The sequence below is a fragment of the Zingiber officinale genome, chromosome 4B (assembly GCF_018446385.1).
Source record: "Zingiber officinale cultivar Zhangliang chromosome 4B, Zo_v1.1, whole genome shotgun sequence".
Classification (NCBI taxonomy): domain Eukaryota; kingdom Viridiplantae; phylum Streptophyta; class Magnoliopsida; order Zingiberales; family Zingiberaceae; genus Zingiber; species Zingiber officinale.
The window spans coordinates 134,358,168-134,430,256 of NC_055993.1; the positions used below are offsets into that span (position 1 = coordinate 134,358,168).

Genomic DNA, 72,089 nt, shown 5'->3' on the forward strand with positions numbered 1-72,089 from the left:
GGATCCGACTATCCTCCTTAGATAATTCGGATCCTCTGTCCTTAAATTTTTTTATCTTCGTGTTCTCTTGTCGATCGGACGGACCACATTACATCTCAAAAATATCTTACACATCATGAGGATACTACACACATTAAGGATACGATGATGTCTTAAAATATAATCTAGTCCGTCCGATCAACAGGGGACATGAGGATAGAAAAATTTGAGGACATAGGATCCGAATTGCTCCTCAGAATTTATTAGACCGAAGGTTAAAATAACTAAATTAACAAACTGGTCAATAGAGTTATAGGAGACCATGGACCCGCAATTGCCCTTCCAAATGCAGCTACCATTGCCCTGCTCTGCCCGGCGGCTGCCTTCATACTACATAGGCATTCAACTCGCTGCCCGTGACTAAACCCGGTCGGTTCACAAGTTCGAAGGCATGTGTTAAGAGAATCATCCCGTCACGTGGTCTGGATGTGACCCAAGACCGAGCAGGTAGGGGCAGTGCCGTCTGGTGCAGCGGCCGGTCAAAATTCAAACGCACAGCAACTGCCAACACACGCGCACACACGTATGTACGCGTACATACGCACTACGTTTTACCATCGTCTCCTTCTTCCCTAATTCTTCACCAAACCTTCTCCTCCACCTTCCCCATATATATCGATCCACTGGGACTGGTCACCGCCACCTCGACTGAGCCGCGGCGCCTGCGGTTTCATCATGATCATTCCCCCTGCGACCGCCGGCGACGGCGCCGGCACGCTCCAGAAGACGCTTCAGGCGGTGGTGCAAAGCGTGCAGTGGACCTACAGCCTCTTCTGGCACCTCTGCCCTCAGCAAGGGTACCTCTCCTCCTTTTCTTCGATCGTTCGTCAATTGTGTTTACTCACGAGGAGGAGGAGGAGGAGGAGGAGTAATTAATCATTGTGAGGGAGGGTTGCTGCAGGGTTTTGGTGTGGGGGGACGGGTACTACAACGGGGGGATCAAGACGCGGAAGACGGTGCAGCCGGTGGAGGTCAGCACGGAGGAGGCAGCACTGCAGCGGAGCCAGCAGCTGCGGGAGCTCTACGAGTCGCTGTCGACGGGGGAGGCCAACTTACCGGCTCGCCGCCCCTGCGCCGCGCTCTCGCCGGAGGACCTCACCGAGGCCGAGTGGTTCTACCTCATGTGCATCTCCTTCTCCTTCCCGCCGGCTGTCGGGTACGCACCTGCGCATGCCTTCATGCTAATTTGATACACACGATTAACACTTTTTTTTTTCTTTTTATTTCTCGATCTCTAGGCTCCCTGGAAAGGCATTTGCCCAGCAACGATACGTTTGGCTGACCGGAGCGAGCGAGGTGGACAGCAAAGTATTTTCGAGGGCTATTCTGGCAAAGGTATATCAGTTTTAATTAATTTATAGAAAATTTGGGAGAAAGATTTACTTAAATACTAATTCTCTTCTTCTTCTTAATCCAGAGCGCTCAAATTCAGGTATATATATTTGTGCTTAATTATTCAATCTAGTCTCTTATTTTTTCTGAAATGTTTGGTTTCGATCGTATTGTTACGTACAGACAGTCGTGTGCATTCCTCTGGTCGATGGAGTCCTTGAACTGGGCAACGTCGAAAAGGTCGAGGAAGATGCGGCGTTGATACAGCACGCGAGGAGATTCTTCGGCGACTATCTCGAGACGCACACTAAGCCGGTTCTCTCAGAGCAGTCCACTTCTAATCTTCTGTTCCAACAGCCGCCGCCGGCGATCGTGCACCATCAGATGAGCATTGACTTTCATGGTCAACACGACGAAGACGCTGATCGCGATCACAACGATGCCAATTACGACGACGACGACGACGACGACGATGAAGATGACGACGACGACGACGAGGGCGATGAAGAGGATGGCGACGACGCAGGGTCAGGTGGTCAAGGAATAAGATCGATCAGTGCCGCCGTCGTCGACGTCTCCGATAATGTAATGGCCGTGGAGGGGGTAGCGAATGAAGTCACGACGAGCGAGCTGATGCAGGTCGAGATGCCGGAGGAGATGCGCCGGGTGGGCTCTCCCAGCGATTGCTCCAACGTTGGATCGCAATCGAAGGTCCAAATGCAGGACGATCGCTCGTACAGAAACTGGCATTTCCTGCTCGAAGATCTCGGTAATTAATATAATGGAATCGGCATATCTATCCATCCACGTGTTATTCCTTTAGCCAGATTATATATATTAATATATATGATGGCAAATGTGGCACGTGCAGGAACTCAGCTCCAAGATTTCTCCCCGGAGGACGCTCACTACTCGGAGACGGTCTCCAGCATCCTCCGGCACAACCTGAAGAGGTGGGTGGACGTCGACGCCTCCTTCCGCTACTCGATTCATTCTGCGTTCCTCAAATGGAGCCACAAAAGAGACCACTACTGCTACAGCCATCGTCCACAGAAGACCTCGCAGTGGCTGGTGAAGCGTGTTTTGCTGAACATCCGGGAACTGCACTGCAAATTCGGCGACGCTGGCAGCTCGCCGAAGTCGCACAAGGGGACGACGACGACGGCGCAAGAGGAAGGAAGCGCCAATCATGTGCTGGCCGAACGCAGAAGGAGGGAGAAGCTCAACGAGAGGTTCATGATCCTTCGTGCGTTAGTTCCGTTCGTCACCAAGGTACGTACGTATATACGTGCGAATCTTATTCTACTTCAGTTATTCGATCGTCAAATATATCTGCACGTTTCGATCTTTGCTCTCCTTTTAATTAGTTTGACGATCAGTGCTCGCTTTGCCCACTTCGATTCCTTCCGTTAGCACCTTTAAGCTTCCACAATTGTCACCTAAAAGGTTAAAGATTGAGGATTAGAGGAAAAAGATTGGAAAAGTGGAGAGCTAAACTGGTCAACGGGCGTCGGCCAGTACTGGCTCGAGAGAAGAAAAGTCTTTGTCACTGTTGAGAGAGACTCCATGTGGTCTGTCATGCAAGCCGGGAGTCAGTTGAGTCGATAGAAAAGGATCGGTCGTTAAGGGGTACAATGGCCATTCGGCGTAGATTGTCTTGTTACGAACACATGATTACCTTGAAACTCACGAAGGAAAGGATGGATTGCACTTGAAAGTTTTTACTCGGTTTAAAATTAGAAAAACAACTGATTCTAAATTCTTTTATAAATCAATTTTAACTTTTTTTTCTTCATCCCATCAAAATTGAATAGTGCGAGTCAGACCTGACCTCGGACCGGACCGAATCAAATATAAGTCATATAATAAACACTTATTCTTCTTCAATATGACTATATTAGACACCATTTACTTTCTTTAATCTTCTTGAGTCGACTAACATGGACATAGTTCACGGTTGTAGATGGATAAAGCATCGATATTAGGCGACACCATCGAGTACGTGAAGCAACTAAGAAAGCACATTCAAGACCTTGAGGCCAAGAACAAACAAATCGAAAGCTGTTGGAGGCTAAACCGCACAAAGCAGCAGCAGCAGCAAAGCGCCCGCAAGAAGGGGAAGCTAAGCGCCAGCGGCAACCAAGAGCTATTAGACAACAGGCTCAGTACATTCGAGAAACAAAAGTTACCCGTTGTGGACCCGAACAATAGAGTGCTGAATCTCACAAAGACGAGCGAAGCAGCCACGAGTGTGTGCGTCTCGGTGGTAGAATCTGAAGTTATCTTGGAGTTACAATGCAGCTTCAGAGATGGACTGGTGTTGAGGATTCTTCAGACACTGCAAGAGCTCGGCCTGGAGGTTACTTCCATTCAGTACTCCTCCACTGATGGAGTCTCCAATGTGGAGTTGCATTCACAGGTAAGTACACTGATTAGCATGGCACTTATTGTTCACTTGGTTTATTACTACTGTATTGAAAAGTAATAACAAAAACAAAATTTGAGGGAACATCTAGGCAAAAAGAGAGCTTGATTCTCTAGAAAACCTTTATAATAGGTGGGATAGGGACGGATTCAAGAATTATAGTGGGAAGCACACCAAATTATTAAGGAGGTGAGCTGAAAGGAATGAATTTTAATAAGCAAAGTAAAAAACTTATATAAATAATATTTTTTAGCTAGACTAGAGTCCAAGACAGTCCTACTTAAATAGATCCATCCTTGGTAAACTGCTAGAGGTGAATGATAGAAATTAGAGTTTTCTCCTACCCTTATGAATTTTAGGAAAGAAATAAAAATTTGAATAGAGAAAAGAACATCTGAGCATGAATCTTCGTTTCATTGAGAATATGACATAAAAAAATAAATGTATAAATATAATAGACAAGAAATCTAATTGAAGAGTTATGTTTTTGTTCTTTAGCGTAGTCCAGAAGATCCTAAGGAAAAAAGAAGAAGCAGAAGCAAACAAGGAGGATCTTCCAAGAGGCTTAAGGGATGATGGCGTCGAAAAATATCTTGTCAATGGGGAAAGAAAAATTAGATCAAGATTTGATACCCTAAACTCTTAGGGGCCTCCGCTTTATATAGAAATCTAATCTATTATCAACCTATAGATAATAGCGGATTGAGCTAAAGAGTTCTACACATTGAACTCATTTCCAATAATCCAAAATCCAATAACCTTAAGTTAGATTAGATTTCGGTATCACAATTCTCTTAAATCACATGTAAACTCACCTTAAGGGATACTACATCCAACAGTGAAACCAATCACTATTCAAAACTATAACTCTTTTCATTTTAGACTCTCTTTAAAGTTGTTCCAAGCTCTAATTGGTTTTTTTGGCTTTATAGTTTCAATCTTGTAAACCTATCCTTCTCTTTCGACTAACCTTCCATACCTCAAGAATCATGGAACTATTCCATCTCGATATACAACCAAAGGTGGAGAAATAACAATAAAAGGATGGGGAACCATTGTTTTTCATATATAATGAGCTTTGGTAAAAACTAAACTTCCAAAAGGCCTCTAGATAGAAGTTGTATATACTATTGTCTACCTACTGACTAGAGACTTGAAAGTTAAAGCACCCTACTAACTAGAGCCTTGAAAGCCAAAGCACCAACAAAAGCATGAGTGGATAGAAACCTTCGACAAAATATCTTAATTAAGTGGTTGGTATATTATCTATTATCTTCATGCCCCACGATAAAAGAGGAGCAAACTTGACGATAAAAGTGAACAAAAATTTTTCGTGAGCTACAATTCAAAGTTGAAGAGACATAGAGTGTGCAACATAAATACAAAGAAAATGATGATGAATAAAAATATGAAATTTGATAAGAGAGACGAAGGGAAAAAAAATGGAGAAGGCAATCATCAATACAATTATTCAGCCACCAATTATAAGGGAAAGAGAAAGTTTATAAGATTTAGATTTTCAAAATAATATCACAAGATTTAGGTTGATCTTTCCCTCTCTTAGAAACTGTAGCTTGAATTGCGAAGATTACAAGAAATCAATCAAAACTTGCAACTATACAGTAGTATAACTAGAAAGCTCCAATGCATTAGTAAAGAAGATGTGTGTATAAAGGCCATGGAATAAGAAATTAGAATAATCAAGAAGTACTAGACATGGGATCTAGTTGAGTGCCCATAAGAGAAAGAGATTATTGAAGTTAAGTGGGTGTACAAAATAAATTTTAAACTACATGACACAAACAAAAGCACAATATAAGAATAGTTGAGAAAGGCTACTTTTAACTTCTAGGTATTGACTACCCTATAATGTTTTCTAGATGTCAAGTTAACATTTTTAATTGAAACTTGTGCAACCATTTCTTAGGAACTCTTGAAGATGAAGTGTATTTGAAGATATGAGAGTATAACTTGGTCTTGTCAAGAGCACCATTTCTTAAAACACAAGTCTATCAATCAAGATCAACATTTCTTCAAGTTGATATGAGCTTGGTTCCTTTAAGATTTCAAACTAAGATATAAATACTTCATGCATTCTAATGAGAGGGTAGCTCTTAACTTAGAAGAGAACTCGACTATTAAGATGATTGTAGTCAACGATCTAAATGATTGAGTAGTGTCTCATGTTGGTGGTTGAGTTGGCTCACATCCATCAGCAAACAAATATAATTATTTTTGAGGTAAATTTTTCTTTCCAAATAGTTCTCCAATAAAAATTTATTCTCAAACTCTTTGACCATTTTCCACCATGTATAATCTTTGGTTTGCCTTCATGAGCTTTTCAATGCTTGACATGTTCTCATCAAATAAAAACATGTTTAGTATTCAATGGAACAAGTTTCACCTTGTGATTATCTAATATGACTTTGCCATCAAAAATTTTCTCAGTGACATTAAGCCAATCTCTATCAATTGATCGATTAAAAGTTATTAACATAAACACTTCATTTGGTTATAGTAATTAATTACTTCTAATACCAATTCAATTTCCACTAGGTTGACTTGAAATCTAACCCTAAAATTGATGAAAAAGATGATAGTGAAAAAAATAAGTTTGAACCATCTATAACAATACTCACATAAGTCTATTTTCAATGCTTATTATCTTGACTTATTCTAGTTTCTTTTTTTTTCAGATGAAAGAGGTACAAGGAAAGAGAGCTGGAATTGATGATGTAAGAAAGGCCATTCACCAAATTATTGTTTAAGAATCAATTAGCTTTGCTATAGTACACTTGTACTTGGCATTGCCCACCATGCTAATGCTTTATGGCATTGAAAGAGTATACAACCTTAATTCCCCAAATATGACAGTGCTCTTCAGAAAGAGGACATGAGCCAAGAAAAGACAAATAAATTTACAAGACTACAATAATGTGACATCTATGCTAAGAATATTTTCCTTGATTTTTTAGAAAATTGTTGCAAATAACACTTGACTACAACATGATAACATGTGTACAAATCTATGGGAGATTTTAGTACCCATATGTTGGATTATCCTAGTCCCTCTCTTAATTGGTTGATAGTAGTATTTCTTTTATGTTCATTTAGGGTTTCATGTTTTCGTTGTGATGGATCTTGTGTGTTTGATATTTGTTGGGACTTCTTATATAAGCTTTTGGTTAATTTTGTATCTAAGCATAAAATTTCAAGTTAGACAGTTAAATTTAATGCAAATTAACTCTACATGGATCATGAATAAAATGTACTCTTGTACGTTGGTCAAGCAAACATTGTGATATGTGATCAATCTGATGATCTTTAATAGAGGATGTAATGCAAGGGGTTTAGAGTTTAGTCATATAAAATGTGATAGGATTAGATGGCCAAGCTAGAGAGGGAGGATTAAATAGTAATTGTAAACATGCAAGTTTGACTCTATCGACTCATCTCTTAAGGTCACAAAACAATTAGCTTAGTAGAAATGAAATTAAAATATCAAAGCAAATCACACTTATCATGCTAACAAATTTGTTTAACATGATTCAATAGTTTTCAGGCTGTTACTGTTAGGATACTCTGGCAAACTAGAGGGGGATGATTAGCTCCAATCACTTTTTCAATAATGAGTTGCAGTGAAAAACACTCGAAGTAATGCTAACATCTGGATTTATTTGGTATCCACCTTAACGAGATGATTAATCCAAGGATTCACACAGAGGACACTCTTCACTATGAAAATACTTCTTCTCGGAAACACTTCGGAGATGGAGAAACCTCTTACAAACTCACATACAGGAAATACAGTGCAAACAAAAAGAAAATATATAATATAAATAAAAATCTTGCTTGCTTTCTTATAACTTGTAAACACCTTTTGATCGGTTGGAAAGTAAAGCAACACTTGTCTTCTAAAGCTCAAGGATCGGTGGTGAAGGGTGGAGAAGAAGTAGAGAAGAAGTGTTAGTGTTTGAATCTCGCCAAAGCCTTTATATCTCGTGATCTAGGCCTCCCAATTTATTGACCTTACTCCCAATCGATTGCTACGTCAGATCCGAACAAATCCAGCCGTCAAACCTCGCAACAGTTTTCTCCCAATCGATTAGCCAATCGATCCCGGGGATTGAATCGATCAACCAATCAATATAGCCACTTTCTGTTTGTCGTGATTTTCTCCTCCCAATCGATCACCTAATAGATTGGGAAACCACTAGTTGTCACGAAGAAAACGCGCCCAATTGATCACTTGATTGATTCTCACAGCCCAATCGATTACCTGATGAATTGGGAACACCTTTGTACGTCATAGAGAAGGGTGCTCAATCGATCCACTGATTGACTGAGAGCTACACCAATTGATCAGTGGATCGATTGAGAATGCCTCTACGTCATAAAGAAGTGCGGTCAATCGATCCACTGATGGATTGACACAACACTCAATCGATCATTTGATCGATTGCTTAACCCTAACTTGCTTAACCCAAGTTTAGGATTCCCTTGCCCAACCTCTGATCAATCGTGACCTATTGGAACTTCTCCACCAGTGTCCAGTTAACCTTTTGACTCACTTGGACTTTGTCAACTTTTTGTTGAATTTTTTATCACCAAGTGAGGTCTTCCTTGACCCATTTGGATTTTCCTCTTGCCTAATTGTAGTTAGGGCTTTACCTTGCCAACGTGCGGTCCTCCTTGACCCAGTTGGACTTTCCTTTGCCTAACAACAGTTAGATTTTCCTTTGTCAACGTGTGGTCCTCCTTGACCCACTTAGACTTTCCTTTATCTAACCGCAGTTAGGACTTTCCTTTACTAACGTGCGGCCCTCCTTGACCCACTTGGACTTTTCTTTGCCTAACTGCAGTTAGGACTTTTATTTGCCAATGTGTGGTCCTCCTTGACCCACTTAGTCTTTCCTTTTCCTAACCAAAGTTAGGATTTTACTTTTGTCTAACCCTAGTTAGTACTTTCTTTGCCTAATCTCTAGTTAAAACTTTACCATTACTTAACCCATAGTTAGGGTTTTACCAGTCAAGTACTGGTCCTCCATGACCTACTTGACTTCTCTCACATATGTCCTACAATATATTGTCTAAACATGTTCACAACATATTGTCCAAACATCGAAACTCAAGCTCGACTTTACTCGAGCTTAGTCAAAATGGTCAACCTTGATACGGGGACAATTGCACCAACAATCTCCCAACACCTATTCCATGGTCTATTTGTAATAGATCACACCCAGAAATCTCTATTAACTTTCTCCTTCTCGGTTAGCTACCAAATGTAGAGAAATCTCTTATAAACTCAAAGATTATACAAGAATACAAAGAAGAGGAAAACTCTAAGAATACAAGGCTCATATGCCTTCACTTCTCCTTTATAGCCTTTGAAACTAGTAAGCTTGTCACCCAATAATCGATTGGTTCATCACCAGTAATCGACTAGTCCTTGTGATCCAACCGTTGTCACCTAGTAATGGCTCCTTTCCTTCCCACATTAGTAAGTAGTTGATTAGTCACTTATCATCAGTTAATAGATATCATCAATTAATTGACTCAATCACAACTAGAACCATTATCTTCGTTATCTCCTTAAACCCAGTCAACTTCTCTAACTAAAATCCAAACAATTGACCACTCCAAGTCACAAATTCATATTTACCACAACTTCAGAGCATTGGCTTATCAATCAACTCCAACACAAGTCAATTACTGGTTCATTCTTATAACTAGATCCATTAGCAATACTGAGAAAGAAAATATGAGAAAAGTAATTATTTTCACTTAATTAGAATATGTACAAGTCCCTCCTTTTATAAAGATAATTTATAATACAAAAGGAACTAATGAAAAAGAAACTAAATAAGGCTAATATTTGACGGATTATTCTTTCTTATTTTTTCTGATTTGTATATCTTTTACAATCTATATTTACATAAGAAATGATCCTAGAATATGTTAGGACTAAAAGTAGCTAGAGGAGGGGTTGAATAGCTCGTCGCGTGGCCGGTGTTCGGCGTTGCTTGTTTCTTCGAAGATGTGCAGCGGAAAATACAGAAACAAATCACACAACGCTAACACGGTTGGTTTACTTGGTATCCACCTCACAAGAGGTGACTAGTCCAAGGATCCACACCAACACACACACCCTCCACTAATGAAACTCTCCTTTATGGTAACTACCAAGGGCGGAGAAGCCCTACAAGACTCAATACAAGAAGAAGAAAGGGTAGTAAAGAAATACAAGCTTACAAGCTTACAATGAGTGCACAAACCCTAACCCTAGTTTCTTCTTCTTGCTTTGATCCGCCTCTTGACTTGGAAGAGTCTCCAAGAACCTTCAAGAACTGGCGATCTCGAGCTTGAGAAGAGCTGTGGAGGAGCTGGTGAAGATCTGAAATGAATCGGTGAAAAGATACCGAAGACAACGCCCGCCTGCGGCTCAAATACGACGCAACGGTCGGATCCCGATCGATTCGATTATTCCCAATCGATCTGGGAGGCTTTGGATCGATCCAGAGCGCCTCTGTGCTATGAAAAAACGCCTGGATCGATCCACGGATCGATCCAGCGCTTATCGCGCGAAGCAGCAGCGTCCCAATCGATCCACTGATCGATTGAGACATCTGGATCGATCCACTGATCGATCCAGAGGCTTTCTGTTCGCTGGGAAAGGTCTGGATCGATCCACTGATCGATCCAGAGCCTGGATCGATCCACTGATCGATCCAGCACTTGGTTTTTGCCCAAAACCAAGTCCCAAACCTCCCAAACCAACATCCGGTCAACCTTAACCTGTTGGTATGTCATGCCTAGCATCTAGTCACTCCCTTGACCTGCTAAGACTCCCTCACCAAGTGTCCGGTCAATCCCTTTGACCCACTTGGACTTTTCTTTCATGCCAAGTATCCGGTCACTCTCTTGACCTACTTGGACTTTCACCTAGCTTCACTCACTAGGGTTTTCAATCTGCCTAGCTTCACTCACTAGGTCTTTCACTTGCCTAGCTTCACTTACTAGGACTTTCACCTGGCTTCACTCACCAGAATTTCCATCTGCCTAGCTTCACTCACTAGGACTTTCACCTGGCTTCACTAACCAGGGTTTCCTTCCAGTCAGGTATACCTACTTGACTCTTCTTCATTCACACTGATCAATCCCTGATCAGAATCTCCCCATATGAACAACTGCACCTGCATTGTCCATGTGTCTACATGTATTGTCAAACATCGAAACTATGACCAAGACTCAAGCTTGGTCAAACCAGTCAACCTTGACCTAAGGGATATTGCACCAACAATCTCCCCCTTTTTGATGTTTGACAATACCTTTAAGTTTGGATCATTCTGAGTTAAGCTAATCCCATAGCCTTAACTCCATTCATGCCAAAGTATGAATGTTGGTTCCCTTCATTCTCCCCCTATGACCTCCCCCATAGGTAATGAAGACCTAACTTAAACCACACATTCTCCCCCTATTGGCACACATCAACCCATCTTTGAGCACACATCAACCCGTGCCTCAATTTTGGGCACACTTCAACAAATGCCCCATTGTTGAAAACTCTCCCCCTGAAGAGTTGCTCATCGTTGTTCACAACTTCACTCGTTGTGACCAACACGATAATGAAGGTCTCATTCCCTTCATTTTCAAATAAGGCTCGCTCTGGAGCATTAACATAGTCTAATGACCCAAATGAAGGTCCCATACCCTTCATTTATCCTTAACCCTACATTCTTCCTCAATGTAGGCAAATGCCCATCCTTGAGCATACATTTAACGGAAGGTTAACCACCTTCCAAGGTTCATGAAAAATAATTTTCATGCCTTTAAAGAGTCCCTCCCCCTAAAGACATGGTGGTAACTTCTGTCATTGCACCAACAATGACTTGGAATCTCTAATCCTTTAGGAAACCCAAATTTAGAAGCTTTGAGGTTCAAATATTCAAAATTTGAAACAAACCTCACCCTAGACTTCAATATAGTCTTCCTTAACCAATCCATCCTTGTTTTCAACACGAAAATACCCTTTTTATGTATACAAATATATTTTGAGGGGTTTGGAATGGTTACCTAGACTAACATAGGTTTAAAGATGCTGAAATCAGGCTTTCCCAGCTAAAATCAGCAACTTGAATCGATTGGAGTTGGGTTCCAATCGATTGAACCTTTCTGAATCGATCCACTGATCGATTCAGACTTCCTGGATCGATCGGCTGATCGATCCAGCGAGCTTCTGCTCGCGGGAGACTTGCCTTCTGAATCGATCCATGGATCGATTCAGGCACTCCAATCGATCCATGGATCAATCGGAGCTCTGATAGTTGCTGAATTTCAAAATCAGCCAACTTCAGAAATCCCTAGAAAATTCTACAAAAATCCAAAAATCATGAAATTTCGTGTAGGCATTATTTAGGGCATATACTATCAAGGAAAAATAGTTTTCTATGAAAATACTTCATATTTTCAAAGATTGACACAAACTTGAAAACTTGCAAAAACTTTAGTGTTTTCTTCAAGTTTGTGTCTAACTATTTAATGGTGATTACTATCAAAAGATAGCATTCACCAAGGTTTTCCAAAATCATTTTGAAAACATTTTCAAACCAATATCCCACCATGTTCCTTGGGCTTAATGCACATGACTTGTACATTAGCTTTCCCAATGATGGTAAAACACATAACTATGTGTTTTGATGACTCTAAAACTCAAAAGAATGCACTAAATCAGCATCTTGAGTTTTATTCATCTTCCTAACATCTCACTTGTATCTAATGTACACTAAAACACATACAAGTCACCTTATAGTCCTTGTGAGATGTGAGATTTTGGTTTTGCCCTATTCTAGGGATCATGCATATCTATCTAGGCATTTTAGAGATATTAGACATCCACCTAGGATGTCACTTGTTAATAAGTGTTGTTAAATGCCATTTGTCCTTAATTACAAGGAATTAAACTTAATGCATGATTATGTTATGGCATACATCAAAAGGAACTAATTTTTCAAAAGAAAATATCCTATAACTACATGATGTATGAATGTCATGACATGGTATTTTTGGATTTTTCATAATAAAACATGAATGCAAAACTAGACATGATGTCATGGCATATGATGGGCAAACAATCATGGCAAGGTTTAGCATAAATAAAATATACCTAGATTTCCTATCTAAGTATCCTTAATCACTTAGCTATTTCCACTTGTTTTAACTTAAAACGTTAAACCTAGATTGCCCTAAATGCTTCAAAGAAGTGCCAAAACCTAAATTGACATTTCCATTTCTCTTGATTTGTTTATGCCACTTAAACATTAAGCATATCCTCAAATGTTGGCATATTCCATTTTTCCTCAAGAGTAAAAACGTAAATCAAGGTCCGGATTGTCTTAAATTTCTAAGAGAATACCAAAATCCCAACTTGGTATTTCTATAGGTTTTCTCAATTTATGCCATTTAAGATAAAATCAATTTTTCCACCATTAGGCACATTTTACTCTTTCAAAGAGTAAGTAATAATTCCATTTCATTTTCAAAGGTTAACAAAAACCTTGAAAATGCTCATTGAGTGTCAATTTCCTCAAAGTTGGGTTAACTACCCTTCTAATCGGAGTTGACACTCTCTAACCCATCTATGGTGCCCAACACCTATTGGTGCTCCTTGGATGCTCTAGGTACTCACTAGGGATTACTTCCCTAGATACCTTCCTAGTGACCTTGTTGGGCTTCTTAGAAGCCTTGGTCACATTTTCTAGGTCAACTTTAGGGATAGCCTCCCTTGTGACCTTGTTAGTGACTTTCTTAGACTTCTTAGAAGTCTTAGTCACATTTATCACAAACATACTCTTAGGGATGACTTCCCTAGTATTCTTGGCTTGACCACTGGACCTAGGGTTTGTTCCATAACTATATGGAACTCTATGGTACGAGGGCACATCCTTCTTAGCCTTTGGTTTGTATCCCAACCCTCTATGGCCATTGGATGGCTTTGATTTTCCTAGCCCTAGGTATTGCTCATTTTGCCCTTGTAGGATATTTTCCATCCTTTTTAGGGTCTTTTCCATTTTATCAAGTCTTGACCTCAAGACTTGATTTTCTATCATTAAATCCTTAGGTTTTGGTCCATGAGCATTTTTGTTCTTGGGCATGTATCTATTATCCTTAGTGTTCCTGCCCAAGTGTCTATCTACCTTCCTAACCTTAGGTTGGGTGGTTTTGGCATGTAGGGCCACATGCTTTTCCTTAAAGCCCTCATGCTTTCTATTCTTATGGTAAATTGCATTAAAATGATAAAAATTAGAACTATCATGCTTTTTACCATAATGTAAAGGGGTGAGCTCAATAAATGTTACCTTCTTCTTTACCTTGGAGGCTCCCTCTTGACTAATGTCTCCTTGAGCCTTGACCATCTTCTTCCCCTTGGGGCATTGACTTCGGTAATGCCCCTTTTGGTTGCACAGGAAGCACACAATGTGCTCCTTGCTCTTTTTTGTTCCGGGGATGGTCTCCTTGAGCTTCTCCTTGCCTTTTTGTGCCATTTGGCCCTTTTTCTTGGTCAATTTGGGGCACTTGCTCTTGTAGTGCCCATGTTCCCTACATTCAAAGCATATAATATGATTTTTATTATTAATTGAAATATTTATACCTTTGCTTGTAAGGGTGACATCTTTTCCTTTGGATCCGGAGGTGGAAGCTTCCTCTTGATCGGACCTTGATTCCCCTCCATTTGATTTTTCTTGACTTGTGGAGGTAGAATCTTCTTCCTCCTCTTCGTCTCTTGACCCGGATGTAGAGGCTTCTCCTTCTTCTTGATCCGGCGTCACCAAGGATCGTTCCCCCTCAATCCTAGAGGTGGAGGCTTCATCATCTTGAATATGAAACAAGGAGTATGCTCCCTCCTTGTTCCCTTCGATGCATTCCCTTGAGGATGAAGCTTCTTCTTGGACTTCTTCTTCGGAGGTTGAGCATCTCTCAACCTTGGAGTCCTCCTCTTGGTCTTGCTCCAAAGAGTCACCCTCTCTGGATACTTCTTGCTCTTGTACAGTGGAGGGGATCTCTTCATGAAGCTTGGCCAATTTGCTCCATAAATCCTTTACATCTTCAAATTCTCCAATTTTGCAAAGGATGGTGCTTGGCAATAAATTTACCAAAAGCTTGGTCACTTTGTCATTTGCCTCGCACCTTTGGACTTGCTCCGAGCTCCATTTGCTTTTCTTGAGAAGCTTGCCCTTGGAGTTTGTTGGAGCCTTGAAACCTTCCATTAGAGCAAACCATTGCTCTATCTCCATCATCAAGAAATTTTCAATTCTTGATCTCCAAGAATCGAAGCTTGTGGATGTGTATGGTGGAGCCACCCTTGTATCAAATCCAAGTCCATCTTGGAATTGCATCTTGAAGTTGAGCTTGATAAAATCTTGAACTTGAAGAATTTTCTCCAACTTCTTCACCCTCTAGCTTTTCTTGTTATGCTTGACCCTTCCGGCGATGATTCCGGTGAAGAGCGACCTCGCTCTGATACCACTTGTTAGGACAAAAAGTAGCTAGAGGGGGGGTGAATAGCTCGTCGCGTGCCCGGTGTTCGGCGTTGCTTGTTTCTTCGAAGATGTGCAGCGGAAAATACAGAAACAAATCACACAACGCTAACACGGTTGGTTTACTTGGTATCCACCTCACAAGAGGTGACTAGTCCAAGGATCCACACCAACACACACACCCTCCACTAATGAAACTCTCCTTTATGGTAACTACCAAGGGCGGAGAAGCCCTACAAGACTCAATACAAGAAGAAGAAAGGGTAGTAAAGAAATATAAGCTTACAAGCTTACAATGAGTACACAAACCCTAACCCTAGTTTCTTCTTCTTGCTTTGATCCGCCTCTTGACTTGGAAGAGCCTCCAAGAACCTTCAAGAACTGGCGATCTCGAGCTTGAGAAGAGCTGTGGAGGAGCTGGTGAAGATCTGAAATGAATCTATGAAGAGATGCCGAAGACAGCGCTCGCCTACGGCTCAAATACGACTCAACGGTCGGATCCCGATCGATTCGATTATACCCAATCGATCGGGGAGGCTTTGGATCGATCCACAGATCGATCCAGAGCGCCTCTGTGCTCTGGAAAAACGCCTAGATCGATCCACAGATCGATCCAGCGCTTATCGCGCGAAGCAGCAACGTCCCAATCGATCCACTGATCGATTGAGACCTCTGGATCGATCCACTGATCGATCCAGAGGCTTTCTGTTCGCTGGGAAAGGTCTGGATCGATCCACTGATCGATCCAGCACTTGGTTTTTGCCCAAAACCAAGTCCCAAACCTCCCAAACCAACATCCGGTCAACCTTAACCTGTTGGTACGTCATGCCTAGCATCTAGTCACTCCCTTGACCTGCTAGGACTCCCTCACCAAGTGTCCGGTCAATCCCTTTGACCCACTTGGACTTTTCTTTCATGCCAAGTATCCGGTCACTCTCTTGACCTACTTGGACTTTCACCTAGCTTCACTCACTAGGGTTTTCAATCTGCCTAACTTCACTCACTAGGTCTTTCACCTGCCTAGCTTCACTCACTAGGACTTTCACCTGGCTTCACTCACCAGGATTTCCATCTGCCTAGCTTCACTCACTAGGACTTTCATCTGGCTTCACTCACCAGGGTTTCCTTCCAGTCAGGTATACCTACTTGACTCTTCTTCATTCACACTGATCAGTCCCTGATCAGAATCTCCCCATATGAACAACTGCACCTGCATTGTCCATGTGTCTACATGTATTGTCAAACATCGAAACTATGACCAAGACTCAAGCTTGGTCAAACCAGTCAACCTTGACCTAAGGGATATTGTACCAACAGAATATTCCTAAAATTATGACTAAATCAAGAACTTTAATGACAGAATTTCCAACACTCCCCCTCAAGTTGGTTTAAAGATATCTTTTAGAGCCAGCTTGCTAGTCAGCTTATCGAATTATTTTTTGTGTAGTCCCTTCATTAATATATCAACTAATTATTCATCTGTTGGAAGATATGTCATACATATTTTGCGATCATGAAGAACTGGATTATGAGCTATGGAAATATCATCTTTGTTGTCACAATAAACCTTCATAGGAGTTGAGTAAAAAAGCTTCAATTCCTCAAGAATTCTTTTGATCCATATCACCTCACAAATTACATTGGCAACATCTCTGAATCCTGCTTCAATACTACTTCTGGCTACCACATTTTATGTTTTTACTTCACCATGTAACTAGGTTCCCACTAACCAAGGAACAGTAACCTGATGTTGATATCTAACAATCTCTGCCTAGTTTGCATTTGTGTAGACTTCAAGTTGAAGATGCCCATATTTCTTGAATAATAAACCTCTCCCTGGAATTTGTTTCAAATATCTCAATATCCTATAGACAACCTCGAAATGCTCTACTCTTGGTAAGTGCAGGAACTGACTTAACATGCTAACTGCGAAAGCGAATCAGGCTGCATACGAGACAAGTAAATCAATTTTCCTACAAGTCTTTGCTATAGTTACCTGTCCTTCACTTCTTCAGCGTTAGCAGCTTGTAAGTTCAAGTTAGGCTCAATCGGAGTCTCAACCATTTTACACCCAAGCAAATTTGTTTCTCTTAGGAGATAAAGAAAATATTTTCTTTGATTAATAAATATACCTTCTTTAGATCTTGCAAATTTCATTCCGAGGAAATACTTGAGGACTCCTAGATCCTTAATTGGAAACTCTTTTATGAGTCTCTTCTTTAGGATTGCTAATTTTGTTTCATCATCGTCAATTAAGATAATGTCATCAACATAAATAATCAAAATAGCAACTTTATCCTTTTTTGAATGTTTATAAAATATTGTGTGATTTGCTTGACTCTACAAGAAGCCATAACTGATAACAACCTTTCCAAAGCATTCAAACCATGCTCTTGGTGATTGCTTGAGTCCATATAATGTCTTGTTTAATTTGCATACTTTTTTACTGTTAAGTCTCTTCTCTAATCTCGACGGTAGGCTCATCAACACCTCCTCTTCTAGTTCACCATTGAGAAATGTGTTTTTAATATCAAGTTGATATAGAGGCCAATCTAAATTTACTGTAAAAGATAATAGAACTCTAATAGAGTTTATCTTAGCAACTGGAGCAAAAGTCTCTTGATAGTCAATCCCATAACTCTGAGTGAAACGTTTAGCCACTAGTCTAGCCTTGTACCTTTCAATGCTTCCATCAGCTTTACATTTTATCGTAAACATTCATTTGCCCCAACTAGTTTCTTGCCTTTGGGTATATCAACTATCTTCCAAGTATCACTTCTCCTTAAAGCATTCATCTCTTCCATGATTGTTAATTTCTAACTCGGATCATCCAAAGCTTCTTGTATATTCCTTGGAACAAATAAGTGTGAAATCCTAGAAGTGAAAGTTTTATGATTTTTTGACAGTTTTTAATAGGAAAGATAATTTGTAATAGGATGATTAGTACAATTTTGGACACCTTTCCTAATTGCTAAAGGAACATCAAGATCAGGAATAGTAGGTGAACAATTAGACACAATGAGAGAAATCAAAATTGGTTGATATAGGGTCACTTGAAATTTTGGTGCCAGCGCTCGGATTTTTAGACTATGTTGTGTAGGCTTGACTTTAAAGTCTTTATTTCTCAGATGAAATATCTTCCTAGCATAAACCTGAAGCTCAGAATTCATATTACAGTGATCAATTTATAGTATTTCTCCCTCTGATCGAGAGTCTCCGATACTAGGCACTAGAGGTATGTTACTATTTTCAAGATTGTCTAGAAAAATGATTGTAGGAAGTAGGATAAAAATGTCTCAAAAATTATTTTTTACTTCACCTGTCGCCCCTTGAAGAAATTGTTTTGGTAAAATAGGGTTTTATTTCTAAAAATGGCACATCTATGCTCATATAATTTTTTTTGTTTGAGGATCGAAACACTTATACCCCTTTTTGTTTGACGAATAACCCAAGAATACACATTTTATAGCATGTGGTTCAAGTTTTGAACAAAATTGACATGGAACATGAATATAGACAGTACATCCAAAAACTTTGACAGATAAATCAGAAAACAATCTTATTTTAGAGAAAAAAATTTAAGACAATCAAGAGGTGTTTTGTATTCTAACATCTTAGTAGACATCTTGTTTATCAAATAAGAGGTTGTTAACCGGTCCTTGAGATCCAACCGTTGTCACATAGTAATGGCTCCTTTCCTTTCCACATTAGAAAGTAGTTAATTAGTCACTTATCATCAATCGACCGATAACATCAATTAATTGACCAATTGACTCAATGACAACTAGAACCATTATCTTCATTGTCTCCTTAAACTCAATCAAATTCCCTAACTAAAATCCAAACAATTGACTGCTCCAAGCCACAAATTCATATTTATCATAACTTCAGAAGTTTGGTTTATCAATCAACTCCAACACAAGTCAACTACTGGTCAATTCTTATTACTAGATCCATTAGCGACATTGAGTTCCTAGCCATTAGTTAATTGTTCCCCATTAACATTCAACTGTTACCCTTGACTATGACCAATTTTAAGCTTGAATCTACTTATGTTATGTTCTATCCTTACCCCATTGATACAAATCACTCGATACTCAATTTATCTGAGTCTTACCATTTTCAGTTTAACTTCACCTTTGGCCATCTATCATTGCCCATATACCCTTTAGATGCATCCAAGCCCATGACTCTTTCATGCCTCATGCCTCATGCCTCATGCCTCATGCCTCATGCCTCATGCAACCCTCTTGCCTCATACCCCTTAGTCCATGTCTATCAATTGTAATTTTCATTGGCTCAATGATTCTTGTCTTGTCGTCCCTTGGTCGGCCTCATGCAATCTTCTTCAATCTGAATGGACTTTAAGCCATTGAACTACCAATCTAGTTATGCTAGGTCATCACTCTAGAGATGCTCTGGCACCACTTAGTGATCATCATTCTTAGAGCTGTTAATTTGGGTTGGGTCCATCGGGTTAACTTGCCCCTCCAAAAAATTTAAACATGTTGGGTTGAAATTTTATCAACTCATTTTAAGACAAGTCCAAATAAACCAACCCGCCTGGACCCGCGACTTGCACGGGTCTACCCACAGCGAGCTAGCGTTGGCCCACGAGTTGAGAATTGTTTTCCTTCAAAAATTTAAAACTAAATTGGAAAAATCAATATGCTTGTTGGCTTGACTCGCCTAACCAACAATCCAAATTTAAAATTTTCATTTTTTTTATATATTTTTATTTTTGACAGGTTCGTGAGTTGACCCGCCTAACCTGTAATCCGTTTTAGGTTAGGTTAGGTTAGGTTAGAGATTTCTCAGCCCGCCAAGATAGTAGGTCAGCTCACCCCACCCTGTCATATGATAGGTTTTTGATGGATCGGCTTATCCCACCATAGATTAGCCCGTTTGATCTAATCATCCTATAATTTCTTGGATGTCCTATATCATTCTTTTCCAATCTCATAGGACCTCTAAGCATTAGAAGTGCCACCTTGGCTATGCTAAACCAATGAGTTCCTAAGCTCAATGTGTGTTTTTGCAATTCCCTACCTACTCAAATACCCATAACTAATATACATAGAATAAGATCTAACTTAAAATCATTTACCCAAAACATCAAAACTCAAGGTGACATCGAATCACTTAAGGCACAATTTCATTAAAAAAAATAATATTTTTTTAATATTTGACAATATAATTTAAGTTAGAAAAATCAAGATAATATAAAAATACTCACACTTATACAATGAATGCAATATAATATATATATATATATATATATATATACACACACACATCGAGACCTATATGTAGACTTCCCCTAACCTAAACTCCCCTTAAAGCTCAGAATTTTCTAAATTCACCATTAGATGAGAACAAGGTTCTCATAATCATTTCTCTCTTCTTCCTCTAATTTTCGATCTTTTCTCCCTCTAATTTCCTATCAGGTTCCTCCTCATCAAAGTTGTACCTATATGTTCAACAGGGGCTGAAACATAAAAGTCACGAATATTCATAATTCCTACAACGACACCAATGATGAAACAAAAGCTATGAGATTACAACTAGAATCGCTTCTTTCCCTTTTAAAATGGATACAACAATGATCAGAAGTCACTCCAGTGCATAGTACAACATAGATAATCTTGCTAATGAACAACCAATAGAATAAATATAAAACCTAACTAGCCATATGAAAGAAGAGGTTTCACTTGTAACTTTTGAGTAGTAAAATGGCCATTTTTTACTAAGAAAATCTCTCCAACACAAGTACGGTTCTGCCAGCATCGCGTGCGACAACCACCGAGCCACACGATTAGGTCACACGAGCAGTCGCCGGCCCACATCCTGTGCGGTTATCACCATGAGAATCAACACGATTATGTTGCGCGAACGACCGTCGTTGCACAAATAGGACACAATTGGTGTTGCATGTTGCAGGACGAAGAAGAAGGTCAGAGAAAAAGATTAGGATTATCTCTTATTCGGTGGATTCGTGCCTTGGTGGAAAGAACACCGGAGAAGAAATCACGTGCAAAAAAGAGTCATGCGTCGATGCGTGCCTCGGAGCCATGAGAATTGGGTTTAGCAATATTCTGTAGGTATTTACCGATGGAATTTTTTGATTCCGTCAGTAAACATCGACAGAATATTAATTTCGTCGGTAAACACCTACGAAATATTAATTCCGTCGGTGTTTACTGACGGAATTAATATTCCGTCGGTAAACCCATTTTTTAGAGCACCCGACACCTTTCCCTTTCACGCGCGCTCGCTGCACTCCTCCCTCCGATCCAGATCTCCGAGCCTCTCCTCCGACCCAGACCTCTGGTGATTTGGTACGTTCCCTCTTTCTCCTTCTTTCCTGCTCCTCCCGACGCCGACAGTGACTGGCGGCCGACACAGCACTCGCCTGGCGGCTGTGCTGTCCACCAGCACGTGGACGACATTTGTGGCGGTCTCCAGCCCGTGGCTAGCACACGGCTGCGCTTGCGGCAGCCGCCAGCACGTGGTTGCAGCGGCCGCTAGCATGCGGCTGCAGCTGTGGCAGCTGCTAGCACACGGCTGCGCTTGCGGCAGCCGCCAACACGCGGCTGGCGGGTGTTATGGCGCCAATAGCGGCCAGCAGCACATGGTTGGCTTCTTTGTCGGCTGTTGGTGCGTAGGTTGGGCGACCATCGACTTGTTCCTTTTGAATTTATATTATCATGTCATATTTTTTTTTTAATTTTCTCTAAATTTTATTTCTTTTGCAGTATACTACATTTGTTGCTCTTCTCCAGTTGGACTACACATATTTAGGTATAATTTATATGGTTGAATTTAGATGTAGGTTAAGTTAGTATTTTGATATATAACATGATATAGTCATATATATGGCGATTTTACTGTTGGTAGATATTACATGTTTAATATATGGAAAAACAATCTAGGTTTGTTTTGGTTCACTAAGTTGAATGTTCAATAGAAAGTGAATGTTATGCGTGATCTAACCTATTATGTTGTTAAATGGAAACTACTGACACTATATTATGTTTGATTACTTTATTTAATGTTAAATTAAATTGTACAACTTTAATAGTGTTTTAAATTACATTGACATAGGTGACAATGTCTATGAATAAAGCATGGATGTATAATCGATTAGAACAAGGATTTATTAGAGATGATTTTATTGCTGAAGTAGAACAATATAATTGTGAATTTTGTTAAGAGTCATTCAGAATATATGAATGGTGCCGAGTTACGGGGTCCATGCAATAATAAAAAATGTCAAAATAGAGCTTTCCGTGAGAGGAATTCTTGGGCCGAGCTCTGAGGCAATTGCCTCCTTGGCCTTATGGAAGGTCCGACCTTGCTCGTAATACCTGTAGGACCGTTGGGCCAGCTAGAAGGGGGGGTTGAATATCCATGAAAAAATTAAAATCGACCCTTCTCGACTTTTCAAACCAACACTTGAAGAATAATAAAATAAACAGAAAATAAAAAACGAGGCACCGGATTTGACTTGGTTACAACCGAGGAGGTTGTTAATCCAAGGAAGATGATCGCACTACTATCTCCTTCAGGCGAAGAAGCCTCTTTTACAGCAATGTAGGCACAGAAAGAGAGAAGCTAATCTAAATAATGGAAGCGCACAAGTGTTGTTACAATTTCTGAATGTGTTGAAAAGCTTCTGGACCAAGGCTATATTTATAGCCTTGGTCGGGGCGCCTAGAAGGGTTTCGGGCACCCTGGGGGGATAAAACTTTATCCCCCAACGTTCAGATCGAGATTGACTTGATCTGGTCAAACTTCACGGTCCGGGCGCTCGGAAGGGTTCCGGGCGCCCCAGGCTGGTCCGGGCGCCCTGGACTGTTCCAAGCGCCCCGGACCCCCAAGTCAACAGATGTTGACTTTTCTCCGTCGGGACCTTTGCTCCGGTTCGGTCCGCCTCGGCCCGAGTCTTCTACTCCGGATTCACTCACTTGGGTGATTTCTGCCATCCGGAAAAGGGCTCACCCGAACCCAACCTCCTATCTTCTTGAGCAGGCTTCCCTCCGGCTTCTCGTCCCTCGGAATTGCCGCGTGTTTCCTTCTCGTCCACCAGCGTACTCATCCGCAGTCTTCGTCCCTCGGTCGCGCCCCGTGCCGACCTTCTCGCTAGCTGCGTCTCTTGCTCCCGAGCAATCTTCCGCTCCGACTTTCGTCGCTCGGAACCACCGCACGCTTCCTTCTCGTTCGCCGGTGTACTCTTCCGCAGCACCTCGTCCCTCGGACGTACCGCGTGTCGTCCTTCTCGCTAGCTGCGTCTTCCGCTCGAGTACCTGTGCTCCTAAGCTCCTGCTCACTTAGACACAAGGTTAGAAACACACATGACCTAACTTAACTTGTTGATCACACCAAAATAACCTTGGGGTTCCAACAATCTCCCTCTTTTTGGTGTGAGCAACCCAAGTTAAGCTAGGGTAAAAATAGACATAAAATAAACTTAACTAAATTTGCAATTAAGTGCAAAAATAAAAAAAGTTAAATTTTGGTCTACTTTGGTTTACCTCCCCCTAGGCTTATACTTTTCGTTCTCCCCCTTTAATCACATAAAAAATGGGGTTCTAAGAAAAAATCTAAGGGTAAAAACTTAGAAAATTTTGAGATCCTTAAAATTTTTTGCAATAAACAGTCTCTATAAAAAAAAATTTAAGTAAAATTTTAAGAAAATATTCTAAGTGAAATGATAAGAAAAAAAAATTCTAACTTAGACAGCTTTGCAAAAACATTTTTTTTAGGTCTTTGCAAAAACTATTTTTGAAAAAAAATCCTAACTTAAGATTTTTCTAAGCAAAATTTGCTACGTAAAAATTTCACGTAAAAGTATTTTTCTAAGTATAAAAATATTTTGAAAAAATTATTTGAAAAACTTTAAAAGCATTAATTAATTATAATTTTAATGCTTTGACCAAAAGTTAATTAAACATTTATTTCAATATTTTGGCTTCCAAGTCGTGACGAGGCACTAGGCCTTCTTAGTTATTGGAACACCAACCACTTCCTTAGACAAAGCCTCATAGAGAAATGCACTCTTTAATTTTCTCACTGAAAGCATTAATTTCGTTTAAAATTTAGACTAAGCAAGATTTAGGAACCTGATATAAGTTCCAGTCTACTGGATTAACTAAATATTTCTTAGGTACATATTTTCTTAAAATATTCCTAATTTGTCCCTGGTGATATCTATAATACCAATTTATATTTTTAAATTTTTTAAAATTAGATGAGCATGCATGATTTTTCAAATTATCTACTTGAATTTTTAGATCTTTATTTTCTGATTTCAATTTCTCATTTTCTAATTTTGATTTGTCTAATTCTTCTAAGGGACAAGATTTAGCCAAAATTATTTTTAAATTTTTAATCTCCTTTTCTAATTTGCAACAAAAGTCTTTTGTTAATAGTTTAACAAACTTAAAGAGTTTATCAGGAGGAAGTGATCGTACTTCACTTACCTTGTCGATCTCGTTGTCCGTTTCTCCCCCTGAACTGTTGCTTTCTTCCGACATGGCTCCCCCTTCATCGATGCTCTCGATGCTCATTTCGGAAGAGCTTGACTCGCAGTCGTCGTCTTGATGACTTGCCATTAGAGCAAGTCCGGAGAATGCCTCGACTTCCGACTCCGACGACGTATCGTCCCACGTCGCCTTTAGGGCCTTTCACTTTCGGATAGACTTCTTACCCTTCTCCTTGTCCTCACTACAAGAAAATTGGGATTCTACAACACTTAAACGATAACGCTTTTTATAAAAAGCGTTGTCTATTTTTTTTTAACAACGCTTTTAGTGAAAAGCGTTGTCAATTTCATTATTTTCTTATTAATAGACATCGCTTTTCTAAAAACCATTGTCTATTAGTGATTTTTACGGGTCAAAGACAACGCTTCGTAAAAAGCATTGTCTATTAGATTGATTTTTAGTGTCTACAACAACGTTTTATAAAAAGTGTTGTCTATGTTTAAAATCTCATCTAAATCTTGATTAATACAAACCGTTGGATCTAAATCTTGATTAATACAAACCGTTGGATCTAGGTAAGGAGTAGAAAATCCGAACCCTTCTCCCAACTTCTATCTTCCGATCATTTTTGATCCCGAACCCTTCTCCCAACTCCTCATCTCATGCGGCTTCTCCATCCAACTCCTCTCCGGCCTCCAGATCCGGGGCGTCAACAAGGGTGTGTACTCCTGGAGAAATTGATCGTCAGGGTTTCCGCGGAAGCAATTTGGAGTCAACTAGCGTGAAATACGATTTTTTTTCTCATACCCGCACGAAGCCACTGCCTTGGGTGATCTCGGCAGCGGCCAGGGAGTTAGGTTTGGCAGCTCGAGGAGGGAGGGTAGAGACGGGAGAGGTGGCGGCGAGCGGGCGGCGGAGGATGGTCGGTGAGCTCGGGAGGGACGTGCAGTGGCTCAGGGAGGGAAGGTGGTGGGATTGAGAAGCAAGGCGAGCCTCGGGGTGGCACAGGCGAGCTTCAAAGGGCAGTGTGCAGCAGAGGCCTTTTTCCTCCTTCCATTCTTTCCCTATTTTCATCCGAATACACAACTTTCTCCCTCTTTTTTCCTCTCCCTCCCTCTCCCTTCCCTCCTTTCTCTCCTCCCCTCATTTCTCTTCTTCCCCTTCTCTTCCTTTCTCCCTGAATGCACACTGTGTAAGCAACACTAAGTTCATCGCGGTCCTGATATTTTGTTTGTTAAAATTAGAAAATTGAATAGACAAATTATCTCTCTGTTTTCAGCCTTTACAATTGTTTCTTTGATGAATCAATATAATTTGGCTTACTTCTTTTTCCATCTTCTAGATACTGAAAATGGAAAAGGATTCAAGTTTCTCACGAGGAAGTGAAATGTCTCTACTGGAGCAATTTGAAGGTATATTGGAAGGAGATAAACTCATGTGAGCCTGCTAAGTTCCATTTTCCTTTATGAAAATATATGCATTTTGTAGTTTCCTTTTTGTTTTTCCCATACCAAATTATGTTCCCAATTATATCATGATTCATGAAGATTCTTCACACGGGCACATATTAAAGTTCTCTAACTGATGGAGGAGGTAGTTTGATTACATTAGAGCCAATAAGGGCTTCCTAAGACGAGAGAAAAATTCTGGAATAGCTCTCTGAATGTTTTACAGATCCAATTCTACAAGATATGCTTCATTGCCCACTGATTTAGTAAGTTGTTTAAGATACAGCAGCACCCATATGGCCATATGAAAGATTTAAAAAAAAGGCTACTAGAATGAGTAATTCTTTTATTGAAACTAGGTTCTGCAGGAGCAACTTTACCATGATAGAAAAGCTCACCTCAGCATCACCATTGAAATATTTGCTTTTCTTTGATCTTGCAACCATCTTTTCATTTCTTTAAATATTTTTTCTTTTAATTTTAAAACAATATTTTTGTAAGAAAGGCTCATGGGATATTGGTTTGTGTATCATATAATGACTATTCAAGCTCTTTGGTTTCTCATATGCTTCTTAATTTGTGTCATTTAAAGCAATAATAAATAATTATTCTTCTATTCATTTAAGTTATGATCTGACTTTTTAAATGATCTCGCTTTTTGGATTTTCTGTTTATTGCAGTGATGAAATAGGTTTCTTGGGCCCATCTCAGTTTGCTTCACTAGATCAGGATTTAAGTGGTTCTTCTCTTGACCAGTGCACTCCTATTCAGTTGGCTGATGTTAGTCTAGAGACTAATATAGTAGATTTGAATACAGTTCAATATAACAAAAAAAATTTCTGGAACAGAAATAATAAATTGGCAATCTCCACTGATGTGCTATCTCATTTGTACATTGCTGCTCGCATGCATATATGTACGCAACTAGAAGATATAAACAATCTATCAACTTAACACTGAACAAAGGTGCCTTTTGCAGTGCATCTACTCAGGAAAACTCTGATCACCTTCTTGAAGATGAAATTCTAAAACACACGAAGGCCTTACTGATTTTAAGCTGCAACTTCAGCAGTGCTTGGAATGACAGGTCAGTTCTAGTTTAAAGCTACCCTTTTGAATCAGGCTCTAACGATCACTATGTCTATAGCATTTTCTTCCATGAGTTTGGATTGATTTAAGTTTGAAAGCACTGAAATCACTCTTTTAATAAATTTTCATCAAATTTCTTGAATAACTGAATGCATTTTAGAATGGAGAAATACTGAGATGTGCTTTATTTTTATTTTATCTTTTTAACAATCTACATGTTTATTTGAGTACTCTTTCTATGTACTTTACGTGTCTATTGTTTCCTAATGTTGCTTTGCATATTTTCTTCGATGGTTCTATGGGCATTTAGACTAACAGAAACATTAGGAAAAGCCATCAGTAATCTTCATTTTAGCACTAACTGCACAAAATAGCTACAGAAAATCTTCATTAAGATATTACGTGTGTTTGGTAGGTAGAAAGTCATGATGATTGTTTTGTTTTGTTTCATTAAGATATTGCGTGTGTTTGTTTCTTCATTAAGATATTTCAGTAATGCTCATGTATGGACTTGAAACATATTATTGCTACTTTTGTAGGTGGATACATGACAGTCGAGATCAGTACACTAAGGAGCGTTTGGATTCAGTAATTGATCAGTACACTAAGCGTCTGGATTCAGTAACTACTGTACTATTTTGAGTAAACAGATTGTTGGCTACTTCAGTATTCAGTATTCAGTAAACTGATTGTTGGCTAAACAGATTGTAGCTGTTCAAAACAGATTTTTTGTGCTCTTTTGTTTTATATGTGAATATCACTATATACTTTGAAACAGAATTAGTGTTAATTCACTACAAAAAAATAGTCTATTAGGGACGACAGTTTGCAACGAATTTAAAATTTGTTCCAAACTTTCCAACAAAATTTGCAACAAAATAATAAATTGTTCCGAATTAGCAACAAATTTACCAACAAAATAAATTCGTTGCAAATTAGCAACAAAAGATAATTTGTCGCTAATTTTGTTGCAAGTTAACAACAAAAAATAAAATTTGTTGCAAATTTTCCAACGAATATTTAGTCGTTGCAAATTTTGCAACGAATATTTTATTCGTTGCAAATTTTTGCAACGAATAGTATTTCCGTCGCAAATATAGCAACGAAACTATTATTTGTTGGAAATTCCCGACAAATATATAATTCATCGCAACTTTACAGCAAAAATTTGAGGGTAGAGTTTCCAACGAATCTTAAATTCGTTGGAAATGTTTCCAACAAAAAGGCAGATTCGTTGGAAATTTTTCCAACCAATCTGCTAATTCGTTGGAAACATTTCCAACGAATTTGCCAATTCGTTGGAAATTGCCAACGAATCTGACAATTCGTTGGAAATTTCCAACGAATCGCAGATTCGTTGGAAAGTATGCTGTGATTTAAAAACTCGTTTGATCGACCTAGAGACCTCGGAATCGGATGAAACAAGTTCCTATGTGCTCCTCTAGGTCTCCTGATTCTATATATGACCTCAAATATTTTTTTTGAATTAAGATAAATTTTTTACATCAAGGTCAATTGGATGAATATGAATCTGATCATGAATGTATTAGTGTTTTAAATTAAAATGGAGTTTAGTTGAACTTGGTGGATTTAAAAAATGATGTTCGAGTGCTCAGAATGAGGGGAAATCAGTTTGTTGGGGAGCGTAAGGTTCTCGTGATTATATCCATGAATTAAAAATAATTACGGAGCTAATTTATTTTGATTTGTGAATTTTTAAACTTAAATTTAATTTTTCCAACACATTGGGGGTTGAAAAAATAAAGGAAAAAATATATAAATTAAAAAAAATATTTGAGGACACATATGAAGTCAGGATAAATAGAGGAGCACACAGGAACCGGTTTCATCCCATTCGGAGGTCTCTAGGTCAGTCAACCGTGATTTTAAGAATAAGAAGGGTTTCCAACGAATCTGAAATTCGTTGGAGATTTCCAACAAAATGGCAGATTCGTTGTAAACATTTCCAACAAATCTTCCAATTCGTTGGAAATTTCCAACGAATCGTAGATTTGTTGGAAAGTATGCTGTGATTTAAAAACTCGTTTGACCGACCTAGAGACCTCGGAATCTGATGAAACAAGTTCCTATGTGCTCCTCTTGGTCTCCTGATTCTATAGATGACCTCAAATATTTTTTTTGCATTAAGATAAATTTTTTACATCAAGGTCAATTGGATGAATTTGAATTTGATCATGAATGTGTTAGTGTTTTAAATCAAAATGGAGTTTAGTTGAACTTGGTGGATTTAAAAAATGATGTTCGAGTGCTCAGAACGAGGGGAAATCAGTTTGTTGGGGAGCGTAAGGTTCTCGTGATTATATCCATGAATTAAAAATAATTACGGAGCTAATTTATTTTGATTTGTGAAATTTTAAACTTAAATTTAATTTTTCCAACACATTGGGGGTTGAAAAAATAAAGGAAAAAATATATAAAGTAAAAAAAATATTTGAGGACACATATGAAGTCAGGATAAATAGAGGAGCACACAGGAACCGGTTTCATCCAATTCGGAGGTCTCTAGGTCGGTCAACAATGATTTTAAGAATAGGAAGGGTTTCCAACGAATCTGAAATTCGTTGGAGATTTCCAACAAAATGACAGATTCGTTGGAAACATTACCAACGAATCTGCCAATTCGTTGGAAATTTCCAACGAATCGCAGATTTGTTGGAAAGTATGCTGTGATTTAAAAACCCGTTTGATGACCAAGAGACCTTGGAATCGGATGAAACAAGTTCCTATGTGCTCCTCTTGGTCTCCTGATTCTATAGATGACCTCAAATATTTTTTTTGAATTAAGATAAATTTTTTACATCAAGGTCAATTGGATGAATTTGAATTTGATCATGAATGTGTTAGTGTTTTAAATCAAAATGGAGTTTAGTTGAACTTGGTGGATTTAAAAAATGATGTTCGAGTGCTCAGAATGAGGGGAAATCAGTTTGTTGGGGAGCGTAAGGTTCTCGTGATTATATTCATGAATTAAAAATAATTACGGAGCTAATTTATTTTGATTTGTGAATTTTTAAACTTAAATTTAATTTTTCCAACACATTGGGGGTTGAAAAAATAAAGGAAAAAATATATAAAGTAAAAAAATATTTGAGGACACATTTTATGTCAGGATAAATAGAGGAGCAAACAGGAACCGGTTTCATCCAATTCGGAGGTCTCTAGGTCGGTCAACTGTGATTTTAAGAATAGGAAGGGTTTCCAACGAATCTGAAATTCGTTGGAGATTTCCAACAAAATGGCAGATTCGTTGGAAACATTTCCAACGAATCTGCCAATTCGTTGGAAATTTCCAACGAATCGCAGATTCGATGGAAAGTATGCTGTGATTTAAAAACCCGTTTGACCGACCTAGAGACCTCGGATCGGATGAAACAAGTTCCTATGTGCTCCTCTTGGTCTCCTGATTCTATAGATGACCTCAAATATTTTTTTTGAATTAAGATAAATTTTTTACATCAAGGTCAATTGGATGAATATGAATTTGATCATGAATGTGTTAGTGTTTTAAATCAAAATGGAGTTTAGTTGAACTTGGTGGATTTAAAAAATGATGTTCGAGTGCTCAGAACGAGGGGAAATCAGTTTGTTGGGGAGCGTAAGGTTCTCATGATTATATCCATGAATTAAAAATAATTACGGAGCTAATTTATTTTGATTTGTGAATTTTTAAACTTAAATTTAATTTTTCCAACACATTGGGGGTTGAAAAAATAAAGGAAAAAATATATAAAGTAAAAAAAATATTTGAGGACACATATGAAGTCAGAATAAATAGAGGAGCACACAGGAACCAGTTTCATCCAATTCGGAGGTCTCTAGGTCGGTCAACCGTGAATTTAAGAATAGGAAGGGTTTCCAACGAATCTGAAATTCGTTGGAGATTTACAACAAAATGGCAGATTCGTTGGAAACAATTCCAACGAATCTGCCAATTCGTTGGAAATTTCCAACGAATCGCAGATTCGTTGGAAAGTATGCTGTGATTTAAAAACCCGTTTGACTGACCTAGAGACCTCGGAATCCGATGAAACAAGTTCCTATGTACTCCTCTTGGTCTCCTGATTCTATAGATGACCTCAAATATTTTTTTTGAATTAAGATAATTTTTTTACATCAAGGTCAATTGGATGAATATGAATTTGGTCATGAATGTGTTAGTGTTTTAAATCAAAATGGAGTTTAGTTGAACTTGGTGGATTTAAAAAATGATGTTCGAGTGCTCAGAACGTGGGGAAATCAGTTTGTTGGGGAGCGTAAGGTTCTCGTGATTATATCCATGAATTAAAAATAATTACGGAGCTAATTTATTTTGATTTGTGAAATTTTAAACTTAAATTTAATTTTTCCAACACATTGGGGGTTGAAAAAATAAAGGAAAAAATATATAAAGTAAAAAAAATATTTGAGGACACATATGAAGTCAGGATAAATAGAGGAGCACACAGGAACCAGTTTCATCCAATTCGGAGGTCTCTAGGCCGGTCAACAGTGATTTTAAGAATAGGAAGGGTTTCCAATGAATCTGAAATTCGTTGGAGATTTCCAACAAAATGACAGATTCGTTGGAAACATTACCAACGAATCTGCCAATTCGTTGGAAATTTCCAACGAATCGCAGATTCGTTGGAAAGTATGCTGTGATTTAAAAACCCGTTTGACCGACCTAGAGACCTCGGAATCGGATGAAACAAGTTCCTATGTGCTCCTCTTGGTCTCCTGATTCTATAGATGACCTTAAATATTTTTTTTGAATTAAGATAAATTTTTACATCAAGGTCAATTGGATGAATTTTAATTTGATCATGAATGCGTTAGTGTTTTAAATCAAAATGGAGTTTAGTTGAACTTGGTGGATTTAAAAAATGATGTTCGAGTGCTCAGAACGAGGGGAAATCAGTTTTTTGGGGAGCGTAAGGTTCTCGTGATTATATCCATGAATTAAAAATAATTACGGAGCTAATTTATTTTGATTTGTGAATTTTTAAACTTAAATTTAATTTTTCCAACACATTGAGGGTTGAAAAAATAAAGGAAAAAATATATAAAGTAAAAAAAATATTTGAGGACACATATGAAGTCAGAATAAATAGAGGAGCACACAGGAACCGGTTTCATCCAATTCGGAGGTCTCTAGGTCGGTCAACCGTGATTTTAAGAATAGGAAGGGTTTCCAACGAATCTGAAATTCGTTGGAGATTTCCAACAAAATGGCAGATTCGTTGGAAACATTTCCAACGAATCTGCCAATTCGTTGGAAATTTCCAATGAATCGCGGATTCGTTGGAAAGTATGCTGTGATTTAAAAACTCGTTTGACCGACCTAGAGACCTCGGAATCGGATGAAACAAGTTCCTATGTGCTCCTCTTGGTCTCCTGATTCTATAGATGACCTCAAATATTTTTTTTGAATTAAGATAAATTTTTTACATCAAGGTCAATTGGATGAATATGAATTTGATCATGAATGTGTTAGTGTTTTAAATCAAAATAGAGTTTAGTTGAACTTGGTGGATTTAAAAAATGATGTTCGAGTGCTCAGAACGAGGGGAAATCAGTTTGTTGGGGAGCGTAAGGTTCTCGTGATTATATCCATGAATTAAAAATAATTATGGAGCTAATTTATTTTGATTTGTGAATTTTTAAACTTAAATTTAATTTTTCCAACACATTGGGGGTTGAAAAAATAAAGGAAAAAATATATAAATTAAAAAAATATTTGAGGACACATATGAAGTCAGGATAAATAGAGGAGCACACAGGAACCGGTTTCATCCAATTCGGAGGTCTCTAGGTCGGTCAATCGTGATTTTTAGAATAGGAAGGGTTTTCAACGAATCTGAAATTCGTTGGAGATTTCCAACAAAATGGCAGATTCGTTGGAATTTTCCAACGAATTGCGGATTCGTTGCGAATATCCAACAAATAATATTTTTGTTGGAAATTTGTTGGAATCCCTAATTATATATCCTTACCCGGCCCGATCTCTTCTCCTCACATCTTCTCTTGACCTAATTTTCCTTATGGCGGCTGGGGCAATTTTTTCACCTTCTCTGGACTGGTAAGCCACTCTCGTTCTAGCCCTTCTTTTTTTCCTGATCTCCCGGCGTCTCCTTTTTTCCCGATCTCGCGGCGTCGCCTGGCCGCTCGCGGCGTCGCGTGGCCGGTCGCTGTCGCGCCTGGCCAGTCGCGCCATCATCTGGCCGCGAGCGGCCGCGCCTGGACGCGAGCGGCCGCTACTGGCCGCGACCGGCCGCGCCTGGCCGCGACCGGCCGTGCCTGGCCGCGCCTGGCCGCGACCGGCCCCGCCTGGCCGCGACTGGCCACGACCGGCCCCGCCTGGCCGCGACTGGTGCCTGGTCGCGTGTGGCGGCGAATGGCAGCTCACGGCGGCGAATGGCAGCTCACGGCGGTCCCTGGTAGCTCAAGGTGCCGTCTAGCCCCTCGCGCTGGCGCCTGGCCTTAGCGCCGCTGCCTGGCCGCTCTCGCAGCTTCCTGGCTGCTCTCAACGGCGCTGAGGTTGACCACTAGCAGCCTCCCTGTCCACTGTCGGCATAGGATGGCAGATGGTGGCCTCACTTAGCTGTTGTTTGGCGTTGGTGATCCCGCTGCGGCGTAGGCTGGCCACTGGCGACTGATGCTGTCCGCCAGCAGCTGATAGCATTGGGTGACCTCTGTTTGTAAATCGACAGATCATTATTTGATGTCAACTAGTTGTTCTCGATCTTGGTTGGTCGTGGGCTGTCTGTGCGTTACAGTGGCACAGCTGTCCGGGGGTCAATGCCTTGCCGTTGGGGCCAAGAATATATTTGATAATTTCTAGACTTTTTTATTTTATTGTAAATTTAATATTATTGTTTGTGCAGGTTTGGATTTGACGTGGCTGGGAGAGACTTTCGGTTTTATTTACCTTTGTTAGGTATATTTTTTTACACATGATATTTTAATAATGATTGCATGCTTTTATTTTCCTCTATTATATTTTATTTGTAGTTGTATGTGAGCTAAGTATTCTTATTTTTGTTTCAAACAGGGTTGGTAGGTGAAGATGATGGTGGTATTGATGTAAAAATATGTAAGTCTTTACCTATTTACTTTTGTGTTGGTTTATAAGATTTTCTTTTTCTTTGTTTATCTTTTGATGTAGGTAGAAGAAGGATTTGGACTGAGAAAGATCTCCATAAGATTATCTTCAACTCTATCTTTTTCATGTTCTTGTATGATATTGGAATTTGGATACTATGACATATTTGTTGTAACTTTATTGTAGTGTTTGGTTTAGGGTGTTAGTTGTAGTTGTATATTGTTGTAGTTTGTATTGTTGGATGATGATGTGTTGTATTGTTAGTTTTATGCTCTTAGTTTAGGTTGTCTATGGAACAACATGTTTTAATGGTGCATGTGTTTGGGTTTATATTATTGATGTTTGTATTTATTTTGTTGTACACTAATATGTTAGTTGATTTTTGATTTATATTTGTGTTATTGTGTTTAGTGGTGAATATGTTGAATCTGTTAATGTGTTTAGTGCTCTTATATATTTTGAATCTGTTTGAAAAAAAATTGTAATAGGAAAAAATATTGAAATTATATAGGGCGGGATATTTTTTTTATTTTTGGGACAAATTTTGCAACGAATTTAGATTCGTTGGAAATATCGTATTTTATCAGAATATTGCAACGAAAAGTATAAATTCGTTGGAAATTTCCAACGAAATATAAATTCGTTGGAAATTTCCAACGAATTATAAATTCGTTGGAAGTTTCCAACGAATTCTAAATTCGTTGGAAGTTTCCAACGAATTCTAAATTCGTTGGAAATTTTCAACGACTATGAGTTTTGTTGTAAATTTTCAATGAAAATATGGATTCGTTGGAAATTTCCAACGAATTTATATTTCGTTGGAAATTTTCAACGAAGGTAATTTCCAACGAATATGAATTTCGTTGGAAATTTCCAACGAAAATATGGATTCGTTGGAAATTTCCAACGAAATTGCATTGTCGTTGGCAATTGCCAACGAATGTACATTTTCGTTGGTAATATTGCATTTTGAAACTTTTCCAACAAATAATTATTCGTCGCAAATCTGTTTGCAACGAATACGTTTTTTAGTTGATAATTCGCAACAAATTTAGGGTTCGTTGGAGATTTTTTCTGCTGACATTTCCAACGAATATTTATTTTCGTTGCAGTTTTCCAACGAATTTTGCAACGAATATGATTTTCGTTGCAAAATTTCCAACGAAATCTTAATTTTTCGTCGCAAAGTTTTGGGACGGCAGATTTCCAATGAATTTTTTTCTAAAATTTGTTGCAAATTTTGTCCCTAAGTGACAGTTTTTTTGTAGTGATTTTGATATTTACTAGCTTCTCATGTAATTAATTACTAATATTACTTCAACGTCAGATTTCTATTATTTTGATGAGTTTGAAATCATTAACTGAGTTGATTATATGTAAAATTCTAATCTAGATATGGTAAAAGAAAAATAATAGTTTCGTAAATATAAAAATAATGATTTTTAAATAATTTTTTTTTTTAAAACGACAACGCTTTTAAAGCGTTGCAAAAAGTGTTGTCTTTGTAAAAAAACAACAACGCTTTAAAAGCGTTGCAAAACGTTGCCTTTGCATAAAACGACAACGCTTTTAAAGCGTTGCAAAAGCGTTGTCTTTGGTACAAACGACAACGCTTTAAAAGCGTTGTCGTTGAGCAGACTTTTAACAACAGTGCCTTTAACAACGCTTTTTCAGGCACAAAGACAACGCTTTAAAAGCGTTGTCTATTAGCTTTTTTGTTGTAGTGCCTTGTTCTTCAGCTTGGGGCAGTTGTCCTTGATGTGTCATTCTTCTTTGTAGTGGTAGCAGTGGATCGTCCTTTTCTTTTTCCCCTGCGGATGGTTAGTAGATCTAGATTTACAATGTTTCTTGAATCTTCTTACCATCATTACCATTTCCTCGTCATCAAGAGAAGATTCCGACTCAAGTTCGTCTCTCGAAGCTTTGAGGGCGATGTTGTTCTTGGGCTCCTTCGAACCTGCACATCTTGATTCGTGCACTTCAAAAGTCGAGAAAAATTCTTCTAACGAAATCTTTTCTAAATCTTTAGAAATGTAAAAGGCATTTACTAATGATGGCCATTTGGTATTTCTAGGAAAGGAATTCAAAGCGTACCTTACGAATCTCGGTTACTTACCTTTTCTCCGAGATTCGAGAGTCTGGTGATGATCTCCTTGATTCTCGAGTGCAGGTGTGTAACCGTTTCGTCTTCCCCAAGTCGCGGGCTGGTGAGCTAATTGCGAAGTAGATCTCTTTTGGCGAGCTTGGCTTCAGACGTCCCTTCGTGCAACTTGAGGAACTTCTCCCAAAGTTCCTTTGCCAAGTCGTAGTTCCCGATCATGTTGACTTCTTGAGGCGGAAGAACACTTAGCAGATGGTATTCTGCTTTGCCGTTTGCCACGAAGTTGGCCTGCTCCTTTTTCGTCCAATTGTTTTTTTCCTTACCTTCCGGTGCTGTAAAACCAAATTCCATTGTAAGCATTAATTCAAAATCGGTGGTAAAGAATACCTGCATCAGCTTTTTCCAAGTGGCAAAATCCCCTTCGAATTTTGGTGGGTGGATGCTTGGTCCGGCCATCTCGTTGCTTCGTTCAGCGGTTAGTCCTCCTGAAGCGCTTCGACTCTAATACCACTTGTAAGACCGTTGGGCCGGCTAGAAGGGGGGGTTGAATAGCCCTGAAAAAATTAAAATTGACCCTTCTCGACTTTTTAAACCAACACTTGAAGAATAATAAAATAAACAGAAAATAAAAAATGAGGCACCGGATTTGACTTGGTTACAATCGGGGAGGTTGTTAATCCAAGGAAGATGATCGCACTAGTATCTCCTTCAGGCGGAGAAGCCTCTTTTACAGCAGTGTAGGCACAGAAAGAGAGAAGCTAATCTAAACAGTGGAAGCGCACAAGTGTTGTTACAATTTCTGAATGTGTTGAAAAGCTTCTGGACCAAGACTATATTTATAGCTTTGGTCGGGGCGCCTAGAAGAGTTCTGGGCGCCTTGGGGGGGGATAAAACTTTATCCCCCAACGTTCAGATCGAGATTGACTCGATCTGGTCAAACTTCACGGTCCGGGTGCCTGGAAGGGTTCCAGGCGCCCCGGACTGTTCCGGGCGCCCCGGATCCCCAAGTCAACAGATGTTGACTTTTCTCCGTCGGGACCTTTGCTCCAGTTCGGTCCGCCTCGGTCCGGGCCTTCTACTCCGGATCCGCTCACTTGGGTGATTTCTGCCATCCGGAAAAGGGCTCACCCGAACCCAACTTCCGGTCTTCTTGAGCAGGCTTCCCTCCGGCTTCTCGTCCCTCAGAATTACCGCGTGTTTCCTTCTCGTCCACCAGCGTACTCATCCGCAGTCTTCGTCCCTCGGTCGCGCCCCATGCCGATCTTCTCGCTAGCTGCGTCTCTTGCTCCCCGAGCAATCTTCCGTTCACGCTTTCGTCCCTCGGAACCATCGCACGCTTCTTTCTCATTCGCCGGTGTACTCTTCCGCAGCACCTCTTCCCTCGGATGCACCGCGTGCCGTCCTTCTCGCTAGCTGCATCTTCCGCTCGAGTACCTGTGCTCCTAAGCTCTTGCTCACTTAGACACAAGGTTAGAAACACACAAGACCTAACTTAACTTGTTGATCACACCAAAACAACCTTGGAGTTCTAACAATACTAACCCAGGAAAACCTCTCAAGAGGAGAACAAAGTTTTCCATTGAAATATTTTTCTACTCCCCCCCCCCCCCTTTGTCACACTTCAAAAAGATGCATGAATAGCCCTTAGGGCAACGGTGCAGTGGCAAGACACCTTCTTAATTTTCTAGGCATCTAAGGATCGAGTCTCAGCTTCGGTGAATTAACAGATGAATTTCCCTTAACGGACGATTGACTTAAGAACATTGGGCTAATGAGTAATCCTCTGCGAGTGCTTTCCAATTTATCTTAATAACCTATATAAAACTTTTGTGGGATAAGGTCAATCACCCTAGCTAAAATTAGTCGGCGTAAACTGGATACCTAATGTTAACTTTAAAAAAAACACTAATAATATCTTAATTATTGATCCCATTTCAGCTTTCCAATATTATACTAGTCAACTAAAATCTATTTTCAGATATAGTCAATTGATTTTTGAAATAGCTGATCGACTAAGTTTTTGAAAAACTCAACTATGTCATTTCCAAAAACTCCCTAAAAATGCTACAAACCTTTAAAAAAAATAAATTTTGTAGAGAGATTTTCTTAACCTATGTCTTTTTAGGGGGAAAAATAAATAAATTTTCTCCAAAAATCTTTATCAATCTCGAGTTTCACACAAAACTCAAAAGTAACCTAGCTAAATGGTTCAAATGAATCTTAAACGAAAGTCCTAATTTTGACTATAAAGACTAAGGAATGGAGCTTTGGATGTTAAGTAAGTGCACTTTAAGTAATATAATATTCATATTGAGCTCCACTTGATCCCATATTTATATCCATCAACTCAGTTTCATTACAACCAACTTTAATATCTTAATTGAAACTAGCTTCATGTGAGCCTTTTACACAACAATGGTTACTTCAGTCAACTCAATCCATCATATATCATTTGATTGAATCACTGTCTCATCGTAAGCAATCTAATTATCATAACCTTTCTTTTAGAATCAACCTTCTTGTCAAGAAATTAATTGACTGCCCAATCGACTTAACTATAATAAAAATATTTTAATTCACATTTTGCTCATCTCTTTTACCTATCCATCATCTTTTAGAGTAAACGGACTGAAAGAGCCAAGACAGAAGATGTAGAGAGTAGAAAGGCATAGAAAGAGTCTGGCTCAGAGAGCCCCAGCACAGAGGAAGATGAGACCTCTGTTTGTGGCCTTACAGTTCTCAAACTCCAGACGTCTCAGAATCCCAAAACCCCTTTTCCCCAAAGCCAATTCTGTACGTGATAACTGATAACAAATATTTAAGGTAGATAGATAGATAGATAGATAGATAGATAGTGGATGCATGTGGCTACATGACCGAGCAAGCATTAGGGTTATCGTCACTGTAGCGAGCTCGATCCTCGTCGCTGATGATGTGGGTGTGCGTGGAGTCTTGGTAGTAGCCGTGCATGCTCGAGTCTCCGTAGCCATGCATGCAGTAGTTGTAAGACTCCGGATCGACGTTGAAGATGAGATGGTGAGGCGCCGGCGTCCCCTGGTGCAGCCGGTAGTACTCCTGCGTGTAGATGCACTTGTCGGGCTCCGCCGCCAGGGGATACGGCCACAGCACCGCCCTCCTCCCCGTCCGGCGAACCGCCTTCAGGACCTTCTTCTGCTCCACCGTTCCGGTGACGGTGACCTTCTGCCTCTCCATGTCGATCTCTACTCCATCCACGCCTGCAACGCATTCAAGTGATGATCCGATCCGGTGACCACATGGAGCTGAGCTTAATTTAGATTCTTGTTAATTAATTAAATACCTCTGAGCTTCGAGATCGCCTTCCGGATCTTGCTCTCGCACCCCGAACAGTCCATGTGCACGCACAGCTCGACGATCTGCTCAAGATCATGCAGTTTCTCAAGAGAAAAATTACACTTTTGGTTTGATTTGATTTGATTTGATTTTTTATTTAAAAAAAAAAACAGAGTCCCGATTAATTGACGTACTAAATGCAGTGAAAAGGCTTACTTACACTCATGATATCTTAAGGAGATTTAACTGACACCTTAATTCTTCCTTACTATGACTATGATTTCTATGTACAATGGGGTTAGGGTTATATATATAGGGCAATGAAGACTTCAAGGTGAAGGAACAGCACTGGGAAGGAGAAGGAAAGGCAACATAAAGGAGATTCCTTGCTGAGAAGGCCAAGAAGCTACAAGAAGCCAAATCCAAGTGCAAATCTGACACTTAATTGAACAGATGTTTTTTCAGTTGGTTTAATTTGTTTTCTGGGCTAGCTAGCTAGCTCCTTCTGGTTTTACTGTCCCTATCGATAAATGATTATCTAAAGAATATGCAGATTCGTGCAGTGGTTGAGGTGTTACATCTTGGGGGAGATGAGCACGAATATTTTTACTTTAGTTATAATAGATCCTCCAAAGATGGAGCTAGCTGTTGACTGTTGAGGATATCCAACGTAACTGATATATTTTTCAACAACCGTTTATTTATTGATTGATTTATGTTTTACTCAAAGCTTTCTCTCTTTTCTTAAGATTTTTCGTTATGTTCTTTCTGATAGAGTTTTTATTTTAAACTTACTATATCAATCCTCCTTTTCTCAATATAAGTAAGTGATCCGGTGATAAAGAGGGGTCCCGGTCAGCGGGATGGTCAATGGCATGGTGAAGGTCAAAGTCCAATCGGGCAACCCCCTCTCTCGCTCGGGAGGAAGAGGGTTCGGGCAGATACAAGTACAGCTCGGCTCCATACCGAGCTTTCGACGCTCAGGACAGACGAAGTAGGCGCCGAGCGGTCAGCCCGCTCGGACGCACATCGGTAAACATTGACGACCGAGTAGGCTACATTCGGACACAGCTCCGGCCTACATAACGTGGAACCAGGACAGTGGTTTGTTGGCCGAGCGACGATTCCGCTCGGCCAGAGGATAAGGCTCGTCGAACGATCGAGGGTTGGCCGAGCGTCCATCCCGCTCGGCCCACTAACAAACAAAAGGAGGATCAACTGATATCCTCATAGGGACTCGCGCCACCGACAGACGGCGTGGTTGGCGGCATGGACGGGCTGAAGATCGTACGGTGAAAGCTTCCACTGTCTTGCCAGAGATATGCTCGGGTCGTTAAGGTATGGTGTCAGAGACACTTTTCTGCCACGTCTCTTCAGGGTATGTTTTGAGGAGCGTGCATGCATCGGGGAGCGTGCACGTGCTCCCAGAGAGTCCTATATAAAGACCCCCAAACTTCGACGAAGGTATGCATAATCTTTACTGTAGCCACAGTTACGCTACCATTTTGCTTCCTCGTTTCTTCTACATCGTCGGTGTTTGACTTGAGCGTCGGAGGGTCATCGTCGGGGAACCCCTCCTTGGCTCGGCACTGACGTTGTTGTGGTTGCAGGCTTCATTGACGAGGAGTCCACCACCAGTCATCAGGAGCGCTACGTCCCCAGCGTCCATTGCCTTGACTCTCGGACATGATCAAATTTGGCGTCGTCTGTGGGAACGCACCTGCATTCGAGCTGGGAAAATGGAAGAAGCTGGACGACTTCACACCGTGACGCTCACTCAAGAAGAGCTCGATGCGCTAATACAAGCGCGAGCGACAAAGATCATCGAGCAACAACAGCAAAAGGCACTAGTCGACTGACTAGCGCAACAAGCAACGTCGGCCAATGGAGGTCGAGTGGCTCACGACGATCGACTGGAGCAATATTCTATTTGGGGGCAAAATAGACTGCCGACCGGCACACATGGAGAAGCTCCACCTGCGCCTATTTCATTTCATCGGGTTCTTTTCCAAACGCCCTCAGAGATTGCGCAAACAAATCAGGAGAAGGGATCTTCTGCAGACGAAGCGCCCGTTCGGGACGCAAGGAAAGGCAAGGCGCCCCGAGCCAACGCATCTCCCGAGCGGATCAACCGCCAATTCTCTGAGGCAATACTGCAAGATCCATTGCCAAGACACTACGCTCCATTGGCAATCGGAGAATACAACGGATCAACCGATTCGGATGATCATTTGGGAAAGTTCGACAACGCTGCTACATTTCACCAATACACAGATGAGGTGAAGTGCCGAGTCTTTCTCACAACGCTATCTGACTCGGCCCAACGATGGTTTAGGAGGTTGCCGGACGGATCAATACAAAGTTTCAAGAATTTTCGAACGACCTTCCTCCACCATTTTGCAAGCAGCAGGCGCTACCAAAAGATGAGCGTCAGTCTGTTCTCTTTGAAGCAAGGGCCGAGAGAAACCCTTCAAGCATACATCCAGCGCTTCAACCAGGTAGCTATGGATATCCCCTCGCTTCAAGGTCCTCATCCACTCGGACTCACAGTTGGCTGCACAGCAGCTAGCTGGAACGCTCAAGATAAGAAACACGCGGCTCAGGCTCTACATGGAGGCTTTTGAAAACCTTAAGGCCAACTTTCGAAAGGTCATAATACAAAAGTGTTGGTCGCTACTCGGAAAACCCAATGGCTCCACTGTACAAAAATTTTGTACGTGATCTGAACCTTTCCTAGCTACCATGTGTTCTTTTAAGTTAAACTTGTATCTCCTGCGTAACTTAACACGTTTGATTCCAAGTTTAACTTATATGTTCTTTTAGGTTTAGATTTGGATATCCTGTCGAACTTAACACGTTTGATCCAAATCACCTAGGTTATAAATTCAATTAAATATTAGTTTCCAAAATTGGCTTCCAGTACTGCATGGCGAGACACTTAGCCTTCTTGGATATGGGAGCAACCACCACCAACTAGACAAAGCCTTTTAAGGAAAGTTAATATTTAATTTCCTTATATAACTCTAGGTTAACCAAAAGGAACAATCAAATCACAAAGAAAAAAAAAAACACAACATCGAAATTAAATTAGAAAAATAAAAATCGAATGCCTCTTGTATTCGGTATTTATACAAAGAAAAATTAACTAGTATGATGCGGAAATTAAATACTAGTTATACCTCTTCCTTATATGCTAAAAACCTCGAGATCTTCTGCCGTATCTCTCGCCTCCTCTTGGACGTCGTGTGGGCGACGATCCTCCAAGACGAACACCACCCGGAAAGCTTCTCCTCCTTCTCTAGAATTCGGCCGCCACCACCACAAAGGAGCAAAAGAGAGCAAAGGGAAGAGAGGGAGAGGGGCCGGCCACTTGATGATCTCCAACAACACAATATCAATTGTTATGTTATTAAAGGCCTCCCCTTCCCCCCTTTTTATATTAGTTTCCCAACGGAAAATTATGGAAAGAGTTTTATAAAAAATTAGACTCATTCATATTTCCTTTTTTTTCTTTTTCTTTCCTTTTAATTAATCAATCCTAGATTGATTTATTAATTAAACAACTATTTGTTGATGTTTAATTATTTGACCGACCCCTTGCTTGGGCACCAAGCAAGGTGACCGACCACTTATTAAAAGGGAAAGAAAGAAAATTTTTTTTTTATAAAATTTTAAAAGAAGAAAACTTCTAATAAAATTTTACAAACTCTCTTTTTTTTTCTAATGTGGATATTAAAAGGAAAGTTTTAAAATTTAAAACCAAGTTTTAAAATTTAAAACATCTCTAATAATATTTCTTTTTTTTTAAAGAAAGTTTTATAAATTTTACAACTCTCTTTTAAAACCTTGTGGCCTAATTTAAATTAGGAAAATTTTATAAATTTTTAAAATCTCTCTTTTTACAAATTTTAAATATCTGAGGAAATTTAAAAATTCAAAAACAACCTTCCTAATTTAAATATTGCGGTCAACCCCTTTGCCCAAGGCAAGGGCCGACCACTTCTAGAGAATATGTGGCCGGCCATTGCTTGGTCACCAAGCAATGAACCGGCCCCTTCTTGGACACCAAGATAGACTTTTCTTTGGATGGACTTGAGGCTTTATTGAGGCTACAACAGGGACCTAGAGTAGAAATTGGTTTTGGTCTTCCGATGAGCTTGAGTATCCCGTGCTCGCCCCGAACACACAACTCAAGTTCATCGATAATAACTCATTCCACTAGAGAGTTATTACTACACTACCGCACCAATCCCAAATTACATTATGGGCTCTTTCTTATCATGAGTGTGTTAGTCTCCCTGTGTTTAAGATTACGAATGTCCACTAATTAAGTGAGTTACTGACAACTCATTTAATTAATATCTAGCTCCAAGAGTAGTACCACTCAACTTTATTGTCATGTTGGACTAGGTCCATCTGCAGGGTTTAACATGGCAATCCTTATGAGCTCCTCTTGGGGACATTCTCAACCTAGATAACTAGGACACAGATTCCTTCTATAATCAACAACATATACTATAAGTAATATCATTTCCCAACTTATCAGGCATATTAATTTATCGTGCTAAACCTCACCCTTTGATAAGTCAAAGAAATAAATATTAAATATACATGCTTGTTATTATATTAGGATTAAGAGCACACACTTCCACAATAACTAAGGTCTAGTTCTTTTACTAAGTCAGTACAAAAAGAACTTACCTAAATGATCATACTCAATACACTTAAAGTGTATCAGTGTAATTTATTAGTCAAGATAAACTAATACTTAATTACACTACGTCTATTCTGATGGTTTGTTCCTTTCCATCTTAGTCATGAGCAACTGTTTATACTTTATAGAGAACCGACAACATGATCTTCTAAGTGTGACTCCACACTCCATGTTATCTACTATATAAATTAATTGAACAATTACATTTAACAAATAAATGTAAACATTTGACCAATGTGATTCTTTATTTCAAAATAAATGTGTACAAAAGCTAAACTTTTAAGTATACACTCCAAGAAGAAGGTCCCTCGATCAGAGAACCAAGCTACAAACGAATTGGCCAAATTGATCAGCTCGTAATCGTCGATCATCATATTACAACCGATCGAGCAAGTGGCTTTAGTGGCTTACATTGACCGGATGGAAGAACTCACCTTCCCAGACAACTGGAGGATGGCGCTGACAGAGTTTTTGCGATAGGGAGCTACACCGTCCGATCGGGAGGTGGCCCGCTTATTGAGAAAGAGGGTTGGTCGGTTTACCCTAATCAGAGATCATCTCTATAAAAAGGCTTTCTCAAGGCCCCTACTTAAGTGTGTTGGGTCGGAGGATGCTAACTACATACTGCAGGAGGTGCACCAAGGGTCCTGTGGAGGACATCCGGGCGACCGCTCATTGGTAAGGAAGATTTTACTCGCCGGATACTTCTGGCCGACCCTCTAGGAGGACGCTGCTCGGACGGTTGCCACCTGTTTGTCCTGTCCAAAGTACCACAACCTCTCACACCGACCGACCGAGGAGATGAAGGCGTCCATAGTGGCATGTCCATTCGACCAATGGGGCATGGACATCGTGGGGCCCTGCCCTATGGCGACGGGTCAGAGGAAGTTCCTGCTCGTCGCGGTGGACTATTTCTCCAAATGGGTCGAAGTTGACTCACTGGCAAGAATAACCGAGCAGATGGTCATGAAGTTCATTTGGCAGCACATCATTTACCGATTTAGAATCCCGCACCGGCTCGTCTCTAATAATGGAAGATAATTCGTGGGCCAGAGGCTCAAGGAATGGTGCGAAGGGTATGACATTCAGCAAGCCTTCATTTCGATTGCCTACCCTTAGAGCAATGGACAGGCGGAGGTCGCCAACCAAGAAATACTTCGAATCCTACGCATTCGGCTCCACCACATTGGAGGGAGCTGGGTAGATGAACTCCCCAGTGTATTATGGGTAATCCGCATGACTCCCAAGGAGGGGGCGGGGGTCACGCCCTTCCACCTGGTATATGGCGGTGAAGCGGTCGTCCCCGTCGAAGTCGGGATTGAATCCGACCGGATTTCGAACTACAATGAAGACAACATCGAGCGGAGGCTTCTGGAACTGGACTTGGTGGACGAAGTGCGCGCTAAAGCGGTCGTCCGACTGATGGCATACTGGCAGAGGATAAAGCAGAGCTACAATCGGAGGGTGATTCCAAGATAATTTCAGGTCGGCGACTTGGTGTGGAAGAAAGTAAAGCCGGTCGGCGACGTCACTAAGTTGGAAGCTCCCTGGGTCGGACGCTTCAAGGTTGTGGAGAAGCTCCGCTCGGGCGCCTACTACTTGGAAGACGAGGACGGTCGACGACTGGAACGTCCGTGGAGCGCGAACCATCTCTAGCCTTTTCGAGCCGGATGAGAGGTGCGCCAATGTGATCGATGTATCTTTATGCCCCTATGTTCCTTGAACGCTAGACAGGAAATAAAAAATTAAGCTTCAAGCTTTGTGCTGAACGGCATGCCGAACCGTCGAGTGATAACGTTAAACCCCTGTCTTCACTGAACCGTCGAGCGGTGACGTTAAACCCTTGTCTTCACCAAACTATCGAGCGGCGACGTTAAACCCCTGTCTTCACCGAACCGTCGAGCGGCGACGTTAAACCCCTGTCTTCATCGAACCATTGAGCGGTGACGATAAACCTCTGTTTTCACCGAATCGTCAAGCGACAACGTTAAACCCCCCGTCTCCAACAACGGTCGAGCGGCGACCTTAAACATAGGAGAAGGTATGAACCTTGTTTGAATTCAGCGAATGGCCAATCAACGACCCGCAAGCCGCCGAGCGGAAACACTTGGTACCAAGCATGGAAACAAATAAGTCATGAAGAAAAGCCCCGCAGAGCGGGCAAAACGTTCATTTCGCAAAAAGATACCGATACATCATTAGGCAGGGAGTCGTTCAGTTGACTACAACTGATAACGTCGTCTATCAAGGATTCGGGAAGGTGATTGCTCGCCTTGAGTTGTTGGAGGGTCCCATTAACGACCAACTCGAATGCTCAGATGATCCACTGGACTACTTTATCAGTAAACTGGTCCGAGCGGAGATACTCCTGTTTCATCACTGCAAATCGGCTCGTCTCTTCTTGTTGGTAGACCGTCAGGGCAGAACGGGAGGCCTCCAGGGCATCTTCGGCCTCCTTGAGCTTCTTGTTCAGGGACTCCTCTCCAGTCGCCCAGCAGGCCCGCTCGGCGATCAGATAGTCCTCGGCTTCTTTGAGCTTTTGGGCAAGTCGTCGAGCCTCCTGGTTCTTCAGTTCCAGGTCGGCGATGGCTCGCTGCTTCCTTGTGGAGGCCAGCTTAAGTTTTCTGTCATAAGTCTTCAACTGAGTCTCGATCTGGCCCAGTCTACTAGCCTAATCGGCCGACTTCTGCTGCTCCGCCGTGAGGAGTTGTTGGGCCTTTTCCAAATCGGCCTACAGCTGGGTGACCTATGGCCCCTGGGAGGAAGAGGCGCCACCAGAAATCTTAAGCTTCTTCATCTCTTCCTCCACAAGGCCGAGCCGTTGGCACATAGCCACGCTCTCCACCCAGTACTGCAAGGGGACAGAAAAATATTAACTCTGATCGGAGGAAAAATATGAAATGATGAAATACGTACCCCAGTGGCCATTTGTAAATGGATGTTCCCGAGCGCTCCTGGCGATATCGTTGCCGCTCGAGCTCGTGCTTCCTCCCAAATGCCGGCAAGTGGCCCGTAAATTATAATCTTGTGTTCAGGGACGGTCGGACGGACGCACTGCTCAAGATAGTCCTTCGATGGAAGGTTGATAGTTGTCGTCACCGATCGACGATCGCTCGGGTCTGACGAGGAGGAGACCGCTGAACAGAGCGAGCAACAGTCGTCGCGAGGTCGATCCTGGACATCCGAGGCCTCTGTAGGGTTCGGGACGGGGCTAGAGACGCGATCGGTTGCGTAGGGATAGACTCCGTCGGCAGATCGGCCAGAGATGGGGTCCGATCGAACAAAGTGGCTTCCACTGTTGGGATAGCCACAGGAGAAGAAGTGCCCTCGGTGGCACCCACGGCCAAGGTGGCGGATCGGGAGGTGTTTTCCATACGGCGCCTCTTGCGCCTGATGAGTGGCAACCCCTCATTAGAAGACTCAATACCCTCGGTCTAAGCGGGGGGCTGTGCTTCGAGAGTTAGAGGCGGCACGACAACTTCTTTGACGCTGGCCGTTTGAATGACAGTAAGAGACTCCCTGCTCTCAGCTTGCGTGCCCTCGTGGGAGTCGCCAGGCCGTGGCTCACCATTTTCTTGGCAGAAGCCGCTTCAATCTCCGCATCCTTCAGCTTTGTCAGGCCGGCCACGCACGCTCACATCATGGTTTTGGCTGCAAGAGAGAAAAAGCAAATCAGTTAGACTCAAAGAAGAAGTGCCAAGAAATTTCATACCTAAGCCGTTCAGGAGCCCTGTGTGGATCGAACTCAGCCCAAAGATGTATAGAACACCCTCCAACAGTAACTTATGGATGTCGTACTTCTGGCCGGCCAGCATGTTCGCCATATGGAGATAATCCGGCCGACTCTTATACTTCTTCAGGTCCGGTTGAGGTGGTAGTTCGACCTGCCATTGGGTCCGGAAGCTGTGTTGCTCGGGGAGTCTCAGGAAGAAGAAGTACTCTTTCCAGTGTTTATTTGAAGTGAGCATCTTATCAAAAAATATCAAACTGATTCGAGACTGAAAGAGATAGGTCCCTAGCTCGGACTGCTTGGGGTAATAGAAATAATGAAAGACTTGAAGGGTTAAAGGGATGTCGTGCAGCCGGAACAGAACAACAACGCCGCACAGCAGACGAAAGGAATTGGGGACAAGTTACGGAAGAGGAACGCTGAAATAATTACAAACTTTGGTGATCAAGGGGTGAATGGGAAACCGCAGGCAGGCCATAAACTGGTCTCGAAACAAGCAGAAGGTGCCAGTCGGCGGGTAATTTGGCCGATCGACCGAAGAAGGCAAAATAATCTCATGATTGTAGGGGATTTGAAAGGTGTTTCTAAGACATTCAGCGTCACTCGCATCGAACCTGGTCTCCATGGTAGAATACCAGAGTCCAGGCGAGGGGTCCGACAGTTGTGAAGGACTGGCCATTGCCGGAAAACAAGAAAACAGGGATGACGAGAAGAAAGGCGGGCATAGAATGCAACGGATAACGGAAAACAACTAAGTAGCGAAAAGTTTAAAGAACAGAAAGGAGCGGGAGAGCTTACAAGAGAAGGAAAGGCCGCCGGAAACAAGAGAGGAGATCGCCGGAGCACTGGTCACGTAGAGGAACGCCGACAGCCTTCGTAAAAAATGCAGGAGAAAGACGCCAACATAGCGGCTTTATAAAGCTTCAGCTCGGTCAACTGGGGTCGTCAGATCCAGGGCATGGAAGCCGAAGGCAGATTCAGTCATTGAATTCAAATCGTCAAACGTCACATCAATATCTGTCGCTTTGGGCGTGTGATGATGGCGACAGTGACACGTGGCACACGCCTACAGGGCAGCATTTAATGAATGTCATTAACAAGCGTGGACGCGTGCTCGGCTTTAATGGAGATGATTTGCACGAATGCCGAAGGGATTTAGATGCGGTCAGCATTGACCGCTCTCAACCAAGGATCAAAACTGTAAACTTCTCCAAGGGCGAGTGGCGAAGTACTGATCGGCCTCGAGGAACAACCGCAGGGCCGCCCGACACACTCGGGCAGACCAGTCGAAATTCCAACCAGTATCACGGTCGATCGGCCAACCGATCTCCAGACTAGCTCGTCCAGGAAGTCAGACTTGTAGCCTCCTTTGACTAGACTTGAAATGGTGGCATGTGATCAGGTGATAAGGAGGGGCCCTGGCCAGCGGGGTGGTCAACGACATGGTGAAGGTCAAAGTCCAATCGGGCAACCCCCTCTCCCGCTCGGGAGGAAGAGGGTTTGGGCAGATACCAGTATAGCTCGGCTCCATAAGGTGATCCGGTGATAAGGAGGGGCCCCGGTCAGCGTGGTGGTCAATGACATGGTGAAGGTCAAAGTCCAATCGGGCAACCCCCTCTCCCGCTCGGGAGGAAGAGGGTCCGGGCGGATACCAGTACAACTCGGTTCCATACTGAGCTTCCGACGCTCAGGACAGAAGAAGTAGGCGCCGAGCGGCCAGCCCGCTCGGACGCACATCGGCGAATCATTGACGACCGAGTAGGCTACATTGGGGCACAACTTCGGCCTACATAACATGGAACCAGGACAATGGGATGTTGGTCGAGCGGCCATTCCGCTTGGCAAGAGGATAAGGCCCGACGAACGATCGAGGGTTGGCCAAGCGTCCATCCCGCTCGTCCCACTAACAGACAAAAGGAGGATCAACCGATATCCTCATAGGGACTCGCGCCATCGACAGACGGCATGGTTGGCGGCATGGATGGGCAGAAGATCGTTCGGTGGAAGTTTCCACTATCTTGTCAGAGATATGCTTGGGTCATTAAGGTATGGGGTCAGGGACACTTTTCTAACATGTCTCTTCAGGATATGCTTTGAGGAGCATGCATGCATCGAGGAGCGTACACGTGCTCCCAGAGAGTCCTATATAAAGACCCTAAACTTCGACGGAGGTATGCATAATCTCTACTGTAGCCACAGTTACGTTGTCATTTTGCTTCCTCGTGCCTTCTACATCATCGGTGTTTGACTTGAGTGTCAGAGGGCCATCGCCGGGGAACCTCTCCCTGGCTCGACACTGACGTTGCTGTGGTTGCAGGCTTCATTGACGAGGAGTCCACCACCAGTCATCAGGAGCGCCACGTCCCCAGCGTCCATTGCCTCGACTCTCGGACAGGATCAGTAAATATTCATCCTATCTGAAAGCTATGAAGATGATGTACTAGGTAGGTGATATTACTAATGATTAAGAGAAGATTTTGTGTTACTGTAATTTGCACTAATGATCTAACTCATGTTTTGATGAATGATAAGAGGATTAAAGTTAGAGTGTTTTGTGATCTAACTTTTCTACCAAGTGTGCAGGAGTTGACTGGTCTGAAGGACCTGACACCAGGCTGAAATCTAACTAGGTCCGCGGGACCCGATAGTTGGCGCGAAGTCCAGATAGGTTCATGGGGCTCGATATCTGATGGAAAGTTGGGTTAGGTTCGCAGGACCTGACAACTGACCGAAGTCCAGTTGGGTCTGTAGACCTGATAACTGGCGAGAAGACCTGATAGGTCAAATGCAAGTCAAATGACTACAGTTGGTAAGTAAAGGTAAGTAATTGGAGGAGAGATTCAGTGAGGATGTGTTCCCCGTTGAGGGAACTGTAGACGTTGATCCAACTTAGGTCTATTTAAGAAATCTAAGTTGAGATCTTGACTAGATCCTGGTCTCAAGAAGACGGAATTTAATTACTACTCCTATCTGCTGAGTTGTTCTAACTCTATTTTACAAGATGACCCTATTTTTGTTGGCTAGGACTAACCCTTTTTTGCAGGTAAAGAAGGAGCTGAAAAAGGAGGTCCGAGCGCCCGAACCACTATCGCCCGGGTAGGTGCCTGGGGTGCCCTAGAAATCTGGGCTTCCAGAGTTGATCCAGGAGCCCGAATCGTAAAATTCATCCACAAGCTGATGTGGAGCGCGTCGATTGGCCGAGCCACATGGTTCAGGCGCCCGTACGGGTTCCAGGCGTCGAGAATGGACCTATATAAAGTCTTCGACCAGGAGCTGAAGAACAACAACTACTACAATTTTTTCTCTTGAGTGTGGCTCTGAAAAAACTCCAATGATACTGAAAGGTTGCTCCGAAGTTTGAAGAACAAAGAGTCCTTCAGATTTCCTTTTTGTGTTGGTAACATTATTTTTTTCAGTTCTTGTAACCAATTCCTGTAAAATATTTACGAACTGATAGTGGGTTTTCCAATGAAAGCACTCGACGAGTGCGAGCTTTAGAGTAAGAGTCGTCGAAGGCTCCGAACCAAGTAAATCTTAGTTTGTTAGCATTATATTCTTTTTTCCATTGCGTACTTCGATTCCCTCTCGATTTTCAACAATCGCTATTCCCCCCCCCCCCCCCCCACCCTCTAGCGTCTTTCCAATCCTACAAGTGGTATCAGAGTTGGTACCCTCTGAATTGGTGCAACCACCAATCAGGCAAGGGGGGTGATTTTCAATTTTTTTTTAATATCTCTTTCGGGTTTTGAGCTTTTTTTGATATAATCCAAATTGGTACAATATAATTACCTCTTTGGGTAAATTTTTTTCGTTACAAAATACTTTGCATTGGTGCAACACTAATCAAATTTCTAAATACCTTTATTATCTCTCACACTGCTAATCCAAGACCTAGTCTTGGGACCTCTTTCCTTTTATTATTTGTGTGTAAAGGTTGCTTAAATAATCCAAAATGAGGGATACAACACCGTCCGTCCTCCCCTCTTCAACGGGGACACTTTTTCATACTGAAAGAAGCAAACGGAGGTATATCTGAAGACCAACATCGATCAATAGTTCTCCATTTGACGAGGATACCGGGTGCCAGTAGATGAGGCAATAAAAGTACTAATTGATCCAGAAAGATGGAATCTGGAAAACAAGAAAAAGGCTCAGGTCGATTTCAAGGTAGTGAACACCATCTAGTGCAGACCTACCAGGGAAGAACTGAACCGCGTCAGCCCATTCGAGAACCTTAAAGAGCTCTAGGATAAATTGATCGAACTGCATGAAGGTACAAGCGATGCAAAGATAACAAAACGTGACTTATTACTAAATAACTTCTTCAATATTAAAATGCAGGATGAAGAAACAACTACTCAATTACACGCAAGAATCAAGGATATTCTCAATGGACTTCACCTAATCGGTTACCAACTGGAGAACAGAGATGTAATCAGGTATGTTTTGAATTCCTTTCCTCGAAATGCACTGTGGGCATCTTTAGTAGATGCTTATAAAGTTTTGAGAAACTTGAATAAACTTAAACTAGTTGAGTTATTTTGTGAACTTGAACTCCATGAACAGACTAACTCAAAGCAGGTCAAGAAAAGAATTGTATTTTTACAGGTTCTTCAAAAGAAGCCAAGAACAAGAACAAGCCAGAGCCAGAATCTGAATATGACTCAGAAGCCGACGAAGAACAACCAGTGAACATGGTCAAAAAAATGTTCACTAGGAGGAAAAAATAAATTCACGAAGAAGGATCTACAAAAGGTGATTAAATCAAACGACTCAAAGGCAAAAATCACATGCTATTGGTGTAATAAGAAAGGACACTAAGCACGAGTGCCCACAAATAAAAGAAGACAAACCCAAAACAACCATAAAGAAGAAGACACTTAAGTATCTTCTATCCTAACCTCTAATTTTTTTAGAATAATTACATGTTTAAACAAAAATCTAATTAAGTATGAAAAATAAAATGAATCAAAAAATCAACGCCTCAAGGAATAAACTAAAAATAAAAATCCAATTCAAGATACAAGACTTGAGGAGGAAAACACAAATTTAAAAAATAAAATTAATAAACTTAAAGGATTATTAGAATCTTTCACCACTAAATAAAAAAACTTGGATTTAATTTTTAAAACCTAAAAAGTTGTATACAATAAATCTGGGCTCGGATATAAGCCCAGCTCAACAAACAAAATATTTATATCACTCACAAGCCAAAACAAAAACCTAATTAAAGCTTGGGTTCTGAAAGTATACCTAACCACGCAAGTATGACTCAATCAATTCTATGTGCCCAAACACGAAATTCACTACTTAAATCCATCTAAACCTAACCCAAACCCAAATCTAAAACGTAAAACGAAATTCAAATTGAAAAAATTGAAAAAAATAAATTTAAATCAAATAACTACAAAACTAATTCAAACTCGAATTACCATCAAGTTTATTATAACTACAAAAGTAATCGACATAAATCTAAAACCTAAACCTAAAAATTCAATAACTCAGGGGGGAGACTCCAAAATAGTTGACACCTCTAAAATAATAGTTTACCCGATTGAGTAATTAGGTATAGATTAAAAAGTGACAAAAGTTTAACCTGAAAAATAGCACTGGAGAAGTTTTGGATGATAATAAATTAAGAAAGCTCTGCCTATGCATGTCTAGGAAGATATGGCTTCGACCTGGTGCATTTAGCTTAGTAGAACTAACTAAAGCTACCTTTTATCAATCCTAGTTGGTTAGACCAAAGTTCTGTTATTAAGTTCAGTGGATAGAATTATTTGAAAAAGCTCGAAGGCGTGGTTACTCTAATGATATCCAGGTGACTCACCACAACTTAGAAATTTATCCAAAGAATACATATTTGTTAAACCCAAAGCTAAACCTGAATCTAACACAAGTTAAACCAAACCCTGAAATTCAACTTAACTCATCTTACAAAATCATAGGATCCCTTTGTTTGAAAATTTAGACTGGTGAGATGAATAAGGTTAATTTAAAATTAAACTAAATTAAATATAAATAATTAATCTGAAATCAAATAATTATTTCATTAAAATTATTTACAAATAATCTTAAAGATATTGCTTGTGCCTGAAAAATCTTAATTTAAGGAGGAGGATATTTATTCGGATAATTTTTTAATTCTAAGCAAATTATTTACTTATGTTTTCTAAAAATTTCCTATTTCTTTGGTGTTCTAAAATTTGTTTTTGGCCTTAACCTAGATCAAAACTCTAAAAAGCATGATCCTATAGATCTAAGAATTGAGCATCTCACAAATACACTAGGTTTAACTTGATTGTGTATTTATAAATATAGAATGATGTGAGATGTGTAGACATTTTGCCTGGACTTCAGATATTTATATCAGTGCATTAACATAAGTCTAGGCGAAAAATATAGCAATATATTGACCAAGTCAAGTAGTTCTTTTTTTTAGTAAATATCTAACTGGACATAAATACTTGACTCGGCTAATTAAGTAAACACTGCTATCTTCTGATCATTAGTTAGTAACCAAGAATTAGACAGTTAACGACCAATAATAGTTAAGTATGTTTAACTAAACTTTTATTACTACTATTTTTCTTAAATTATTAACTTATTTAGTTAACAATCCCAAGTTAACTTAATCTTCGACTTAATCAATTACTAACTCAAAGTATTTTTCAATTAACTAATTAATTAAAGAAATTAACTTAAAATAACTTTTAAACTTGAATTAGTTTCTTAATTAATCCTTAATTTAAATTAATTTAGTTAACCATTAATTAATTCTTAATTTATTTTTAAAATAATTCTTAAACTTTAATTAACTCTTAAATTAACTTCTTAAGTTAATCAAGTCTTCAAATTAATTAATCTTTAACTTAACTTAATTTTTTTAAAAATTATTTTAAACATTATTTTTAAAAATCATTTAAAAAATATTTTAAAAATCATTTAAAAAAATCTTTTAAAATCATTTTAATAATTCTTTTAAAAATTATTTTAAAAACATTTTTTAAAAAATATTTTAAAAAACATTTTAAAAATTCTTTTAAAAATCATTTTAAAATTCGTTTTAAAACCATTTTAAAAATTCTTTTAAAAATCATTTTAAAAATTATTTTAAAAATACTGTAAAATATGATGCACAAATAATAATTAAATAATAAGGTTATTTGACAAATAATCTTATTGAAATTTTTAAAATTTTTTATAAATTTTCTAGGATTTAAACGGAGTTCGTATGACCGTTTAAGGAAATAAAGTTATTCGGCATGGAGAAAGTTGTTTATAATACCCAATTTAAGTGGGAGTTAATTAAGGAATTAACATAGGGCTTAATAAATTTATCATAACTATAAAACCTATGCGGTGCTACAGTGCTCGAAAACCTTTGATTTCTTCCTCATTCCCGATCCCCTTCTCTTCTCCCTCACTCGCCGCCTCTCCTGATCACTCATCGCCGCTGATCAACTGGCTCCGACACTGGTGAGTCCCGATCACCGACCGCCCAGCCTTGCTAGCGTCTGATCGCCCGAGGGTCGTGTTGCCTTTATCGCCGATTGCCCTAGCGCTACCGCCCCCTTCGCGTGCCGATAGCCACTCGATCTGCCGACGTCGAGAGCCACTCGAGCTCCACTTGCGATTTCCCTCTCCCGATCGTCGACTGCCATGGCTCGACGCTAGTCGTCCAACATCGGCAGTGGCGGATCCAGATAAAAAAAAAGAAGAGGCTGCTCAAAGAAAAAAGCTGGAGCATGTCTTCCTTCTCGCTGCCCCTCGGACTGCAGCATACTGATGGAATTTTCCGTGAGCAAGGGGGTGCTCAAGCACACCCCCACTCCCCCCTAGATCCGCCACTGAACATCGGCCGCCAGCTTCCTCGGTTTGTCATTACCGCCTCCGCATTTCACCATCGTCAGATCGCCGCTCCACAACTCGACGCCGACTTCTTCTCCCTCCCCTCTGCATCTCCAGTGCAGATCTACCATTGAAGCTTTGCGAGGGAGCAAAACAACAACGTCAGTGTCGGCCTTCACCTGATCTCTCTGCTCCCTCCTTCGTGATCTCACCGCGGCAACGTCATCCTTGCTGTGCCCCCCTGGTCAGCCACTGTCGCTGCTGGTGTTGCGATCACCACTGACCTCCACCTTCTTTGGAGACATCGAAGCTCTAGCAAACGCTGATGCAAGCTGATTCCCTTCCTCTTCGGCTATGAGTGCATTGCAGAGAAATCAGAATTAGGCTTCGATCCTGTGTCCAGCAAGAAGCTTCTGGCCAGAATTTCCATGAAGCATTGTGCTGCTTATTGCTTTGGAGGTAATAGACCATCTTTAGCGGTTGATTGTAGTGTATGATCTATTTTAGTAATGATTTATGTGTATTTGAACCTTTGAACAACAATATGATCATGCTCCAATCACCAATTATGACAACAATCTTCGTCGGTTGCGAGTCAATAGTGAAGCATCCGGATTTGGGTAAGTTTTAAAGTTAATTTCATGTCTACATTGGATGTGATTACTGTGATGGGTATTGGTTTGGAGTTAGTTAATATATGGTTAAGAGATGGGTTGAGTAGATAGTCTTCATACAGTGATTAAATCAATTGTTGGATTGGTTAACGATCTCAATAGATTGATTTATTGTTTCATGTAGATCAATGCAAGGGATGGATTTTATTTATGGAATAGAAATTGATTTAAGTTGTATTGGATTTATGATGTTTACCTTGATAGTTGATTAGAAGTTGTGAATTCAGTTGTGATGTGTTGATTAAATAGCATTGGATTAATTAATGGATGAATTTGATGAGTATTTGGATAGACCGTTATTAATTGGACTTAGATCATCAAGTGAAATTAAATGAGATTACTTAATCGAATTAGGATTGAGTTTTGGGTTTAGCTAGTTGTCGTATATGTGATTAGCTAAACTGTATATCATGTGATTTGCAGGACGTTGATTCGAGACGAGCATCTTGACATGGGATTTGTTCCGATACGAATTACTGATTAAGGCGGGTACTTCTTGCTTTATCTCTTTAGTACATTGATCTTAGTGCATGAGCTAAAAATTTAGATAGTTGCTGTGTTTATCTTGACTCCACTCGTATTTTTCTTGTGCTTGAAGCTTATCCACTCGATCTTTAAGCTACTCGTTTCCGTATCTATACAGTCTCTTGTTGTTATCCATGATATTTAGTAGATACCGGATACTAGATACTAGATACTAGATAGTAGATATTAGATATATGGATATTGGATACCATGTCTACTTGCTTTGAATGTTGTATGTTTACATACCTTATTGAGTATGCTGGCTTCATGTAGCATACCTATTTTTTGTTTATATATATATGATGACTGCTGCATTTACGCATCATGCCATTGCATGCATGCCAACGACCATGTCTCCCTTGTGGTTGAGAGGGTCGTTGGACAGGGTCGCACGCTCGACCACTCATAGGTAGTGGTAGCTGGAGCGTGCCGCTTGTCCTGTCGTGCTCTCACTCGCTTACTCATGGGTAGTGATAGCTGGAGTTGCGAGCAGCAGGGACCCCTGTCGCAGATGTAGCTAGTTAGCTACTATGCACCTGTCCACTTGATCACTCGAGAGTAATGACGGCCTTTGAGTGGTACAGTTGTCATCGATCCGGCCTCTCGACCATACATGGGTCGTGGTGCAGAGAGGTGGGCGGGGTGACCATCCGTGCATACGCTGTTTATTATACCTGTTGATGTTGTTGCTATTGCTTATTTATGTTGTTGTTGCTTACCTATGCTGATATGTTCACATAGGTTGAGATATATACTTGAGGTATGAGTTTAGACACTGGTTTGCTTATTGGTAATATGTATATATCTTACATATTACCCGTGTAGTTATGAGCAGTACTGTAGCAGGTCTTTGCTACACCTGACATTCTATTATTAGCTTAGGATATGGTTTCAGGTATGAACACTTATTATGATATCATTATAGTATCTGTTATTTCTCCCTACGAGACTGCATACCTTTGTATTTCTATTTCTTTATTATGTTCATGCACTATCTGTCTATTACTCGTTGAGTCTTAGTACTCACCACCCCGTAAACTGGTTTATTTCGTCGGGTAGCAGGTAAAGGATTTATGGAGTCGCTTGGAGGTCCTGTCTGCCAGTCCCACGTCACATCTGAGGATGATCTTCTAGTTTTGGTTTCCTTTGCTATTTGTATTTTGGTTTTGTGATCTTTGTATTGTAATAATTCGATACCCACTTGGAGTTTTATCTTGTGGTATCTTGTATTAGTTTAGTAATGTTGTGTCAAGCAGAGTTGGCTCGCAGTTAGGTGTTTTGTTCGTTTCATGTTCGCTATTTTATGATTTCCGTTGTGTTATATTTCAGCTGAGTGGGCTGCATTATTAACTGCGTGGTTATGCTATGTTTCAGCCGAGTGGGCTGCATTATTAACTATTGGAACCTCATGTTGTTTTGGTTTGATCAACAAGTTAAGTTAGGTCCTGTGGTGTTTTAATCCTGTGTCTAAGTGTGCAGGAACTTAGGAGCACAGGAAATCAAGTGGAAGACGTGGCTAGCGAGAAGGACGGCACGGGGAGAGAGCCGACGGGCTCGGTGCGTCCGAGGGACGAGGTGCCGCGGAAGAGTACCCCGGTGGACGAGAAGGAAGCGTGCGCTGGTTCCTAGGGACAAAAAGCCGAAGCGGAAGATTGCTCGGGGAGCAAGAGACGCAGCTAGCGAGAAGGTCGGCACTGGAGAGAGCCGACGGACTCGGTGCGTCCGAGGGACGAATAGCTGCGGATGAGTAAGCTGGTGGACGAGAAGGAAACACGCGACGATTCCGAGGGACGAGAAGCCGGAGTGGAAGCCTGCTCGAGAAGGCCGGAAGTTGGGTTCGGGTGAACCCTATTCCGGATGGCCTAGATCACCCAAGCGAGCAGAAGACCCAGACCGAGGTGAACGGAGCCGGAGCAGAAGACCCGGGCTGAAAAAGTCAACGAGGTTGACTTTCCCCACCCTGGGCGCCCGGAACCATTCTGGGCACCCGAAGTTGACTTTTGACCAGGATCGCGTTAAACGCGATCTGTTGTGAAGGGGATACAATTTTATCCCCTCTCATGCGCCCGGAACCCTTCCAGGCACCCCGACCAAGGCTATAAATACAGCCTTGGTCCAGAAGCTAGATACAGACAAGTAATTATCATTTCCAACACTTGTGCGCTTCATTTATAGTTTAGCTTCTTTATTTTATGTGCTCAAGTGCTGTAAGAGGTTTCTCCGCCTGAAGGAAATATTCTAGTACGCTTAAACTTCCTTGGATTAACAACCTCCCCGGTTGTAACCAAGTAAAAAGACTTGTGTCTCTTCTTTTACTGTCTTTCTGTTTATTTAATCTATTTTATGCAAATGTTTATTTGAAAGATCGAGAAGGATTTCTTTTTATTATTTACAGAGCTATTCAACCCCCCTTCTAGCCGGCCAACGCGGTCCAACATTAACTACGTGGTTATGCTATGTTTCAGCAGTGTGAGCTGCATTATTAACTGCGTGGTTGTGTATATTCCAACCGTATATGGCTGATGTATTTTGTATGTATATATGCCTTAAATTGTCACCAGTATAAGAGAGATGTTGTCAAAATTTTTCGGTAGGGACTCCTTTGGGGACGTGACAAATACTTTTAAAAATATTATTTAAAATCCATTTAAAATATTATTTAAAACTTATACACTTAACTTAAAACTAATACTTTCATTTATCAATCAATTAATACAAAATTTACGTTGATAAGTGACGTAATAGATAATCAATAGACAATTATTAAGTTAGTAACAAATCATTGCATTTAACTTGAAACTTAATTAATTACATCCAAGGTTAATTTTTTATATTTAATTTAACTAATCTTATTTTAATCAAACAAACTTAAATGAATAATTATAATGTAGAAATACTTATGAAAATAATATATTTGTTGAATATAAGTGTGATTGACACCAATTCCTTTAAAATACTTAGATAGAACTTCTTATACTTAATAATGTTTTCAAAAATTATTTTGAAAAATACATAACTTTAAAAGTTTTCAAAAAATTAGACCTTTTTGAATAGTTGGAAAATTATTTTGAAAATATTTTTTACTGACATTTAAAAAAAATTCTTTCAAACTACTTTTGACAATGTTTCTTAGAAAAATATTCTTCAAACTTATTTTGAAAATTTTGACAAATTTACTATGAAAGCTTTGAAAAATCAGATCTTTTTGAAATCATATACAAATTTTTTTAGGAAACGGTTACCTAAAAGTTTATGATTTTTTTTTACTTCTTTAACTATCTTTGAAAATCTTTATTAGAAAATTTTCATTGAAAACTATTTACTTCGAAATATTTTTTTTCAATGATTTATTTCGAAAAAAATCACTTAAGATTTCTTTTTAAAAAAAATTGACTTCAAAACTTCTTTTGAAAATAGATTCCTCAACAATTGTAAAGCAATTTCCTTGAAGGTCTTTTCAAAGTCTTACTTGAAAAATAATTTTGCCAAAAATATTTACTTGAAAATCTTTACTTAAACAATTTTAATTAGAAAAATCTTGAAAAAATTTACTAAAAAATCCTTGACAAAAGTTTTCTTAGTAATGTTTGAAAAACTTTGCTTAGAAATTTTTGAAGTTTTCTTGGAACTTTACTTACAAAACTTTGAAAAAGTCTATTAAAATTTTTAAGTTTCCTTAGAATTAACTTGGAACTTTTTGTTCAATCCTCTCCCTAAAGTTTGAGATATACAAAACCTTTACTTTTAGTTATTTTCTACATTACTGTCTTACATTATTTATATGCTTGTACTTCCTTTACCTTAGTTTATTTTTTTATGAAGGCTAAAAGGGGAGGGTAAGGGTTAATGTAGGAAATAAATTTGATCATGTAAAACAAATGCAAAACAAATTAAGATCATTTGCTTGCCTTTTTACATATTGTTCTTCAATATTATTTTGTTTGCCTTTTTACATATTGTTCTTCGATATTATTTTTCTAACTTTAACTCAGGTAGACCTGACCCCGGGCCGGGTTTGGCCCGGACCTGTAACCGGGTCAACGATCCGGTTGCCCGTTGACCCAGTTCGCAAGGTCGAACCGAAACCGACCTAGCAAGTTGTCGGGTCGATTTTGGTTTCGTTGGTGTAAAATCGACAGACCACCGGTTAACCGTCGGTTCGACCCATCGGTTCAACATTTTATTTTTTTTTACCTGCTTGAACCGTCGGTTAACCGACGGTTTATAGCCATTGGGAGAGGGTGGGGGGGGGGGGGGGGGGGGGGGGGGGGGATATTTTTTACAACGGTTAGGATCATTTGACCATTTTTTTATCAATGACTATGATTTAATGTCCGTTACTATCAAAACTTTATAAATAGAGAGTTTATTTCATCATTTTCACACACATTTTCTCTACTCTTAATCTCAATTTCGTATTCTCTTCACGCTTTCGTTTCCAATTTTCAAATACAATGGAAGGAGGTCGCGGAGGTGCGTCATCTCAAAATCGGAAGGGAAAGGAAATAATGAATCCGCGGGGGGAGGACCCCAACATTCAATCCACCGATGACGAGATCGAGCATCTTGCGAATTCGACACCCGAAATACAAGGAAGTACCGATGCAATTACTTCTAAGGTTCGGTAATTTCCTCCTCTAAAATCTTCTATTTTCACTAAACATTTTGAGAATGTCACTTTTCCGTCGGGAGAAATGCGTGCAAAATGTAAGCACTGCAATGCTTCCTACAAATTCCAAGCCGGCGGCGGCTATGGGTCGTTGAAACGAAATGTAGAAACGAAGCACCCAACGGAATTTAGACTCGACTGTTCTCAAACACAATTATCAAGATTTTCTTCAACTAGCGGTAGTACCGATTTTGGTTTATTTTTATATTCGGATAATAAATTAAGAAAATCGTTAGCTAAATTTGTTTATGTAGAGCATCTTTCTTTTAGTTTTGGATCTAAATGTATATTTGAAGATTTTTATAAAGAATATCTTAATCCATGTGTTAAACGTGTTCCTAGAACTACACTTACTCGTACAATTAAAAATTATTAAAACAAGGAAAAAAGAATTTAATTGATGAATTTAGTAAATTAGATAATAAAGTGTCTTTATATTCCGATATTTGGAGTGATCATTGGCAAACATATTAGTATATGGATGTGACTTGCCATTGGATCGATAACTCTTGGAACCTTCAAAAAAAATTGTTAGCTTATAGAGATTTTTATGAATCACATAATGCTCATAACATCGCACAATTATTATGTTTAATTTTAGAAGAATATTGCTTAACTGATAAAATATTTTCAATATCATTAGATAATGCTAGTTCCAATACCGCTTGTATAGATGATCTAAAATTTATTTGTCAACCTATTATTGGCGGTTTATTTTTTCATATTCGTTGTGTATGCCATGTTATAAATTTATGTGTTCAATATGGTTTAAAAATTTTAGAAAGTTATATTGAACCAATTAGAATTGTAATTTCTTATTTATGGTCTCATCCATCTATAACGAAGCAATGGGGTAGGTTTTGTAAAACTAATGGAATGAGACCTAAAAAATTTCCACGTGATGTACCAACACGTTGGAATTCAACATAGCAATTATTACAAGATTCATTTGAATATAAAGAATTATTATGTTCATTTTTTTGCACAAAATACTAATAATAATATATATATATTCACAACAATGGAATATTTATAGTAGCATTTGTGAAATTTTAAAAGTATTTAATGATGCAACCGAATAATTTTCCGATTTTTATTATCCCACTGCTCAATTAGTTTTAGAAACTTTTTCTAATATAGTATTAGTTTTAAATGAACATATTAATAATGAATCTTTATCTCCTTGCATCTTAACTTTGAAAACTAAATGGGAAAAATATTTTTATTTTATTCCTGAAATTTATTTAATTGCATTTGCTTTAGATCCTAGATTTAAATTAGAAGTTTTACAAGAAATATTAACTTTATATTACGACGCTTTAATTCCAATTAAAGATTCTTCTTCTCTTGATCCAGTTAATATTATATATAATGTTAGAATTTATTTATATGATATTTATAATCAATATTATGCAAAATATGAAACACAAATTAATATTTTTGAAATACAACAAACTACTAGTAATAATTTAAAACTTACAAAAGTACAAAAGAACGGACAAAACGTTCACGAGGATCCTCAAGTTCCACACAGGAACTTGAGAATTATTTTATGACTTCTTTTGATTTTAATGAAGCAGATAGCGAAAATTTTGATATCTTAAAGTGGTGGTCACAGAAGACTCAAAGCATTCCCATCCTCTCCATAATCGCCAAAGAAATTTTAGCTTGTCCAGTGTCAATTGTTGCTGTGGAGCAGACGTTCAGTGTCGGCGGTAACATATTAAATGAACGACAATCAACTTTGTCTCTCGACTCATTGGAAGCCCAAGCATTATTGGACGATTGGACCAGAACGGAGAAAAGAATTCAAGGAATGCAACTTTCAGATGGAGAAGTTGAAGATTCTGATACTGAAGGAACGAATACGACAGGAACGGGAAATGGAAGTGAGTGAAAATGTAAAAGAATAAAAATGTAAAAGAACTACGTAGGCTTTGATTCCCTTAAGGGGATACGTAGGCAACTTAAATAAATGCAAGCCCTTTTTTCCAATAAATTTTAATTTACAATTTATAATTTATAATTTATAATTTATAATTTGTAATTTGTAATGTTTAATTTTTAATTTTTAATTTTTTTAACATAATAATCTTGAACTGTGGTGAACCATGACGAACCATGAACCGTAACCGTCTTGGGCGGTTAAGGTTAAGGGTCGACCTGCCTGGAACCGTCGAACAAGCGGTTCTGAACCGTCGAACCGGCGGTTCTGAACCGTCGAACCGGCGGTTCCGAACCGTGATAAAGTTTAAACTCAGGTTGTCATTACATCAAAAAGGGGAAGATTGTTAGTGCAATTTGCATTAATGATCTAGCTCATGTTTTGATAAATGACAAGAGAATTAAAGTTAAAGTGTTTTGTGATCTAACTTTTCTACCAAGTGTGCAGGAGTTGACTGGTCTGAAGTGTTGGTGCGGGTAGCACTAACGGTCTAACACAGGTTTTGATGAATGACAAATAGGTTAAGTTAGTTGTGTTGTTGTCTGACACTTTGATCGAGTGTGCAGGAGAAGTCCAGACAGGTCGACGGGCTGACCAGATGTCTGGCACGAAGTCCAGCTAGGTCGACGGGCTGACCGGATAGCTGGCGAGAAATCCAAGCGGGTCGACGGGCTGACCGGACGCTTGGCGAGAAGTCCAGCTAGGTCGACGGGCTGACCGGATAGCTGGCGAGAAGTCCAAGCGGGTCGACGGGCTGACCAGACGCTTGGCGAGAAGGTCGACGGGCTGACCGGACGTCTGGCAGGTAAGTGAGGTAAGTCACCGGAGGGGAGTGACTGTGAGGACGCGTTCCCGGGAAGGGAACATTAGGCGTCGATCCGCTTAGATCCATTTCGGATGTCTAAGTCGAGATCGTGACTAGATTCCGGTCCGGAAAGACGGAATCTAAGTCATACTTGCTTATCTATAAAACTGTGCTAACAATCTTTTTTTTGATTGCCTCGACTAACCTTTTCTTGCGGAGAAGGACTTTCGGAGAAGAGGGTCGGGGCGGAGGATCCGGCGCCCGAGGCAAGTTTTATCCCTGTGACGTTGACACTTAGAGCATCTGGTTGGGAGTGTTACGTCACATTCCAGCGCCGGAAGGGATGCCCGCAGCAGCATATAAAAGAAGCCCTGGCAGGAGCTTCAATACATCGGTCTTCCGAGAACTCGAGTCCAATCACTGCTCTGCGCTCCAACAACGTTCACAAAGCTCCGACGACTCACTCCGATTCTCTTTTTAATTCATTGTTTGTCGGTTAGCTTTGTTTTCTTTCTTTTCATTAGCAATATTTGTACGTAAATTGTAATTATCCGAGTTGCTAGTGAATTGCCCAATGAAAGTACTCAAGGAGTACGGCCTTCGAGTAGGAGTCGTCACAGGCTCCGAACGAAGTAAAAAACAACAGTGTTCATCTCTTTACTTCTTTACTTTTCCGCTGCGTCTTAACTCAAGATTTTCGAATCGATATTCACCCCTCTATCGAATTCAACGGTCTTACAGTATCGAGCCGCCTTCTACTAACTAGCTGTAAGGCCGAAATCATTTTTTTTAACAATTCCAAACTGATATTATTATCTTTTTGGAAGATTTTTTTTCTCGTTGCATTTAAAATCTAAATTGGTACAACACCAACTTAGAGTTTCTATTTCTCCCGCACTACTAATCCAAGACGAAGTCTTGGAATTTTTTTTCCCAGTTAATTTAGTGTGTGCAGGATAAGATGTCTCAACAAGAAGGCTTCAGCACAGTACGTCCTCCCCTATTCAACGGGGATGACTTTTCGTACTGGAAGAGGAGAATGGAGGTCTACATGAAGACAGACTACGACCAATGGATGAGCGTCACAAGGGCTTACAAAATTCCAGTAGATAACTCTGGGAACATAGTAGATCCTGAAGACTGGACAAATGATATAAAGAAAAAGGCATCAATTGAAAACAAAGCCATCAATACTCTACACTGCGGACTAACACGAGAAGAACTGAACCGGGTCGGACCGCATCAAAACGCGAAGGAGCTTTGGGATAAACTGATCGAGCTGCACGAAGGAACAAGCGACGCGAAGGTAACAAAAAGAGATTTGCTGTTAAATAAAATTTTTAATATAAAAATGCAGGAAGGAGAAACGGCAAGTCAGCTCCACGTGAGGATCAAAGATATCCTCAACGGTCTCCACGCGATAGGCCACCAAACGGAGAACCGAGACTTAATAAGGTACGCGTTAAATGCTTTTCCGCGAAACAATTTGTGGGCATCAATCGTAGATGCCTACAAAATTTCAAAAAATTTATCTAAATTAAAATTGGATGAACTCTTTTGTGAATTAGAACTTCATGAGCAAACTAACGCCGGGGTCGAGAAAGGTGTAGCTTTATTTGCAGGTTCCTCTAAAGAAAAGAAGAACAAGCCCGAATCTGAAGAAGATTCCGATCAAGACTCTGAAGACGAAGAACACCTGGTGAACCTGGTAAGGAAAATGTTCACCAGGAAAAAGAGAAGCTTCAGCAAACAGGATCTTCAGAAGATCAGTTCGCCAGCCGACTCAAGAAATGTCACATGTTTCGGATGTAACAAAAAGGGGCACTACAAGAACGAATGCCCAAGATTGAAACTTGACAAACCAAAGTCAACAAAGAAGAAAGCCCTCAAGCAACATGGGACGATTCCTCCTCGAACGAATCGGAAGGAGAAAGGCAAAGCACCAAAGTCACCTCACGCTGATGGCTCGAGGTGAAGCGGAAGACGAATCGGAGGAATCGGAAGCGGGTCCGAACTCGAATCGAGCCACGAGTCCGCACTCGTTCCGAAGGTTCCAAGAGGTATACCTAAACTTAAATCGTAAATTCTTTAGAATTATCTCGTGTTTAAATAAAAAATTAGTTAAATTGGAAAATAAAATAAATCGCTTCTTGAGGAAAATCAAAACCTCAAGGAACAATTAAAAATTCGAATCCAACTCAAGATCGAACACTTGAGGAAGAGAATTTTCATTAAAAATGAAATTAATAAGTTAAAAGAATTGTTGGAAAAATTCACAACAAGATCTAAAAATTTAGATTTAATTCTAAATAACCAAAAGGCATGCTATAATAAAACCGGACTTGGATATAAGTCAAACTCAAACAAAACCTTTAAATCATTATTAACCCAACACAAAGCAACTAAACAAGCTTGGGTCCCGAAAGCGTGCTTAACCACGCAAGTAGGACTTAATCAATTCTATATACCTAAAGATAAAATATATTATATAAACTTGAATAAATCAGATCAAAAACTAAAATATAAAACTAAATTAAAATCAAAATTCAAAACTCAACAAAATTTAGATTATCACCAAATTGATTATAACTATAAAAAGAATCGACACAAACCCAAAATCTAAATTAATGGCCAATAATTCAGGGGGAGGCTCCAGAATAGCTGGCACCTCTAAAAATAACCTACCCGACAGGGTAACCCAAAATAAACTAACCCGGCAGGGTAATTAGGATTAGTTAAAGAGAGACCAAGTTTAACTTGACTGATGGTACTGGTGAAGTTTTTGGATGATAGTACGTTAGGGAAACTTGGGCATCGCATGTCTAGAAAGATATGGTTTCGATCTGGTGCATTTGGCCAAGTGGAACTGACCGAAGCTACCCTTAAACGAATCCTAACCAGTTAGACCAAGATTTAGTACTAAGTTCCGTGGATAGGACTATTCGGAAAACTTCGAAAGGTTGGTTACTTCTAATGATGTCCATGTGACTCACCAAGCTTAGAAATTTATCCGAAAAATGCCTATTTGTGGAAACCAAAACTAAATCTGAATCTAACACACGTTAAACCAAAACTCCATAATTAAAAATCTAATTTCATCTCACAAAATCATAGGATTCCCTGATTGATAATATAGTTCGGGTGAGATGAATAAGGCTTTAAAAATTATTTTCAAAATTTTAATTTTAAACTTAAAAATTATCTTAAAAATTATTTTCAAAATTTTAAATTTTAACTTAAAAATTATTTTCAAAATTTTAAATTTTAACTTAAAAATTATTTTCAAAATTTTAATTTTAAACTTAAAAATTATTTTCAAAATTTTAACTTAAAAATTATTTTCAAAATTTTAATTTTAAACTTAAAAATTATCTTAAAAATTATTTTCAAAATTTTAACTTAAAAATTATTTTCAAAATTTTAAATTTAAACTTAAAAATTTTTTTCAAAATTTTAAACTTAAAAATTATTTTCAAAATTTTAATTTTAAACTTAAAAATTATTTTCAAAATTTTAACTTAAAAATTATTTTCAAAATTGTAATTTTAAACTTAAAAATTATTTTCAAAATTTTAACTTAAAAATTAATTTCAAAATTTTAAACTTAAAAATTATTTTCAAAATTTTAACTTAAAAATTATTTTCAAAATTTTAATTTTTAATTTAAAAATTATTTTCAAAATTTTAACTTAAAAAATATTTTTAAAATTTTAATTTTAAACTTAAAAATTATTTTCAAAATTTTAACTTAAAAATTATTTTCTAAATTTTAATTTTAAAACTTAAATCAATTTCAAAATTTTTCAATTTCAAAATTTTAATCTAAATTAATCTCAAAATTAAAATAAAAAAAAAAAAGGTCAAAAACCAGGGGCGGGCGCCCCTGGTATTCTCGTCGGGGGCGCCCGGAAGGGATTCCAGGCGCCCCGCCCCATCAACCCCGGGCGCCCGGAATGGCTCCGGGCGCCCGGAGTCCCCTATAAATAAGGGGCAGCAGGCGCCCCCAACCTCTGCCCCACTCATTCACACTTTTGCCAAGGTTCACTTTGAACCTCAGTGCGAAAGTACTCTAAATCAAAATTTTCTTGCGGTGAAGACGCTGTTGCGATTCAACCGAGGTCGTCAAATCTATATTTTTTTCGATGGCTCCTCGGTAAAACATTCTTCCCCTCTCTAAAATTTTTTTTGTATTCTAAATTTTTTTTAAAATATTCTTTATATACAGTAGGAAACGAACAAATACTGGTGCTGGACCCTCCAATGCTAGTACAGACCCTAGGTTTCCCACAGACGAACTTAGGATTAAATTTGAGTCCACCATTTATAAGGCCATTAGGACTACCTGCATAGATAGAGCGTTCTTCCTTAGGTCATGTCCCTCCGCTTTAGAGGTTATAGGCCACTATAACTTAAGGAACCTCGTCGAATGTACTAGTCCTATAAACATAAGTCTGTGTGCCGAATTTTGCAATAACCTAGTAAAAGTAGACGATCTCACCTATACCACTAGGGCGGCAGGCATTGATATCACATTTTCCCCTAGCGCTATCCGAGAGTTCTTAGAGCTGCGTCCGTCTACTTGTTCCTTTTTGTGCTACCCTCCGAGGGATCTACCGTTCGGAGATCCCTACGCACATATTACTCTCGATACGATTTATTCGTATTTCTTTGGAGGAGAGAGAGATCCCACTGTGACACAGTTTAGGTCGGTAGAGCTAGGGGTGTCAAAAATGAACCCGACCCGACGACCCAACCCGAATCGACCCGAAAAAAATCAGGTTCGGGTTGGACATTTTCGGGTTCGGGTCGGGTTCGGGTTAGAGGGTATTCGGGTTGAAGATTTTCGGGTTGGATCGGGTCGGGTTCGGGTTGACCCGGGTTGACCCGGGTTGACCCAAATATAGGGTTTAGTGGGGTTTTTTTAGGGTTAAATCAAATTTTATTTTGAAAATTAAGATGTTTTATGTATATTAATATCAAGTTAGTATGATAATGATGAAATATTCAGATAAAAGTAAAGAATTATAGGGAAAATAACTCCAAAAAGTCATTTTGAATCGAATTTTCGGGTTACACGGGTTGGGTTCGGGTTGGGCGGGTTGGGCGGGTTCGGGTTCGGGTTTAGGAGTTTCGGGTTGAATTCGGGTTCGGGTCGGGTTCGGGTTGGGTTATAAAAAAAAAAAAAAAATTTAACCCGACCCAACCCGACCCGACCCACCCGAATTGACACCCTTAGGTAGAGCTTCGAGTCCAGGACTATGCTCTTTATAGGGTTGTAGTCCTTTGCATTTTACCACTGACTACTCGAGACATCGCTGTGATGCGCCCTTTCCATTCGTTCTTACTTTATGCCCTGATTCATAGGTTAGAAATTGACATCAGCCTACATATCTTCTCCACCATCATCCATTCAGCTGGATATGTGACTGACAGTAGAGTCCATATGCCATTTGGTCACATTCTAACAGCCTATTTGTCCTCGTTGCACATTGATGTCACTAGGGGAGATGTTGCCCATATGACCGAGTTCGATGTTATATCCTCTCGGAACTTCTCCCTAGCCGGCATCCAGGTAGATAGAGATGACGGGACTATGTCTTGGCGGAGGGGGGCACAGCACCAGCCCGATCCAGACGCACAGATGGACGAGTTCATGCTCGCACTATTTCCGGAGGAAGCCGCACCGGCTCCACCACCACCCCCAGCTCGAGCACCACGACACGCTCCCCGCACCCTAGGCGACCGTATGACCGGACTAGAGAGAGCCATGGCGAGTCTCCAGCAGGAGAACTCCGAGTTTCATCGGGACATACGGCGAGAGGTTGCCGAGTTACGAGCTGCCGGGGACACCCGCCACACTGAGCTGATGGCACTTCTTCGATCCTTGGGATCTGGACCACCCCCTTCATCATCTCAGTAGCTTTAGTGATGACCTACTTCTGTAGCTACAATTTTTGTAAAATATTTTGGATTTATCTAGTGGCATTTCAAACTTACATTAAATATGTTCTATAGACTAGGTAATTTCAAAAATACTTTCAAAATTGATTTCACCAACTTATAGGCTAAACTTGTTTGTTTTCAAACTTTCCATTTTTTAGACTTTCGAAAACAGTTTTGGCCTTAGACTAGTTTTGAATCCTTAGAAAGCATGTACCCATAGGTTTAGTTCTTGAGCATCTCACCAACATCTTAGGTTTACCTTGCTTGTGTTTGATAAACATAGAAAGGGGTGAGATGCATAGGCCAACTGTCTGGACTTAAGATGCTTATTTCAGTGCATCAACATAAGTCTGGACATTAAATACAATTCAGATATTAATCAGATTAAAGTTCATCAGTCAAGTCAAAAACTGACTGATCATAATTAACTTAATCTGACTAACCAAGTGAAAGCTACTATTTTCTGATAGTTAGTTAGTACCTAATTGGTTAGACAGCTGGTAAGCGTTAAGTATCAAATTCAGGGGGAGAAATAAAACTACTTTAGTTTTTCAAATTAAATTTTAAACTTAATTTTGAAAATCAAAATTTAAAAAACAACTTGTTTAAAATTGTGAAACTTTTTTAATTCACAAACTTTTTATCCTTTTTACCTAGTCTTTGAAAACTGAACTTTTCAAGTATTTTAAACCATGGTTTTGAATCTAGTACGTTTAAACTTTGAAAATTTGATTTTGGAAAACAAATTTTATCAAAACATTCATAAAAAGTAAAGATTTAAATTCAATTTAACTTTACTTTGAAAATGTTCCTGCATCTAGTTCTTAAAATTTGATTTCACTTAGTTTTGAAATTTTTGAAAACTTATGTTTGAAAAGCGTTTCAAAGTTGAAACTTGTTTTGAAAATTTAATCTTGAAATTTAGACCTTATACACTTATGTTTGAAAATTAAACTTAAAAGTTTTCAAATCTTTATACTCCCCCAAGTCAACTTGATCTTTTCTTGGATTTAAAAATTGTACTTTTGTCCTTGAATCCTGAACCAAACTCAGTTATTTTTCAAGATTAAGTGTTATTGTTTTAAGTAACTCTACACTATGTTTGTTTACCTTTTTTTTTTATGAATGCCAAAGGGGGAGAAGGGTTAGGTGGTTAAGTTAGCTAAACCAATCTGAAAAACACAAACTAACTTTAAAACCACACAAATGCATGGTGTTTCGTACATATGCTTTCACTAACTTAACTAGGTTGTCATTCCATCAAAAAGGGGGAGATTGTTGGTGCGGGTAGCACTAACGGTCTAACCCAGGTTTTGATGAATGACAAATAGGTTAAGTTAGTTGTGTTGTTGTCTGACACTTTGAT

General features: G+C 39.8%; 3 protein-coding genes and 1 long non-coding RNA gene across 5 annotated transcripts; 3 read left to right on the forward strand and 1 right to left on the reverse strand.

Annotated features, from left to right (window-relative positions):
* Positions 1–673: 673 nt before the first annotated feature.
* LOC121976873 (truncated basic helix-loop-helix protein A-like) lies at positions 674–6,887 on the forward strand. 2 transcript variants are annotated; one of them, XM_042529263.1, is made up of 8 exons: positions 675–836; positions 941–1,195; positions 1,278–1,374; positions 1,457–1,471; positions 1,555–2,140; positions 2,243–2,643; positions 3,335–3,790; positions 6,493–6,886. In XM_042529263.1, exons 1-8 carry the CDS (start codon positions 715–717, stop codon positions 6,562–6,564), a joined length of 2,004 nt encoding a protein of 667 aa, XP_042385197.1. In that variant the 5' UTR covers positions 675–714; the 3' UTR covers positions 6,565–6,886. The 2 variants fall into 2 exon arrangements, with proteins under 2 accessions (XP_042385198.1, XP_042385197.1); XM_042529264.1 differs by lacking the exon at positions 1,457–1,471 and having other exon boundaries at positions 674–836; positions 6,493–6,887.
* Positions 6,888–25,434: 18,547 nt separating this feature from the next.
* Positions 25,435–28,129, forward strand: LOC121976874. Its single transcript, XM_042529265.1, has 6 exons — positions 25,435–25,533; positions 26,158–26,252; positions 26,944–27,002; positions 27,112–27,179; positions 27,256–27,350; positions 27,892–28,129. The coding sequence occupies exons 2-6, from the start codon at positions 26,167–26,169 to the stop codon at positions 27,992–27,994; spliced, it is 411 nt and encodes a 136-aa protein (XP_042385199.1). The 5' UTR covers positions 25,435–25,533; positions 26,158–26,166; the 3' UTR covers positions 27,995–28,129.
* A 5,275-nt stretch (positions 28,130–33,404) lies between these two features.
* LOC121977999 lies at positions 33,405–34,731 on the forward strand. Its single transcript, XR_006111101.1, has 3 exons — positions 33,405–33,431; positions 34,237–34,289; positions 34,404–34,731. It is a non-coding gene; the product is annotated as an uncharacterized LOC121977999 (long non-coding RNA).
* Positions 34,732–39,085: 4,354 nt separating this feature from the next.
* On the reverse strand, positions 39,086–40,206 carry LOC121978000 (heavy metal-associated isoprenylated plant protein 28-like). The gene is made up of 3 exons (XM_042530396.1): positions 40,088–40,206; positions 39,875–39,950; positions 39,086–39,791 (listed from the first exon to the last, which is right to left on the reverse strand). Exons 1-3 carry the CDS (start codon positions 40,091–40,093, stop codon positions 39,424–39,426), a joined length of 450 nt encoding a protein of 149 aa, XP_042386330.1. The 5' UTR covers positions 40,094–40,206; the 3' UTR covers positions 39,086–39,423.
* Between the last annotated feature and the right edge of the window lie 31,883 nt (positions 40,207–72,089).

Bases quoted from the DNA above. Each gene is read 5' to 3' on its own strand.
- LOC121978000 (XM_042530396.1), bottom strand. The intron at 39,792-39,874 runs GTATTTAATTAA...AATGCGTTGCAG, and splicing joins GGCGATCTCGAAGCTCAGAG to GCGTGGATGGAGTAGAGATC.
- LOC121976873 (XM_042529263.1), top strand. From the start codon at position 715: ATGATCATTCCCCCTGCGACCGCCGGCGACGGCGCCGGCACGCTCCAG. The intron at 2,141-2,242 runs GTAATTAATATA...TGGCACGTGCAG, and splicing joins TTTCCTGCTCGAAGATCTCG to GAACTCAGCTCCAAGATTTC. The intron at 3,791-6,492 runs GTAAGTACACTG...TTTTTTTTTCAG, and splicing joins ATGTGGAGTTGCATTCACAG to ATGAAAGAGGTACAAGGAAA.
- LOC121976874 (XM_042529265.1), top strand. From the start codon at position 26,167: ATGGAAAAGGATTCAAGTTTCTCACGAGGAAGTGAAATGTCTCTACTG. The intron at 26,253-26,943 runs GTGAGCCTGCTA...TGTTTATTGCAG, and splicing joins TTGGAAGGAGATAAACTCAT to TGATGAAATAGGTTTCTTGG. The intron at 27,180-27,255 runs GTACGCAACTAG...GCATCTACTCAG, and splicing joins TGCTGCTCGCATGCATATAT to GAAAACTCTGATCACCTTCT.